Source organism: Vitis riparia, chromosome 10, assembly GCF_004353265.1.
Source record: "Vitis riparia cultivar Riparia Gloire de Montpellier isolate 1030 chromosome 10, EGFV_Vit.rip_1.0, whole genome shotgun sequence".
NCBI lineage: Eukaryota > Viridiplantae > Streptophyta > Magnoliopsida > Vitales > Vitaceae > Vitis > Vitis riparia.
Window position 1 is genome coordinate 5,739,922 of NC_048440.1, and position 72,089 is coordinate 5,812,010.

The window sequence follows — 72,089 nt, forward strand, 5'->3', positions numbered from 1 at the left end:
GGCTCGCCCAAGATTAGATTCATCCATATTCATTGACCCAGTAGGAGTGTACACTGGGACATATCCCATGCATTGTCATGTTCACATGTTCAGACGAATGCTGGTCTTCAGGGATGCATTTCCGTAGTTGGTTCGCCAAGGAATACACATATGTCAGATGCACATCCAAGGGCATTCCCCTTAATGGCTCTGTGGACACTAGATGTTGTAGGAAATAGTGCATGATTTGTCATGAATGATTATGTGTGATGCTTTTAGCTCTTTGATTTTAACCACATGTGCAATTACGGAAGTCTGACATGGTACTGACATCTTAGACTGGGGCATACCCCCCTTCCTAACATGGTACTGATATCTTAGACTAAGGCATACCCCCTTTTTCTGACAAAGTACTGATATCCTAGATTGGGGCATACCCCCTCTCTTTCTACCTCACGTCGACCCTTGATGTTTGCGTATCGTCCTAGACTGAGGCATACCCTTTATTTCATCTTGATTTAGGCGTTTGATTTCTTGCTTATTCGAGTCATTTATTAGCATTTCCTAGACGCTATATTCGAGCATCCCCCTTCCCTTTTTGAGTTGTTTGATCCTTATCTTTTCAGCGACTCTCCGGCATCGTGTCTGGATCCCTTTTCGTTTTAGCAGCTATCCGACATCGTGTCCGGATCCCTTTCTATTTCGGCGACTCTCCAACATTGTGCCCAGATCCTTTATAGTTTCAACGGCTCTTCGACATCGTCCTCAGATCCTTTTTCTTTTTTATGGCTCTTCGGCATCGTGTCCGAATCCCTTTTTGTTTCGGCGACTCTCCGACATTGTGTTAGGATCCCTTTTCTTTTCAGCAACTCTCCGACATCGGGTCCGAATCCCTTTTCTTTTTGGTGACTCTCTGTGATTACTACTCAAAAAGTGATATTTTGTAGCTTGTAATTAACTCTTTTAAACACTTTTGAGTACTAGTTATTACCTTTTAACTCAATTAGCATATTAAGTACCTTTGCAATCGTTTCTAATCAAATTGTGTAAGTTTTGGTGTTTTTGATAGTATTTTGATCACCAAAGCAATCCAAGATTGAGGAGAGTTCTATGGAATCCATGGCAAAGCAATTGGAAGCTCATTAACATGAAGAACCTAAGCTTTGAAGCTTTATAGTCCTTTGCCATAAGCAAATCATGAATGCAAGGAGGGGAAAGCAAAGAGAGAAATCTAGCAAAGAGAGAAATCTAACATGAAGAATTCAAGAGGACAGCAACTATTAGACAATTTTGGAGCATTTTTTGGAGCTCAATTCATGCATACCATATGTCGTTTCGAATCTCGGGAAGTCAGCAATCCAACGCTTCAAACAATACGCGAATCGAAGTTGAAATGAAGAAGTTATAGCCATTGGAAACCAATCATACCAAGCTAAAGGCCAATTTCGCAGGCTGCGAAATCAGCCTTTGGCTACAAAATGGAGACCTTCAGCTTGCAAAATTTCGCAGCCATCTTGTATGCCTGCGAAATCCTCTTGAGTGCCTTCAAATATTTGCGATCGACACTTTTAGATTTTTTTCTTCAGATATTTGATGTTTAAATCCTCATTTTCTCCTTGTAATCCACCAATCATAGGATTCTTTAGTTATTAAGTAAGAACAAAGGGTGAATAACCTCATATATATTGTTTGTAATTTTCATTACAGAGAGCTCTCGGGAGCTTGTTCTCAGAGACAACTTTTTGTATAGTTTTCAAGGAAGTAAAATACAGAGCTTTGCTCCACCTTACCTATTCACTTTGATTGTATTTTTCTTACTAGCCAAACAAGCTCTGAGGATTTTTCCTCAGAGAATGAGTGGCTAGACTTTTTGTCTCTTGGAGCTAAGGTAGCTAGGTAAGGTGCCGAGTGCAAGAATTGGTAGTTTTGTTGTTTCAACTATTAATGAAGAGAAAGTGTGACCTGTTAATGGTTTCTATGTTTTTAGTTAACTTAAAACTCCTTTAATTCACCTGGGCCAACACTTGGTAAGGCAAGTGATCTCCGTCCATTGAGATGCACTAGTTTACCTCTTGTGAGCCTTTGGGAGGTGACTTGAAGGTAGGATTTTCTATAATTGCCAACACTTGGTAAGCTTTTGGACTCTAAGGAGACATCCATTAGTTATCTCTTGCGAGCTTGAGAATGGAAGTCCAAGGTTAATGATCACCTTGAATGGCAAATGCTAGGTGAGAGGCACGAGCCATTGCAAGATGAATCAGTGAGAGGGATTTAGTGTTTGAACACATTAAAGGGAAGCATCTGTACTAGGTTAATTCTCTAATGCGAGGAAAAGATTCAAGTGACCGGAACTCTGTTTTTGCATGAGGAGTCTGACCTTAGTGATCCTAAAACTCCAAGAAACGCTTTTCTTTATAAGTAATTCCCATTACTTTATTTTAGTTAGCTTAAAACCAATCCTTTTTAAACCAAAGTTTATGTTTTCTTTTGAAGCTAACCTTGAAATGAAAAACCACTAATTCAACTTTGAATTAGTATCGGTTGTAAGTTGAAAACCCTTCCCAGTGAACGATCCTAGAGCCACTATGCTATACTAGCTAAGGCTATCCTAGTGCATGGTGATATAGGTTATAAATTTTGTTGATTACTCCTGTCTGAGGACCAAAATCAAGGTACACCAGCTGGGCACGAATCACTCAGGCATCATGCCCAAATCTCCTATCATTTCGACGGCTCTCCCGTATCGTGCCCAGATCCTCTATCATTTCGATGGCTCTCCGGCATCGTGCCCTGATCCCCTATCATTTCAGCGGCTCTCCAGCATCATGTCCGGATCTCTTTTTGTTTCAACGGCTCTCCAGCATCGTGTTCGGTCCCTTTTCATTTTGGCGGCTCTCCGGCATCGTGCCCAGATCCCTTTTATTTTTTATGGCTCTCCGACATCGTGCCCAGATCCCCTTATCTTTTCAATGACTCTCCAACATCAAGTCTAGATCCCTTTTCTTTTCGATGGCTCTCCAGCATCGGGTCCGGATCCCTTTTCTTTTCAGTGGCTCTCCGGCATCGTGCCCGGATCCACTATCATTTCAACTACTCTCCGGAATCGTGCCCAAATCCTCTATCATTTCGACGGCTCTGCGGTATCATGCTCGGATCCCTTATCGTTTCAGTGGCTCTTCGACATCATGCCCGAATCCCCTAGTTTTTTTTTTCAGTGGCTCTCCGACATCGTGCCCAGATCCCCTTTTCATTTTCGTGGCTCTTTGGCATCATGTCCGGATCCCCTATCATTTCAGCGGCTTTCCGGCATTGTGCCCAGATCCCTTATCTTTTCGGCTACTCTCCAGCATCGTGTTTGGATCCTCTTTTCATTTCAGTGGCTCTCCGGTATCGTGCTCGGATCCCCTTTTCATTTTGACAGCTCTCCAACATCGTGTCCGGATCTTTTTTCATTTTGGCGGCTATTCGACATCATGCTCGAATCCCCTATCATTTCGGCGGCTCTCCGGCATTGTGTTCGGATCCCTTTTCATTTCTACGGCTCTTCGGCATCATGCCCGAATCCCCTATCGTTTTAGCGGCTCTCCGACATCGTGCCCAGATCCCTTCTCTTTTTTATGGCTCTCCAGCATCGTGTCTGGATCCACTTTTCATTTCGGAGGCTCTCTAGCATCATGTCCGAATCCTTTATCTTTTTAGTGGCTTTCCGACATCGTGCCTGGATCCTCTTTTCATTTCCGCGGTTCTCCGGCATCATGTTCGGATCCCCTACAGTTTCAGCGGCTTTCCGACATCGTGCCTAGATCCCTTATCTTTTCGACGGCTCTCCGGCATCGTGCCTAGATCCTTTATCTTTTCGGCGGCTCTTCGGAATCATGTCCGGATCCCTTCTCATTTTGGCGGCTCTCTAGCATCATGCTCGGATCCCCTATTGTTTCAGCGGCTCTCTAGCATCGTGTCTGAATTCCTTAATCCTTAGTCATTAAGACCCAACTCCTTTGGCCTTCAGTATTATTGTGCAAGGTTAAAATTGTTGGCCTTTTATTTCTTTAGTAGAGTTCATTTCTACTCATTCGTCGTTAGCACTTTGTGCTCACGAACCATTCGTTCATTCACTCTACTGAAGAGGGGCATATTTGTAAACCCTCAATTTTGTCCCTTGCCACTTGCATGTATCTTGGGGGTGTCACCCGAACCCAATTTATATATGTCACGGCCATGGAGCCCTTATTGGGCTTAATCGATTTTCAGACCTCACATGAGTTCACTTATGGTTCGATTTAGTAAGAGCGTTTAGTCCATTATGAAATGTCGTCGTGGCCAATTCCTTGGTTCATATCATGTTACAGGTCAAGAGTTATGGTCTCCATAAAGATTTTAGTTCATTTAAAACTCGTTGAAGCCCATCCAAGTCGAGAGCACTCTATCTTGTTTTAGTCATTTCTCCCTCATCCGAGCTCGAAATTGCGCACCGTTTTTTTTTCTTGGATTTCTTATTTCTCGAGGGATATTCTTTCAAAATTTGAGAATTTTTATCAACTAGATCGACCGATTTTTTTTTTTTTTTCTTAGCACTATAGGCCTATTAAGATACACCTAACCCGGTAGGTACACTCCTAAGTCACTTAGCACTTTTTTTTTTTTTTTTCACTTAGACACCTCTTTGGTTTAATTTCCACTTAATTCACCTTGACACTTTCCACTTAGGTCACCCAGGTCACCCAGGTCACTTAGATATTTTTTGTGAGCTTAATTCTCTAAGATTAGTTTCTTGATTGATGAATTTTTTAGACTAGATGAGTATTTAGCTTGATATTTCTTTATTATTTTATTTGGATTGCCTAGGATGAGTTTTTGATGTTTAATTGTATCAGCTTGATGTTCTATTTTTATTTTCATTTTTTTTATTTTTTTATTTGTGTTTTAGTTTAATATTTAGATTATTGTTACGTGCATGTGGTATTTATTTATTTTTCCTCTTTATTTGTTTATTGATCCACTTGTTTATTTTTAAAAAATTGTAGGTGATTAGGGGTCTTATATTATTATTATTATTATTATTATTATTATTATTATTATTATTATTATTATTATTATTAGTTCCAATATTATTAGTTGTTTTTATTATTATCAATATTATTATTATTATAATCATTATTATTATTTTTATCGTTATCTTTGTTATTCTTATTACCATTATTATTTATTTATATTATGCTTTTACTATGTCATTTTAATTTCATTTTTTTTTATTGTATTATGTTTTTATTACTTTATTTACTTCTTTTTTAAATAAAAAAAAAGGTAGAAAATGAGAGTCGGTGGACTACATAAGAAGAAAAAAAAAATGTTTTATGGAAAAATTAAAAGTCAAAATTGATACTTGGGAAGCCGGCAAGATGCATGGGGATGAAAGTTGGTTTTTTTTTTTTTTTGGAAAAAGAAAAGAAGAGTAGAAAAAGGAATTTCTTGGAGAGAAAGGAAAATGGGGGGGGGGGGTTCCAGAGGAGACTGTGGGAAAATGGAGCTGCATGGGAAGCTGTAAGGGAAGTCTTAAGGGGGAAGTTTAGAAAGAGAATAAGGGGATTTTTTTTTAAAAGAAAAATGAGTTAAAGCAGAGAAAATGGGGGAAAAAATAGAGAATCGGGAGGATATAGAGGTCTGAAGAGGTTTTCAAAAGAGAAGAGGGGAAGAAAGAAAGCAGAGGTTTGGAGACGATCTTGGGTCCAGCTTCTCTCATCGGAGACACCATAGTCGCACTATTGAAAGGAGGAAGGACCTATAGTCGGCCGCACCATTCTCCCGGTAAGGTTAGTATTCTTTGACTTTGTTTTGGTAGATTTAAAATGCAAATGAATGTGAATATATGGTCAATCCTGATGTGAATGATGCCATTAGCATGTTTTATTTTTTATTTATTTGTTAAACGAAATGAAATAAGATCATGGTCGGCTGTAATGGGATTGAATGTAAAGTTTCCTATGAGTGTTCGTGGAGACTTAAAGATTAGTGGAGGTGCGTTTGGATGGGATAAAAAAAAAAAAAACAATGAGTGAGGTGCAGCCAGTCGGCTATGGAACATGTTGTTGGTAGTTGGGATGTTTATTGAATAAATAAATAAAAACGAAATGGAAAGGAATTATGACCGACTGTAATGGGATGTAACGAAATGAAATGAATGTGTGAAATATGGCAAATTGTGGGATTTTTTTTTTTTGGGATGTTGATTTGTGAAAAAGAAAAAAAGAAAAAATGCAAAAAATTCCGGTTCCAAGTTTCTAAAAATTCAAAAAAATTCGGGGTTCATTTTTAAAAAAAACTTCCGTTTCAAGTTTTCGAAAATTCGAAAAAATCTCGGATTCATTTTTTAAAAAATTCTCGTTCCAAGTTTCTAAAAATTCAAAAAAAATCCTGGATTCATTTTTTAAAAAATTCCCATTCCAAGTTTCCAAAAATTCGAAAAAATCCCGAGTTCATTTTTTAAAAAAATTCCAATTCCAAGTTTCCAAATATTCGAAAAAAATCTCAGATTCAGTTTTAAAAAAATTCTCGTTCCAAGTTTCCGAAAATTTGAAAAAAAATCCCAGATTCATTTTTTAAAAAATTTCGGTTCCAAGTTTTCAAAAATTCGAAAAAATCCCGGATTCATTTTTTAAAAAAAATTCTCGTTCCAAGTTTCCAAAAATTCGAATAAAATCTCAGATTCATTTTTTACTCGGATTCATTTTTAAAAAAATTCCCGTTCTAAGTTTTCGAAATTTTGAAAAAATCTCGGATTCATTTTTTTAAAAATTCTCGTTCCAAGTTTCCGAAAATTCCAAAAATCCAGATTTCATTTTTAAAAAATTCTCATTCCAAGTTTTCGAAAATTCCAAAAAATCCCGTATTCATTTTTAAAAATTCCTGTACACCAAAGTTTCCAAAAATTCCAAAAATCCCGGATTCATTTTTATAAATTCTCATACACCCAAGTTTCTGAAAATTCCAAATAGCGTTTTAAAAATCATTTTTTTTTTTGTCTATTTAATCTTTAAGTCTTAGTCCTCAAATAGTTTTTTTTTTAAACCTTCCTGGAACTCATTTCTTAAAATACAAACTTTAGATAATATTATATAATTTAGTTTTCCTTTTTTTTTTTTATGATTTTCAAACTTTGAATAGTCCTCAAAACTTTTTATTTTTTTTTTTAAAAAAACATCATTTTTAAATTCCCAAAACTTGCATAATTCTACATCTAGTTTTTTTTTAAAAAAAAATACTAACTTCAAATTAATTTTCCCAAAATTCCATTTCTCTCAAAATTCCGGATTCATTTTTTTAAATTCCCGTATGCCAAAGTCTCCAAAAAATTGCAAAAGTCCGGATTTTTTTTTATTTTTTTATTTACTATCATTTTCCAAGAATTTCAAAAGTTTCAAAAATTCCAGATTTAATTTTTTAGTATCAATTTCCAATAATTTCCAAAAGTTTCAAAATTTTCATATTTATTTTTCTAGTGTCAATTTCCAAAAGTTTCGAAAATTCCAGATTTAATTTTTTTAGTATCAATTTCCAATAATTTCCAAAAGTTTTGAAAATTCTAGATTTAATTTTTTTACTGTCAATTTCCAATAATTTCCAAAAGTTTTGAAAATTCTAGATTTATTTTTTAGTATCAATTTCCAATAATTTCCAAAAGTTTCAAAAATTCCATATTTAATTTTTTAATATCAATTTCCAATAATTTCCAAAAGTTTTAAAAATTCTAGATTTAATTTTTTTTTAGTGTCAATTTCCAATAATTTCCAAAAGTTTTGAAAAGTCCAAATTTATTTCTTTAGTATCAATTTCCAATAATTTTCAAAAGTTTTGAAAATTTCAGATTTAATTTTTTTTTTTAGTGTCAATTTCCAATAATTTCCAAAAGTTTCGAAAAGTCCGGATTATTTTTCTAGTGTCAATTTCCAAAAGTTTCGAAAATTCCAGATTTAATTTTTTTAGTATCAATTTCCAATAAATTTCCAAAAGTTTCAAAGATTTCAGATTTATTCTTCTAGTGTCAATTTCCAAAAGTTTCAAAAGTTTCCAAAATTCCAGTTGTTAGGGGATGAAGTTCAAACGCGAAAGATGTCAGGCCTCAGTGGAATCAGTGGAATGGGAGTGGCTAAGTTTTAACCACATAGTCCAGAGTCATGGTTGTGCTTGATGGCCATTAGGTAAAGCCTAGAGATTACATGCATATGGTTTAGTCATGGCTGGGAATTTTAGTAAATTTAGAATTTGCATGTATTATGTGCTTGTGTTTATTGACTAACCCTTTCTCGCAGAGCACAACTAAGGACCTCAGGTGCGCAACTTTGTTCAGGTTATTAATTTCCTGAGTGTGCCGAATACCAATTAGAGTTGCGAGTCTTGTCATTCAAGTAGCCCGAGGAAGAAGTTGACTGATCTTCGACCCGTATGCGCCAATGTTCCTAATTCACTAGTTGAGACCGGATTCCGGGCCTAGAGGGGTGCTACCTCATTTGAGGTATCTTTCTAATAGGTAACTTAGTCTTCAGACCTAGAAATCTAGTTTAGTGGACCATTTTTTCCTAACCAAATCTCTGAGCCCAAAACTCTAACCCTCAAAGGGTTACAAGGGAGGTATTTATAGGCAAAATCCATAAGGATTTTGGTATCTTAAGTTTCCAGATTTAGGTTTAATTGAAATTTATTCAAAATATGTTTCTAAACTCGGTAGGACTATCATGACCATTTGAAGGAACTTAGACTACTTGAGCAAGATTAACCACTTAAGCATTCCCTGCTTTTTGAAAAAACATTTTAAAAACCTTTTAAGCTCAAAAAATGATACCAAACCTTTTATACCTCAAATAAGCCTTATATGCCACAAGTCAAACCTTTTTAGACATATCTATGACTTCTCGGTTAGAGGAATAACAACCTTTAATCTTCAATGGAGAGCAAGTCACTATCTAAAAAGGCTTCTATGGACAAACATAAATTGAAACAAAATTGCCAACACATAAACAAGACTCAATGTCCTAACAATCTACCCCTTTGGTAATTTTGTAACAAAACATCGTTACATAAACCCACTCGTACTCTCATAATGGAGTTTACATAACACACATTAATGCTCACTTAAAAATAAACTAAGGGAATGTTTTATAATACTTATCTTCCAACCCTGTAACCTGCACACATACAAAAAACTATACCAAAGGTAAATCAGTGTGAGGGATAAAATAATACCGTGAAAGCAAAATAGAATAGTTGGAAACTTTGCTTGATGCATTGTGTAAGCATGAAAAAGGAACACATTCCTATAACGACACCAAGGTACAAAGCAAATCTTAAGAGGAATTTAAATGTATGCAAATCAACCAAACATAATCGAAGCTTGAGAAGACACAATGGATCAACTATGATGCCTAAGGGTCTATCTCCAACCATAAAATAGGTAATGATAACCATGGGAAGAAGCTTCTGCAACTAGGATTAGTTCTAGAGAGGTAGACAATTCTAATAGTAATATTCTTCACGAAACATCCTTGTCAAGTATCTCTCTTGAACTTTAAAGCCATGCTTCCTAAGGTTGATTTGGTTTACTCCAATGTCTCTTGTTTAGTTTTCTCCAATATTTCAATTAAATTCCCTTAATTAAAGAATCAAATAATTCAAAATAAATAAATAAATAAATAACGAACCCCTACTAAATTAAGGAGTTTTTGTTTTCACCTTTTTAACTCCCTATTTTTAGGTGAATTAAATATTCAATGTTCCTCCCTTTTACCTTTCTTTAAGAAAGTTAAATACACAATTATCTCCCTCTTTTTGTCACAAAATGACAAAGTAACAAAAATATAAACACAACAAAACACACAAGAGATAAGGAGAAAGATGAACAACATATATAAATATTAAAAATATGATTTTGGATACACAGGATAAGCAATGAATACAATCCAAATCAATAAAAAATATATATATAAAGAGATAAACAACATAACTAAGCGTCTAGTGGCAATGAATTGAAACTCAGAGTAGATATCCATTATATAAATAAAAGAAATCTTCTACATGTGAAGACAAGAAATATTTTGGATAAAGAGGTGTTGAAATATATGCATAAGAAGAGCTAGCATCACCTTCCTCCAGTGATGCACAAAACTTTCTTATAAAATCCATCTCATGCATCAAAACTTGACTAAGTTGACCTTCACTAACATCATCTCTGTAGAATATGATTTTATGAGGTTATAGGGTCAGAGGAGGAAAGGAACCCACAAACTTAATGTGACAACAATGGACAAACAAATAATATCGAACTAAGGGCTTCTAACAAAGTAAAGAATCCATTGGTAGAGCCATAGGGTTGAAAGGAACCTGAAGCAAGAAAACCCTGAAAGAGTTTAGTTATCCTCTATGGGAGTCACCTTAGCCATATCTAAGAGAATACCAAAGGAAACAAAAAACCAAGAAAATTTTAGAGAAAAACTAAACCACTAGAAATGTTCTAAACAAAGTATAGAACAATAGTATGAAGTCGAAAACTTGAAAAATGAAGAAAATTGACCTCAAATGACAAAAAGACGGAATCCAAAACGCCTGAGAGAATAGGAAAATGTTTTAAATGTTAAAAGACGCGTTGGAGGGGTTTTTATACTCAAACTTACTGTTGGATGCAGATTAGAGCTCAAGCAAAATGTTCGATGGATGCACCGTTAAAGGCAAATTAAAGTACTTGAGTGGTAGAGATGTTATATGTGGCTTGAGCGCTTGAGCGTTAAGGATGCTGAATGCAACACCCAAGCTACCAGAGCTTAAATTGAATTATAACAGGGAATAAAAGATCAACTAAGTAACATATAAACAAGGATTAACACCAATTGAAATAGATTTTACGATAAACTAAAATAAGCAAATAATTAAGTCCATAGACTTTCAATATTAGCTCAATAATTAATAAATTAAGTTACTTCATATAGTACACATTAATCCATCCAGAATAAAGTTTCAAGATCAAAGGTCAAAGTTAATCATAATCTCAATTTTGAAAAGCCAATACATAACCATCAATGTATAAACAAGTCAACATAGAAACATAAGTATTGATTTTTAAAGGAATACAACTTACTGTTTAGTTCTATTTTTGAAATCGATCACTTAGAAGAGATTCAGTCATGCATTTGGTCAAATAAAGAATACATCCAATCAATTTGAACTAAGATTGTCAAATTTCTATTTAACACAGCCTCGTTGATCTACATACAACACACCTTGACTCCTCATTAATATGATATATTTTTCTTTTCTTTTCTTTTCTTTTTATTTTTTTTTTTAAAAAAAGTGGAGGTAATGTACACCATGATCAATTAATTTTTCTTTTTCTTTTCATTCATGGTTACCTTTGTTTCCACTTTGGGGGTGTTTCCAAATGTTGCAAGTGAGCAACATAATTTTAAGAGCATGGATCTTAGAAAAAAGTATAAGAGTTATGCTTAACCAAAGATTCAATATTTTATACAGACTCACTTCAGAAAACAACTAATGATCATAGTCAAACAAGGTATGTGGATAATAAGATTTAAGCATGACAACGAATCTTTCCAAAGCAATCAAAGTCTACTTTATGAGTTCAACTTAAGAAGTCTCCCTCTTAATCAAGTAAAAGATGTAGCCAATATTGAATTTCTCACAAACAAAGACATTTAATTATCAAGAATCAAATACATCAAAAGCGATTAACAAATATCTAAGATTCCATCCACATCAAATCTTGTATATATAGTATATTTCTTCAAATCAAAAACTGAAAACATTATGAATCATGCTAATATATCAAATAAATAAACAATAACCATATGCCCAAAACAAAATAAGGCCAAAGGAATAAAAAAATATAAACATTAAGCTCAACACCTTTGAAGCCTATACCTATGACGATCAATCGATTAAGCATATGCCCAAGGATTTCCTAAGATACTCAAACCTAAGAGAATCCAGGGGTTTGTTAAAAATATCTACCAATTGATGTTCAATGGGGACAAACTCTAAAGAAACAACCTTTTCTTCAACAAAATGCCTAATGAAATGATGATGGATTTCAAAGTTCTTAGTACGAGAATGAAGAACAGGATTCTTTGATATATTTATATCACTAAAGTTGTCATAGTGTATGCACATGGTTCCTTGCTCAACTCCATAGTCTTTAAGCATTTGCTTCATCCACAAGAGTTGCGTACAACAACTCCTAATAGCAATATACTTAACTTCAGCAGTAAATAAGGATATAGAGTTTAGTTTCTTACTAAGCCAAGCCACAAGACAATGACCAATAAAAAAAACAAACACCAGATGTGTTTTTTCTATCCTCAATATTTCTGGCCCAGTCAACATCGGAATATCCAACAATCACAAAAGAAGAGTTATAGGGATACCACAAACCATAATCAAGAGTCCAATTTATGTAACGAATAATTCTTTTAACAGACATTAAGTGTGACTCTTTGGGGTTTGCTTGATATCTAATGCAAGTTCCAACACTAAAAGATATGTCAGGACGACTCTTAGTGAGCTACAATAAGCTTCCTATCATACTTCTATAAAGCTTTTACTTAACATATTTTCCAAATGCGTCATTGCTAAGCTTAGTGGTGGTGTTCATAGGTGTCCTAGAGTGTTTAGAGGATTCTAGACCAAATTTATTCACACTTCCCTAGCATATTTGGATTAAGAAAGAAATATTTCATCTTTTAGTTGCCTAATTTGCAATCCTAGAAAAAGGGTTAATTCACCTACCATGCTCATTTCAAATTCAATCTTCATCTTTTCAGTAAAACTGAGAGCAAGGTCACAAGAGATAGCTTTATAAACAATATCAACATAAATCTGAGCCACTAACAACTCATCATTGGACCTATTTATAAACAAGGTTCTATCAACACCCCTTCTTTCAAACTTTTTCTCCAAAAGATAAGTTGTGAGCCTCTCATACCATGCTCTAGGAGCTTGCTTTAATCCATAAAGAGCTTTCTTCAACCTATAGACATGATTAGGGAATTTTGGATCCTCGAACCCCTTAGGTTGCTCAACATAAACCTCTTCACTCAAAATACCATTAAGAAAGGCACTCTTCCATTTGGTAAAGCTTAATCCTCAAGGAGCATGCAATTCCTAAAAGTATTCTGATTGATTATAATCTAGTTACAAGTACAAATGTCTCTTCATAATCAATCCCCTCTATTTGTGAGTATTCTTAGGCAACTAGTATAGCTTTGTTTCTCCCAATGACCCAATTTTCATCTTGCTTGTTCTTGAATATCCATTTTGTACCTATGACATGTTTATTGCTAAGCGTAGAGACTAAGTACCACACATTATTCCTAGTGAATTGATTTAACACTTTTTGAAGTGAGGTAGTCCAATATTCTTCTCAGAAAACTTCCTTCACATTCTTTGGCTCCAATTAGGAAGTATAGCATACAAGACCCATCTTATTTAATCTTGATTGTCTCCTAGTAATGACATGTTCATTCACATTACCTATTACATTTGAGATTGGGTTGTTCTTAGGCATTCTGGAGCTATGCTTATCCATTATTTCTTCAGGAGTGTCATCTAAAGGTACAACTTCATCATTGTTAGGGTCAATGTCTCTTTCAGGGATATCATTAAGGTTATCATTTGTAGTCTCCAAGTCTTTAGGGTAATCCCCAATTGATGCTTGGGTTAAAAATTGATTATCAATTATATCCTTATCATACCCAGTATCATTAATAACTACATTAGAAGATTCTTGGATGACTAGTGAATTTTGATTATAAACCCTATAGGCTTTACTAAAAGTAGAATAGCCTAGGGAGATACCTAAATCATATTTACAATCAAACTTTCGAAGGTTCTCCTCATCCCTAAGAATGTAGCATTCATTGCCAAAGGTCTTAAAATACTCAAGGTTAGGTTTTCTCCAAATATATAATTCATAAGATGTCTTCTTTGTTCTTGGTCTAAGAAAAATCCTATTGGCAATATAACAAGTAGTATTAATGGATTCTACCCTAAATTGCATAGGGCTATTATGCATGTGATTCATCACCCTAGCCATTTCTTATAACACTATATTCTTTCTTTTAGTTATTCCATTCTGTTAAGGAGATATAGAGGTTGAAAACTCATGTTTAATTCCTTATGACTCGCAAAAGAGGTCAACATCCACATTGTCAAACTCTCTCCCCCTATCACTCATAATCATTGCAATTGGATAGCCAATTTCTAGTTTTATTCTATTGAATAATGACTTCAAATGTTCTATGGCCTCTGATTTCTTCCTTAGAAAATTCACAAAGGAGTATCTTGAAAAATCATATATAACCACAAGGACATATCCCTTGTTACCTCTACTTTTAGTTTACATTAGACCCATATGATCCACGTGAAGAAGATCTAAAAGTCTAATGGTCCTTATCTCCTTAACCTTTTTGTGTGAACTCTTAGTTTGTTTTCCTTTCATGCACTCACCACAAATGGGTTTAAGTTCACCACTTAGTTTAAGGATACCTCTAATTTTTTTAGTATTTACTAAGTGCACAAGATCCCTATAGTTTATGTGACCTAGTCTTCTATGCTAAAGCTCAATAGGATCAAGCTTAGCCCTACTGCACATAAAAGGTGTTCTAGAGTTAGGTTTTATGGCATAACAATTATCAACTATCCTATGTCCTGTGATAACTACCTTTCTCTCTTTGTTAACTACCTCACATAAGTCTTGGTGAAAATTCATTTTATGGTCTTTGTCGCACATTTGACTAATGCTTAAGAGGTTTTCCTTGAGTCCTTCAACATAAAGTACTTCATCTAGTTTGGGACAACCAAGGATAACTATACTACCATTGTCTTTCACTTTAGCTAGGTTTCCATCTCTAAAAGTAACAACCTCTCCATCATAGTTTTCTAGAGAAGTGAAAGAGGACTTGTCTCCTTTCATGTACTGGAGCACCCACTATCAAGGTACCACTTACCAAAGATTTAGTTTTAAGAGCATTTAACACAACTTGATATTTGGACTTATCATTTCTCAACCAAATTTGTTTAGTCCTAGGAGGTGACTTGGAGGAACTAGATTGACTTCTAAGTTTTTTACTGGTTTTATTTTCCTTTTCGATTATTCAAGGTATTATTTTTAAGGGAATTAAAATCATTTATAAGTCTATTCATTTAAGTTTCAAAATTTTCTAGAAAACTAGTGTAGCATCTAAATTGAGAATGTCCAATTTTCTTACAATGTGTGCATAATGATGTCTTTTTAGGAGATTCCACTTGGTCAAGGGTATCATTCTTATCTTTGACAAACATAGTTTCTCCACTACAGGGAGTTTCATCTTTGTTGATATACCCAAAACCTCTTTTTATCACCATATGTTGTATTTATCAAGTATCACTTTAGTTCCAATGAGAAAATTTTCATTCACAGATGAAGAAGGCTTATTATTCTTGATTTCTTGAGTGAGGGCATTATTCTTCTCAAGGAGAGAATGATGCTCTAATTCAAGAAATCTAATTTTCTTAAGAAGATTAGTCTTTTCAGCATTAAGCACATCAATCTTATTTTTATGATATCAAGAACTTCATGATTTTTCTTATAACTCTTAATTAATCTTTCATGCTCAACAACAAGATTATCAAAGAATTTAGTCATTTGTTCGTCAATGAACTCATCATCATCGCTATCACCATCAAAATCATAATCATTCTCATGTTTCATAGATACAACAATAGTTAACATGTCATTAGAATCATACCTTGAATCTTCAGAAGTTGTGAAAGCACTATCTTCAGAATCTAAATCACTCCATGTTGTTTGCATAAACTTTTTTTATATATATATTTTTTGGCCTAGGACACTCTTGAGAATAGTGTCCCATACCTCCATAGTTAAAGCATTTAACTTTCTTACCTTTGGAGAAACCTTTTCCTTTCTCATTAGATAATTGTTCATTGGGTCTTTTTCCTTTTCCAGATTCTTGGTTCTTGTAGAATCTTTTGTTGAATCTCATGACCCTTAATCCTTTTAGCCATATGTGCCAATTCATCATGAGTTATATCATATAGCATTTCAATATCTTTTTCTTCATTCTCAGAAGCCTTAAAGACATAGTCTTTAGGCATATGGGAATTAGGTGGGGTCATTTCATTTGTTTGAATGGAACCTACAAGTTCATCAACTCTCATGGAATCAATGTCTTTGCTCTCCTCTATGGCAGTTACTTTAGGTCTAAATCTCTTTGGAAAATATCTCAATATTTTTCTAACTACCTTAGAATTAGGAATAGGTTCTCTAAGGTTAAATGGAGAATTTACAATATCACTCATTTCAGAATAAAAAGAATAAAAAGTTTGATTTTCATGAATCCAAATATTCTCAAACTTAGTAGCAAGCATTTGCAATTTAGAAATCTTTACAGTAGATGTACCTTCATGAGTGACTTGAAGAATATCCCATACTTCCTTTGCATGTTTGCAATTTGCTATCCTATGAAATTCATCCGAACAAACTCCATTAAAAATACTAAATAAGACCCTAACATTGGTTCACTACCTTTATTATTGGCTTTGTCTCATTCATGTTTAGGTTTAAGTTCTTCTATTGATTTTCCTTGAGCATCAAGGATTAATGGTGGTCCCTAACCATATTTAACTAAATTACATACCCTTTTTGCCTTGCATTTTTTTTAAAAAAACATCATTCATGCTTTCCAATAGGAATAGTTATTCCCATCAAAATAGGGTGGACTATTCAAATGAGCACCATTTTTTTATTGTTCCATATCAGACTTATAGGATTAATAAAAATTTTATTTTTATCCTATATGATTAATAAAAATTTGATTTTTTAAGCAATGTAAACAATAAAAATTGAATTTTTATTCAATAGGATAAAGAATCGATTTTTTATCATGCTTTGATACCAAATGAAAAATGGGTATTGATTAAATACCACTCAAATAATAATCGAAAGTCCAATACGGAATACATAGGAGGAGAGAGAAGGGGGGAGGGGGCGCTGTGAATAAGTGATGTTAAAATTTTAAAACAATATTGTTAATTATAATCATTTTTCTTATCCCAAGATATTATAGGGATAACTTGGATATTCAAATAGGATTTTACCCCAATTAAAAATCTAATTTTTATGGTTAATTAATATCCAAATATTAACAATATATGTTAAAATATGTTAAGGATAATAATAATCACTACCAAACTCAATAATAATCCCAATAAATCAATAATTGGTTATAGGTATAACCACCACAAATAACCAATCAATCCAATATATTCAATATCTTCAAGTAGAATATACACAGGAATAAATATTAACCTTTTAGAATAGCCTTGCAAAATATTAGGTTAAAATAAATTAACATATTCTAGGCAATTCAAATGTAATATCAAATAGATATGCAAAGAGGCACATGATTTTTCCGTGGAAAATCGCCATAAACTGTGGAGATAAAAAACCATGAGGTTTAAGACCTATAAATTGAAATCCACTATTCAAAATCAAGTCACACAGATTTACTTGGCCGCTTTACCCTAAAGACTTATTCTCTAATATTTACAACTTGATCTACGTCCACAACTCAACAACAACTTGTTACTCCTTAGTAGATCATTCGATTCCTCCAAATTTATAACAGTCTTCAACCAACAATTCAAATAATCAAATCCTTGAATGAGAGAATGGGAATTGTGTGGCAATAAGGCTTTCTTCACACGAAGTTCCTTTAAAGAGTAAAAAGTCTTTCAACAATCTCCAAGATCTCAATGATCTTTAAGCCCGAAACTCTAAGCTTGAAACTCTAAGCCCGAAACTTTAACCCTCAAAGGGTTACAAGGGAGGTATTTATAGGCAAAAGCCATAAGGATTTCGATATCTTAAATTTCCAAATTTGAGTTTAATTGAAATTTATTCAAAATACATTTCTAAACTTGGCAGGACTATCATGTCCGCTTGAGTGGACTTAGACCACTTGAGTGCTCTAATCGCTTGAGCGGTCCCTACTTTTTGAAAAAATATTTTAAAAATCTTTTAAAATAAAAAAAAAATGATACCATATATTTTATACCTCAAAAAATGATACCTTACCTTTTATACCTCAAATAAGTCTTATATGCCACAAGCCAAACCTTTTTAGGCATACCTATAACTTCCTAGTTAGACGAACAACAATATTTGATCTTCAATGAAGAGCAAATCATTATCTAAAAAGACTTCTATGGCTAAACATAAATTGGAACAAAATTGCCAACAATAGACAAGACTCAATGTCTTAACAATTTCCAAATAGAATTTGCATGAAAATCTTGAAAATATCTTCCAAATCTTAGCAGAGAAGGCATGAGTGTTTGCAAGCACTTAGCACCACTCAAGTAGTGGTTAACAAAATTCCAGAAAAAAGTATAATTCCTCTTTATACCTTATAGGAGCCTAACTTACAACAAACAAAACCTTCTTAAATGTGCTTGTGAATTCCTAGTTGGATGAACATCAACCCTTGATCTTCAATGGAGAGTAAGTCACCATCTAAAAATATTTCTAAGGCTAAAAATAAATTATAACAAAATTGTCAATATACAAATAAAACTAAATGTTTTAACAGTTTAAGAGAATTGTGGGTTTGTAATTCATAAGTGTGCATATGAGTGTTTTATTAAAAATTTAAGGTTGTATTAGATCTTATGAATGGTCTTTCTAGACTTAGATAATTAATTAATTGGAACCCATTATGGTTAATTAATTAATTAGGACCTAAGTGAGCTTTATTAAGTCACCCAATGCCAAGTTAGACTTAAGTCACTTAAGCCTAGAAGAAAGCCTGTATAAACCCTCTTAAGGGTTTTGGGTTTCACTTTTGCATCCATGTCTTTCAATCTTTAGAGAAAAACCTTAGCTTCCCTTTCTAGAGAAGAATGCCCTCTCTTGTGTTAGAGATCTGTGAAAGGAGTGATTCAATAGAAGATCATTAAGTCTACAAGATCTAGAATGTTGTTGTTATTACTTTATCATATTGGAATTAATCTAAGAACATCTAGGTTGCAAGATGCCCTTATCCTCTCTAAATCTATATTATTATGGTTTTTAATTATCATATGTTCCATTATGATTAGATGTGGAGAAATCTAGGACTAGTTAGCATGCACCCTATATGATCCAAGGCTAAGAAACAGAATAATCCGAGTTTCCCTACAAAGAATACGACAATAATAACAATGTTGGCTACAAAGGGAGACTTTGAGACTCGATGAGAATAATATTTTAAAGTATTTTTTTTATTATGACTATGCATGATAGAAGACTTTCAAGCTACTTTGTTAAAGTGGAGACCATCATAAAAAAAATGGAGGAATAAAAAAAAAAAAGCACGTATGCAAAGACATAACATCCAAAGTACATATGACTTTAATTTCTAAGCCTATTATCCAAAAGTCTATTACAAAGTTGTAACCCACTACTTGACAAAAAAAGACTATATTAGTAATGATGCAAAGATCTAAAGTAGCAACTCTATTTGTCCTAACCTTTGTGAGGACTTCCATTTTTTCTTGAAAGTCCTTCTATCGCCTTTTACCCATTATCTTCTTCCCTATCAAGGAAATATGTCATTATCCAGTAGAGTCATTATTTATAGGTTGTTGAAGAACTTGCATATTGTTATTATCATAACGAATCCTAGGACCAATAGACTCTAATACCATTTTTGTTATTCTTTTGAAGTTTCAAAACCCACCTAGGTTGTTTGCCACATTTCCCCCTAATATCGAAGTCTATTCAATAGTTTAGTGAGTTAAGCATTCAATAATTCACAAGTTATAACTAAAAACTTCTATAGCCCCAATTCTAAAATTGTGAGTTACCATTCATTGTGCTCTAATAAAATTCAATAGACTTGATTCTAATAAATTTTAACATACCTAATCCACCATTTCAAAGTATATTGAAGCTTTGATCTCTTGATAACCAAATCTAATATATTATATTTTCCTCTCATTTCTCGATGACAAAATGAATCTAATCTAACTTGCAAAATATCAAAATTTCAATATAAAAGTCCATCAATCCATTGCATTCCTCAATAAAAAATGAGCTCAAACAACACAAAAAAAAAAATAAAATTGAAAAAGATTATAATTCATCGAAATGCAAGATTGTTGCCACAATCACAAACCTTCACTTTCTTTATTGAATCGATGAAATCTCTACTACATAAGATATATAAAATGAGCATAAGCCAAAATCCAAAACCAAAAAAATAAAATAAAAAAGAAAACTCATAAGCCCAAGCAAAGAGAGGCCTCAAAAAATAAAGAAATCCCCTTGAAAGAAAAGAAAAAGGAAGAAATCATGACAAAGAAAACATAAGAGAGGTCTCTTCTTATTGTTTATCTCTCGATTGTTTCTATCTCAATGCAAATAGCGTTGAAAAATATCACCTCTCTTTAAAAGAAGTCCTCTTTGATTTCTTTTTTCCTCTTAATTTTAAAAACAACAAAAAGCAACGTGAGGTTGTTTCCCTAAAATTGTTTCTATAATCTTACTTTTAAAAATTATGTTCAAAGAATAATGGTAAAAAAAGAGTTATTGTTTTCTATTTTTAAAACTAGACAACTATTTTTAAATTATATGACCAAATAGACTATATTCTAAAAAATACTGTTTTAGCCCATATTTAAAAAATATATTTTAAAATTTTTATTTATTTATTATTATTTTAAAAAGACCCCTTACGTTTTAACACTTTTATCTCCGAAATTCTGAGGCCTCCAAATTCTTGGCCACTTGCAAATTAGAGACAGAGAAGGGGAGTCAATGTCATCTTCGCCAATATTCTCAAGGTCTTCAGCCACTTACAGAAGGCCCCACCAAGCTTCCAGCTCGGTCAGCCCTCCCGGACCTCCCACACCGCCAGTCGATGCGTCTCCCAACCCCAGACCCATTGCCCAGCTCCTGGCTTTTGTGGTCGTCGTTTTCTTGGGCTTGCTGCAGTTCCTGCCTGCAACCCATTTTCGCCATCCCTCCGATCCTCTCCGAAAATGGGTCCCTTTTGACTCCGGTTCTCCCGTTTCTTCTTCTGTGAGTCCCTTTTGAACCTTGCACTTTCTTTTTATATTTTCTATAAGTTTAGTTTTATTCTTATTTTTTGTAATCGGGTATTCTGTTTGGTTATCTAGAAAATAAAATAAAAGAATGGAAAAGGGCAGACAGGGGAACTCTGAAGCTTACGTTTATTTGTTAAGTTTTTGATAGATAATTTTTTTTTTTTTTTTTACTCACTGGGACTTGAACCTGGAACTTTCCATAACCCTCCCTAACCCTTTGCCGCTTTAAGGGCTCTTAGGCTATTATTGTACCGTTCTCTGTTCGGGATTCTGAAATAACTTAAAACATAATATTTAAAATCTTGAACAGAGGGGTCTTTGAAAAATTTACACTTAAGTAATCCAAAATTGTTGGCATTGGCCTGTGTTTGGTTCCTCAGAAAATGTAAGAAAGAAAGAAAGAAAAAAAGAATAGGAAAGATAACTTTGATGGCTGTATTTAACTTTTTCTTTAGCTTTCTTGGATGCCTAAACAACACAAAAGAAAATATTGAAGCTTATATTTGTCTCTCTTATTATTTCTAGTTGTTTGAAAAAATCAAACTCAAATAAACCTAAATTGTTGTACTGTACTCTTTTGAACAAAGGATTATGTTTTTATTAATGCTAGAAAAGGAAATAAACTTTCATCTTTTATGTCGCCGTACATATTTCTAAGCAACCAAACAGAGTAAGAGAGAAAGGGAGAGCAGCTTCTGATATTAATTTGTTTTCTTGAGTGGTTATTCTGTTGCTAAGAAGACTTAAGAAAGAAAGAAAAGACAGAATTTTCAAGCTCCTACTTGTCTTTTCATTGTTTCTTTCAATAGACAACAAGAAAAATAATTTCCAAAAGCTCAGACAAAAGGATTCCTCTGTTTTTCATTATCATTTTTTTTTTGTTTGAAAGCTCAAAGTTGACCAATCCATACATTTTGTATTAGATTATCTCGAGGGAAGAGTTGTGTTTTCATGAATGCTAAAAGGGAAACAAAAATTTCATTTGAATTATTTTTTTCCCTAAATTTTTCTCAGCTACCTCACAGATCAAAAGAATGAGAAAAAGGAGAAAGCATCATCTGATATATATTTATTTTTCTCTAGTGAACCTTTTGGGCTAACAATGCTGTTGTGTTTATAGTTTAGCAGGTCTGTTGCTTCTGAGGATGGTAAAGTACACATCGTCTCTTGGATGGATTGTTTAGACCTTAGAGTGCTGGCGGTTCTTGCCAATTCAACTCTATCAAACTCCAGGTTCAAGTTTTACAATTTGTTCTCATACATTTGTCATGTCATACACATATCCAGCAGCTGATTGATTTTCTTTCCTGTAAATTTGGGTTCTTTAGATTTTGTTTGGATCTCAGGAAGCAGTGGAAGAAAAAAAATAATTTAAGGAATATTAGTTTATTTTGTTGGTAGTAATGGAAAACATCACTGATGGATTTTAGGAGGTACTTTTATATATTTGAAACCTCCAAGCTTATTTCTAAAAAACACGAGGAAGGCTGAGGCAAGAGTGTGAGAAAAATTTATTGGGCTCAAACTTATGGTTGTTTCCTTGCCCTTTTCCTTTCTTTCCCTTTTTGTTTCCTCTTCCTTAACCGTACAGCTTCTGGGAGCCCAACAGAGCCATAGGCTCCATTTGGACATACTAAATAACAAGAAGAGAAAGTAAAATAGCAATGCCACTCAAAGTAATTGTTGTTATTTTCCTTTACTTGTCTTTGCTCCTTATGAGATTCAAATGAAGCCTTTTACTTCATTTTTTCTCTTCTTAAAATTTCTCCTGCAAGTTTCTCATACATTATTATTATTTTCTTTTATTGGAGTGGATATTCAGCTTGGGAAACATCATGCTATCGGCTTAGTGCCTTTTAAGCCCATATAATTTAGTCCTTTAGAGATTCCTGCTAAGCATTTCGTTAAGGCTATGGCTTGCATGATTTACCAGTTAAATATCATGCTTAGTCAATGTTGAGTTGAATGTTTTTTTGGTTTTTATGCAAATATAAACTTTTCAAATAAATGATTAAATTGGACAATCAGTAAAGGAGGTAAGCAATTTATGCATCTATGACTGTCCTGTTTGTTTGTCATAATATACCAGATTGTGTCATAAATAGAACTTGGATGACTGGTGAAGCATGTATCACATGCATGCATCAAACTTTGTTCACCAAATTTTATGGTGCTCATCTGAGTGATGATTTTTTAAAATTTTTGAGGAATACTGATTGTTTAATGAAAATTTATCTGTATGCAAATGTTACATAGTGATACAAGACATGAAAGTAAGATGCAAGGAGTAGTAGTGTAATTGAGTGAACCATAGGAATCACTCCTAGAAACTTTTAGGCTTCAAACCCAAGTGCTCTTTGTATCACACAAAGAAAATAGTGGCTGCCAGAAATTTAATTGTTCATTCATTGATTTCTTTTCAGAAGATAGATCAACTACCATATAGAACTTCTCTAGGGACTTATAATTCCTTGGAACTAGTCACATAGTAGTAATGCAACTTGGAAATAACAAAACCTTAGATTTTCTGCTAGACTACATTAAAGACTCTCGGAATACGACAATATTTATGATTGAAAATAGTAACTTGTGGCCATTGATTAGGCCTATAATGTGATTTTTGGAAAATGCTTCAAGATTGAATCCATATTAAATTATATAAGATCCTAGCTAAGCCTATTATAATTTAGGGAATGCTAAATTAAAGCTTGGGCCTTGGAGTCCATTCCCTTGCGTCTTTGGTAAACTTTTAAACGTGGTTGTCATTCGTCTCCATCAACTCCCCTCGACTTAGGAAAACTTGACCCTAACTTGTGGAAGACATAAAATCTCTCATAAAGGTCATGATTCAATTGTTGGAATTCTTTATCTATGATCCATGTGCAATTTGAAAGTGGCCTCCCTATCCATTTGATAAGATACTTTTGATAGCCCCATCTTCTAGTTGAAACAATTTGGTGATAAAAAACATCTTCAATTTCCTCCTTTAATCGAGGAGCTGGGGCAAGCCAACATTTGGGCCATCGTTATTTATAGCATCTTCAGGATCAGATCATAGGGTGAGGTCCTCAATGTTGAAAATGTTGCTAATGCCCATATTTTTTTTGGCAAATCAAGAAAATAAGCATTGGGGGTAATTTTTGTGAGCACTTTGTATGGACCAACATTCTTTGAGTAAATTTTCTTATAGACACCTTTAGGATGTCATTTTGGCCTTTTTTTTTTTTTGATAAATAAGCAAGGAATATAATAACAAAAGGTAAATAGCCACAAAGCATACAGTATACAGGGTAGCTAAAACCTCAAAAACAAGATAAGAAAAAAACCAAAAGCCTCACCAACCCTTAAGTAGATGCTAACCACTCCAAGAAGCCTATAAGAGAAAGCGCCTCCTCTCCAATATACAATCTAGCCCAACTCCATAAATTACAGACAAAAGAATTTTTGAGTTTCTGAATTGCTAAAGAACCCCCCTTAAAGGGTAGCCTATTCCTCTCCTTCCAAACCGTCCAAAAAATGCACAACGGGATGAATTTCCAAATCTTTTTCTTTTTTTTTTTCCCCACAAAAGGGTCCCTCCAACTAAATAAGACCTCCTTTACAGTTTCTGGAAAGACCCACTGAACACCAAACAAAACTAAGACGATTTCCCAAAGAACTCTAACCATTATATAGTGTATAAAAATATGATTTACAGTTTCTTCTTCACAACCACACAAAAAGCAACGATTAGGGAGCTACCATCCTCTTTTTTGGAGCTTATCTAACGTAAGCACCTTCCCCCACGTAGCCTCCCAAGCAAAGAAAGCGACTTTGGTTGGAACTCTATCCACCCATATGCAATTCTTCGGGAAGGCGGTGTCATTAGGGTTAACCAGTAAACTGTACGCTTCCTTAACTCCAAACTGCCTGTTTCTTCCACCCTTCTAAGAGACTGAGTCATCCTCCAAAGTTAGCCTATAGCCCCTCAGGACATGGAGCAAATTTCCTACCAAATCTAATTCCCAGTCATTAAAAACTCTAAAGAATCTTAGATTCCAACCTTCCTGACTGAAATTCTGGTCCCAAACTTCCTCCACCATGGCGTTCTTATGTGCAACCATGGCAAATAATTGTGGGAAACTTTGGGATAGCGTTGTACGGCCGCACCAATGGTCAATCCAAAATTTGATTTTATTGTCATTTCCAATTGTGAACAATATATTTTCCAAGCACCAATTTGTTTCCTTCAAAATCTCTTTCCAAACCCCTACTCCAAATGCCCCATTAGCCTTATTTGTCCTCCAACCAAGGCCCTCTTGCCCATATTTCACCGAAATCACCTGCTTTCAAAGATTTTCCTTGTCACAAGTAAATCTCCATATCTATTTGCCAAGCAAGGCCTTACACAAGAGAGCTAGCTTCCTTAAGCCTAGTCCACCCTTATCCTTATCCGCACAAACTACCTTCCAATTAACTAAGTGGGCTTTCCTCTCCAAGTTTCCCCTTCCCCAAAGAAAGTCTCTTTGTAATTTTTCTAACCTTCTTGCTACTACCTTGGGCATTCGAAAGAGAGACATTTGATAAATGGGCATACTAGCCATCGTACTCTTTATGAGAGTGATTCTCCCGCCTTTGGAAATATATTGACATTTCCAAAGTGCAAGTCTCCTCCTCACTCTCTCTTCCACCCCATCCCACACAGAGAGAGCCTTGTTAGGAGCCCCTAAAGGTAGTCCCAAATAAGAAGAAGGCAAAGAACCCACCCTGCACCCTAACTCCACTGCCATCACATCAACCTCTTCCACCTCACCAACTGGGAAGATTTCACTTTTGGTCAAATTGATCTTTAAACCTGACGCGACTTCAAACAAAAATAAGGTCCAGCTCAAGTGAGTTAGGTGCTCTTTCTTTGCTTCACAGAAAATAATTGTATGATTAGCAAAAAAAAGGTGGGAAATATTCAAATTCGACCTTCTTCTTCCTCGGATTCTGCACCCTGAAAGGAAGCCCATCTCAACAGCCCTCCTAATGAGAGTACTCAGCACTTCCATTCCCATAACAAAGAGGTAAGGAGATAGGGGATCTCCTTGACGAAGCCCCTTGGTAATTGGAAAGAAGCCTGTTGGCACCCCATTAACCAAAACTGAAAATTTAGTTGTAGAGATGCATCTCCACATCCATCCCAACCACTTTGACTCAAACCCCATCTTTTGCATAACCTTCATAAAAGACTGCCAGTTAATGCTGTCATATGCTTTTTCGATATCTAATTTACATATAAGCCCTTTCTCTTTTTTTTTTTTGCCAAGAATCAATCACCTTGTTTGCTATTAGGGAGACATCCAAAATCTGTCTACCCATCACAAAAACATTCTGATAAGGGGAGACCACTTTTCCAATCACTTTCTTGAGCCTATTAGCTAGCATCTTAGCCATCAATTTATACAGCCCCCCCAATAGGCTTATAGGTGAAAAATCCCCAAGGTCCTCAGGCCCTCCTTTCTTTGGTATTAGAACCAAAAACATGGTATTAAGGCTCTTTAAAAAAGAGCTTTGTTCATGGAACTCCTTAAACATTTCCATGACTTTCTCTTTTACAAATTCCCAACAGTTTTGCCGAAAAGCCACTGTGAAGCCATCCGGGCCTGAGGCTTTGTCTCCATTCATATCCATCAAAGCAGAGTGGACCTCTTCCTCAAAGAAGGGAATCTCTAGGTTCTCAGCTTCTTGGCGGCTTATTTGATCTAATTGCAGCCTCCCAATATTAGCCTTCCAGTTTGAATCTTCTGATAGCAATTACCTCTTCCTCAGAGAAGGGAATCTCCAGGTTCTCAAATTCTTGGCGGCTTATTTGATCTAATTGCAGCCTATTTGGCCTTATACTTACCATAACCATATCTCCTTCTTTAAAATCAGCAAACTTTCTTTTCAAATCAACAAACTTTCTTTTCAAATCAACATTGCTTTGTAATTCTCATTGCTGATGGCAATTTTCCTTCGATCATCATCGTGTATGTCATTTATATGTTTGCTAAAAGCATTAGCTTCAACACTTGGTCGTGCCTACATTGGTAAGGGAATTAAACCAATAGTTTTCTAAGAAAGTAGGCCACTCATGATCTCAAGGGGGTTGTGATCTATAAATCTGTTTGTTGAACTGTTGTATGCAACCTCAACCATTGGAAGAATCTGATCTCAATTAGTAACATGTTCCCTAACTAGGAAACAAAGTAGATCACCCAAATTTCGGTTCACAACTTCTGTTTAACTGTTGGTTTGAGGGTGAAAAGCAAAGGAAAACTTCACCTTTGTGTTCAGCATCTTGCATAAGTTTCTTAAAAAATAACTCAAACTTTGCATCCCACTTGAAAACAATAGTCTTAGGCAAACCATGAAGTCAAACAATTTCTTTAAAGAAGAGTTACAAAACATGGAAAACATCCAAAAGTCGTTGAACATGGGATAAAGTGCACCATTTTAGAGAAACGATCTACCATGACAAATATGGAATCATGTCCCTTGAAAGTTTGTGGCAAACAAAGGACAAAGTTCATGCTTAGGTCTTGCCATGGCTCATTTGGCACAAGGAGTGGCATGTACAACCCTGTATTTTTCTTCCTACCCTTTGATAGTTGGCATGCGCAACATTTAGAAACATTCTTTTTTTTTTTTTTATAAGTAAAAGCAATTGTATTAAGAAAGCCTGAAGTACACCTGAAAGTATACACGAAGTATACAAGACAACAAGGCCAAAGGAAGAAGAAAAACGCAAAAAAATCCCTTACTTACAACCTAACCAATCAATGAAATTGAAAATGGACCATGAAGTACAATCTACATGCACCCTAACCCAATCCAAAAACGTGTACAAAAAAGACCGTAAAATAGCTTGATCTGCTAATTCAGTATCTTCAAAGATTCTTTTATTTCTTTCCTTCCATAAAGTTCAAAATAAACATAAAAGGGCTGCATTCCACGTCTTTTTTCTTTTCTTTCCAACAAAGGTGCCGTTTCAACCAAGAATGGTTTCCTTGATAGAATTGGGCAAAACCTAATGAACACCAAAAAGAGCAAAAATAAGGTGCCAAATCATAGCTGCCTTGGGACAATGAATAAGCACATGATTTGCTGATTCTTCATCCGCTTTACACAAATAGCACCTACCTGGTAAGACCCAACCCCTCCTTTTTAGTTGATCCATAGTTAGAATTGTTCCCCAAATAGCCTCCCAAGCAAAAAAGCTGACTCTCTTTGGAACCCAAGGATTCCAAACTAAGCTTGAAGGGAACTCTCTACCAATGCATGGAACTAGGGATGAGAAGAAAGACTTAACTGTAAAGAAACCTTTCTTTGAAACCCTCTAAAACATGACACTCATCACCCCTTCTAAGCGCATGACCATGTAACCTATTGAAAAAAGTTTCCACCTCTTCCATTTCCCAATCATTGTTAAGTCTTGTGAATACAGGGTTCCAATGACCTAAATTCCTGGATTGATCCCATAACTAAGCTACCCAAGCATCCTTGGAGGAGGCATGAGAATACAAACTTGGAAAAGGCTCTTCCAAAGAATCCTCTCCACACCACCTATCCTTCCAAAACCGCACTCTACTACCATCCCCCACCTTAAAAGCCACCCTTTTGCTAAACTCCATCCACCCGTTCCTAATCGCCTTCCAAAGCCCCACTCCATGACTCTCCCTTGAAGTACCAAAACACCAACGTCCTTCTCCCTCTCCAAATTTCCTTACAATCACTTGTTTCCATAAAGAATCTTGCTTGGAAGCAAATCTTCAACAATTTCCAAGAAGAGCCTTATTTAGCCTAGAAAGGTTTCTGATACCTAAGCCCCCATCCTTTTTCTCCATGCAAACAATAGACCAATTCACCAAATGCAGCTTACTTTGAGAAGCTCCTCCCCCTCAAAGGAAGTCTCTTTGAATATTTTCCAACCTTAGGCTCACCTTGCGAGGAATGATAAATGACGACATAAAGTAAATTGGGAGGCTAGAAAGAGTGCTCTTTACCAAAGTCAACCTTCCTCCTTTGGACAAATACCGTCTCTTCCACAAAGCGAGCCGTTTTTTAAATCTCTCCTCCATTACATCCCAAACCTAAGATGATTTGAAAGCAACTCCCAAAGGCAGACCCAAATAACAAGACGGAAGAGAACCCACTTTGCAGCCCAACACCCTAGGCAAGTCCGCAAAATTAGGAACCACCCCCACTGGAATCAACTTGCTTTTGTGAAGATTGATTTTTAGCCTTTAGAAACATTCTTAGCTACATCATTTTTTAAACTTAGAAAATAAAAAGCAATCCTTTGTCATTGTAGTTGTTTTATCTCTCCTAAAATGACCAATTGCCCATCGAGAATGTAGTTCCCATATCACTTGCTCCCGATGTGATGTGTTAGGTGAGCAAAGTGTCACTACATGCTCCAAATGACCCTCCCCATGGGCTTATATAGGATGCAGGAAGCTTTTGGAGACCCTTAGAGCCATCTACACTTAGCTACAAGGGAAGAGTGTGGAAGCTTCTAGAGATGCCTAACTTGGCTAGTAAACCTTGGAATAGTGTGGGGTGTTCTAGAGTCTTCCAAAGTCATCTTCTACATAGCCTTGTACATAGACTAGTGTAGGAGCATCTAGAATATTCTTGATTTGTAAGGAACCCTCCAAGGTTCTAGAGACTTCCTAAGGTGGCTATAAATAGGTGAGACCCTCGTTTGGTCAATGCACCAAGCAAGTGAGCTTCCAAGCACTCGTAAGCATCCTTTGAGAGCAATAAAGTTTCTGTTTCTTCAAGTGTTGCCTACTATGCCTTCTAAAACTTCTAAGTCGTGTGTATCTTAACCTAGTGAGCTAAGCATCGAGGGTAAGGCTGACTTAATAAGATCAATTGTCTTGACTTGTCTAAGTGCCGCATCGAGGGTAAGCTTTTGAATGGAAACAAGGTTGGCTGACAATTTTGGTACATGGAGGACATTTTTAAGAATAAGGGTAGGTGTGATGCATATGTCTCTGAAACCTGCAACGGTAGCTAAAGAGTCATTGACCATTGCAATTTTCTTGTTACTTGGGCTTGGGGTATAGGTATGGAAAAGTTGAGATTTGGAGGTCATATGGTCTGTGGCACTGGAGTCTATTATCTAAGAGTCATCATAAACCCTGTGTGAGGCATTTATGCAAAAAGAGAGTGAAGGTGTACTTGAAAGAGCCAAAGAACAAGTTCTCAGTTTCTTAGCTTCTCCATTTCTTCACTATTGAACCCGCCTGTTGCTGAATTTTCCTCAGTTTTGGGTTGCTCTGCCATGTGTGCTTGAGGCCTTTGCTACCCTCCACGGTTTCCCCATTCACGACTTGGTGGTTTACCATTTAGCTTCCAACACTTCTCTTTTGTGTGCCTTGGTTTCTTGCAAAAGGTGTACCAGAGATTGTCCTTGTTCTCCTTCCACTGATTGTCTCTACCTAAGTGTTTAGGCAGATCATTCTTTCTTTGCTTTGAATATTCTGTTTTTGCAACTAGGGATGATCCATCAAAGGTTTGTGGTTCAAGCATAACACTCCTTCGGCTTTCCTCGCCTCGAATCAGTGCCACCACCTCATTAAAGCATGGAACCTCCTGCTTGCCAAGAATCTGGATTCTCACTTGATCAAATTCTGGGTTAAGCCCAACAAGAAAATCAAAGACTCTATCTTGTTCAAACGAAATCCTTTAGAATAGTGGCATCCTCAGGACATTTGGTTTTTATCACCCTATAATGATCAAGTTCTTGCCACAAAGCTTTCAATTGATTGACATATTCAGTAACTGTTTTACTTCCCTATTTTGCAGCAATCGTTTTCACCTTAACCTCATATACTTGAGCCACATCTCTAGCTTTTGAATACGTTTGTTGGATTGCTTCCCAAATATCCTTAGCTGTAGCCAAGAACATACATGTGTCGCTAATCTCAGGAGTCATAGAATTCCGTAGCCACGCCATAATCATAGAATCTTCTTCATCCCATGCTTCAAAACGGGGATCTCCTGGTTTCGGCCCTGTACTCATAAGATGGCTGATCTTCCCTTTCCCTTTCAGCACAGTGCAAACAAGTTGAGACCATTTAAGGTAATTTTTTCCATCTAGCCTATACGCAGCCTGAATGTTTTGCAATTCCCTGGGTTGTTGAGATCAAACAATCTTCTCCGATTGTGCTGTAGTAGTTGTCTCTGCAATCTCCGACATCTTCCACGAAAAAACCTGATCTCTTGGGAATTAAGGCATATTGTGAGACAAAAAAACCAGCAACAACGAAGGCTGGTAAAAGAACACGTGAATAAAAAAAATCCAGTTATGAAGGCCAGAAAAATGGCGATGAAGGCCAGAATGATGCTCAAGTCTTAAAAATCTACAGCTCTGATACTATGACACGAAATATGGGATGAAAAATAATAAGTTCTGTATATTAGATTGACTATACACAGTTTATATAAGAGATTACAAGAGAAGAAATAGGAAACAAGAGACATATTAGGAAACTAACTTATTCCTAAATCATAAAACTAACTATTTACAGAAATAAGAAACTAACATAATAGGAAAATAATTCTCCTATTCTATTTATAGCTCAACAACCACTTGTCTCTATCATGTCTCCTTTTGTAAAATGTATATGTTGAGTAGCTGTTAGTGCAGGGTAATTCTAGGGCAAATATATAGGGTTGTCCAACACAAACACAAATCTCAACTAAACAAAGGCTAAGTACGTGGGGTCACTGAAGGCATTCTTTTTTCTGCATTGTAGTTCAATGAAGGGTTTTTTTGTTATATACATTCTGATGTATTATGTTTCCAAAGGAATGTCTAATGAATGCTAAAGATTTTTGAGAAAGAAGGGTTTAGTGAATGCAAAATAGGGCATAACATCGATATGTTTCAAGAAACAATAATATTTTATAATAAGTAGAGTTTTGCTTTTCTTCCTACCAGTAAATAATAAAGAAGGCCTTCTCTAAAAATCTTTTTAGAAATTTAGAATTGCTAGAACTTTTCTGGGTGTTGCCATGGGAGTTCTATACTTTTTAACTGAGTTGATCTCTTTCATATTGTTTTTAGATATCCAGATAAGGTTCATTTCCATTTCTTTATACCTGAAGGGCATGATGACAAAGTATCCTATTTTAAACTGAAGGTGTTATTTCCGCATTCAGACCTTGAAATTTTTGGGTAAGCCATTTCATGTTTAATTGGATCACTCAAAAACTCCAGCTTAGTGTTTGTAAATTAATGTAATTACAAAAAAAGTGCAGGCAAGAGGAAGTTAAAGAGAAAGTTAGGACTGCTAATTCTGGTATAGTGTATGCTGGCCGCTCTTTTGAGGAAATAGTACCTTTTGTTATACCGACCATCCACAGGTCATGGGGCAAGTTCATATATATCTCACCAAATGTTATTGTAAAGGTTGGTTACCCAATATATTGCTATTGTTTGTGATTCTTTCTGTGTTTCCTGAACCTCTTAGCTGGTGGATTGAATGTCACATTGAACCACTGACAAATGAAGTTTAATTTCTTGAAAATGGAAAAAAAAAAAGAGCAACAAGTTCTTATAAATATATTTTTGAACATAAACTTGTGCTTGAAATAGGAGGTATGATTAGATAATGCAGTTCCGCACAAAATTTTGTGCCTTCTCCAGCATTCAAATTCTTGGTAAAAAATACAGGGAAACTAGATACCCGTGATTTTTCTCTTTAAATTACTTTGACCAGAAGAATTATATTAGTTTGTTGGCTAAAAATTGAATGTCACGGTACTTGATAATTTGGGCAGGAGGTCTTAGCTGATAAGAATCCATTCCAAAGTTTACATGATTGACAACTTTCTACTTGATTTATTGCAGGGAAGGGTTGAAGAACTTCTTGAGGCTAACTTGACCAGTTATGCTGTTGCAGTTATTGAGGACTGTTCTAAAAGATTGGATAATTATGTTAATTCAGAGGTCTTAGCTGCTATTCAGAGGACAGCTTCAAAATCTTGGATATCTGGGACACCTTATGCAATGAAGGCTTGTATGCCCGACTCTAGTATACTTTTAATCGATCCTAGGAAATTGGATGAAGATCTTGTGGAAGCCATCCTATGGTGGAGCAAAGTTCTGAACTGGAGTGAAAGGTTTGGTATTCACCTCTTATTTATTTTGCAGTTTTGTGGTCTTTTTTTGCCTTTTTGTTTTAGTCATAAAATTTGGATCCACTCTTATTGTTTTACTTTGTGGCTGCCAAGGAACCACGGAAGCTTTGTTTTCAATAAGATTTTTCACTTGAAAGTCTGTTGTGCATGCTGGTAATCACTTTTACCATCAAGAGCTTGGAAGGATTTCCTACAATGGCATATGAAATCCTAGTCATGAAATGACAAAAATTACCCTTGTCTCACCTGCAACATGTGGAATTTTTATGGGCTTGCAATTATTTTATAGGTTTGTGCTGGCAATGGGGTATGAGTGAGGAATAGATGTGAAGGCAATAAGTGGCTTGTGAAAACATGTTCTGGTTGGATTGACATGGGCACATGGTGTTAGATCAAGTAATTTTTAGTAATTAGGCTTCAAGAACAAGGTGGTAAGCTTATTTCTTTGACAATAAGCTTATTTCTTTAACTGGGTTCCATATTCTGATAGCAAAGAGTGAATTATTTTCTTGGTCCCTTTTTTCTTTTGGCAAAAAACAAGTTTCTACAGTTGAGGTTGAAGAGCATTGCTATGCTTCTTACATGTGGTTATTGAGGGTTTTGGGTTTTTATTGTTGTTGAAAAGAGAAAAATGTGAAGAGGAAAAAGAGTGAAAGAAAGTGAGGCCACTCCCTATTGCTAGATGGCTCTCTATATATTGATAAAAAAATAATCTAGAGATACAAAGTAATCTCTTTAGCTGATAGCAGACATAAATATATAAGCACTCCTGGATATTACATTGACACTCCCCCTCGAGCTGGGGCAAGGATGTTCCAAGGGCCTTGATTAGAACACTAGTTTGAGAAGACACATTTCCAAGGCATTATCTAATATATTTCTATCTTGATCTGTTGACTTCTATAAGAGACTGCTACCTTCTAGCTCATAACAGCTTCCTTAATAAAATGATAATCCACTTCAATATGCTTGGTTCTCTCATGAAAGATTGGATTACTAGCTATAAGTGGGATTTATTATCGTAATATATTGTCATGGACTTATCAAGTGAGAAACCAATCTCCTGTAGAAGATTCTTGATCCACATGAGTTCATAGGTTGTATGGGCCATTATTTTGTACTTTGCTTTAGCATTGGGTCTTGGCACTACATTTTGTTTCTTACTCCTCCATGAAACCAAGTTTATGGATTGAAACAAGATTGGTAGACAATTTAGAAAGATGTAAAACATTTTTCAAGACTAGGGAAGTCTGTATTTTAATTTCACCTTGACCAACAACAATAGTCAATGACCCATCAGCTGTTGCAATCTTTTTATTACTTGGGCATGGACTGTAGGTACTAAATTTGAGGGAAGAATTTGTCATGTGGTCTGTTGCTCTTAAGTCAAGGACCTAAGAGTTTGGAAAATTAATATTCGAAGCACTTAACATATGAGAGATAAGAGACTTACCTGCAAGTGCCAATGAGCAATCACTCGAGGGTTTTTCCAGAGTTCCCAGCAAGTTTCTTAGTTTTTGATTCTCTTCTTTGTAGAACTCTCTAGTGTCTTGGGAACTTTCATCACTTGGTTGAGTAGCAAAAAGATGAGCCTGCCCCTAATGACCTTGTTATCTGCCTTTACTATTTCAGTTCTTCCCAAAATTAGGTGGTTTTCCATGTAATTTCTAGTGACAATCCTTTTCATGGCCTGGTTTTACAGTAATTGCACCAACGATTTTCTTTGTTGTCTACTTTGGAAAAATCCGCCTTGCCATTCTCGTAGCTGAAAACCTGATTTGGTCCACCATTGGGAAGCATTGTCGGATTCCTGTATAGCCGAGCCATCTGCTTCTTGGGATTCAATCATCACCCCTCGCATTCCTTCTTCTGTTTGAATCATAGAGATGGTCTCATTCAATGATAGCAACTCATCCCTGTCTAGGACTTGGCTTCGAACACCTCAGACATGGCAAATAGTTCTTTGAGAAAGGATAGAAGATGAGAAGGGAAAAATAGGAGGGAATATGATAGAAGAAGAAAAAGATTTCTAGGAAAAAAATTCAAGAGACCCAATCAGCAAGAAGGGAAAGGAAACAAAATCAATCGACAGAAAAACAGGAAAACCATAAAAGCCGGGAATAACAAATCACAGAAGAATGCCACATAACCAGCAATAAAGAAGCAAAAGAATTGCTTGAACAAAAAGAAATTCCATACCAGAAGGCAACAAAAAAACTCCAGTAAGCCTAGGGCTCTGATACCATGTGGAAAGAATGATTGATTTTTTCTAAATTTAATTCAAGTTACAGGTCTAGTCTCATATATATATATAGCTGATGCTAAAAAATGAAAAGAGAAACTACCATATAAATCCCTACAATCAAGGATTGATATTAATACAATTGACTATACATGGGATTCTATATTTACATAGTTTCCTTAACTAAAAAATCCTATGATTATGTGACTTTCTAACAAAGTACATCGCTTAACTTATCAAAGCAGGCTCTTGATGATTGTTAAGACATAAATGGCCCTTTCCAACTCCCCTTGAGCAACAACTCTAGGTTATTTTATTTTTTATGAGAAACAACAGTATAGTATATTATGGTAAGTAAAAATAAGTACAAAGAAGGATGAGAGATCCTCCAATAAGTACACAAAAAGAAAGCAAAAACCTCAAAGTTTAAGAATCTATACAACTATGAGATTTCGCAAACCATGTCCCATGTGGGAATACATAAAAAATAATCTATCATTGCTAGCCCACACCCTTGGAACCACACACCAACATTCATTCAAGTTGGATCAAATTAAGGGGAACACCTTTAAAAGTTGTGGTGCAAGATGCCCAAAAGGAGGCTAAGAAATGAATTATTTTCCAAAGATCCTTTGAAGTTTTTGCCTTATCCTAAAAAATCCTAGCATTTCTTTCTTGCTACATAACCCACATTAGAGCAAGACAAGCAAACTACCACAACACCTTGCCTCTACTAGTATTTCCCAATCCTTTATATGAAATAATCTCCATTTCACATACACTCCTAAGAGGAATCCAATCTATATGAACCAAGCTGAATAGTCTATGCCAAGGCCCCACTCAATGGGCATGTAATAAGATATGATCTACCATTTCACCACTCTCCATGCTCAAACCTAGGTTGTTGTTCCATTTACACTTCCTCATTCACATTTCCTTACAAAAAGACATTTTTCAGATCCAGTTGATATGATATTCAGGCAAAATTTACAACAAAAAATATTAGAATACCAACAGAATTAATGCAAACTATAGGAGAAAAAGTTTCAAAGCAATCTATCCATTAGTCTTTGTGTATCCTTTTACTACTAATTTAGCCTTGAGTTGTTTAATGGTTCCATTAGGCTGGTACTTTCTAACATAGACCCACCTGCGACCAACAGTGTCTTTACCTTGTGACAAATAAGCAAGCTTCAAAGTGCCATGATTGGTAAGGACACTTATCTCTTGTTCATGGCTTGTTTCTACTTGATGTAACTAAGTGCTTCCTAGTAAGTTATGGGAGAAAGCTAGAGTAGAGCATTTGAATGAAGAAGATAATTTATCAAAGGATAATGAGTGTAGGTACATTTGCCTTTTTTGAAAGCAATTGGAAGTATAGAATCATGAAATAAAAGGAACTAGAGAAATAGATGGTAGGATTTGCCACTGGAGACTCTAATTGAGTAGGAAGCTGAGATTGATTTTGACCCACTACTTGCAAAACACTTTCCTTCTCTGATATATGTGCAAGGGGATGGGGTTATGAAGTATTTGAAACACTATGTATGAGAAGAAGAATTGGAGAACATGAATTACACAACTTATCATCTAAAGAACCTAAATAAGAGAGTAAGGAGTGTTTTCAAAGAACGTAGCATTGACACTCACAAAGAATTTGTTGGTAATGGGATCAAAATGCTTGCTACCTTTCTGTTTTTCAGTAATATCAAAAAAAAAAAAATGCACGTAATGGCATGAGGAGAGAATTTGTCTTGATGTGGAGGAAGATTATGGAAAAAGCAAACACAGTTAATTGTTGCAGGTGGAAGTGAAAATGATGGGAAATTAGACAATAAAATAGGGTAAGAGGTCTGGTTATTTAACATTGCTGATGGTGATTGGTTCATCAGGTAATAAGCAATGAAAATAACATACCTCTAATAAGATTTTGGTATTTTAATGTGAAATGTAATTGTATGAGCAATTTCTAGTAAGTAATTATTGTTCTTCTTGCAAGTTCATTTTGTTAGGGTCTATACGCACGAGATTTTATGAACAATACTATGGGTAGAATAAAAATTTGAGATTCAAAAGCATTATTAGAATGAAGAATGCAAATAGAGATCTCAAACTGATTATCTCTTTTTTTTCTTCTTTTTTCTTTTTAATTTCATTATAAAAGGCTTGGAATGTATGTGGTACCTTGGATCTCCTTTTTAATTTAAAAACCCATGTAATCTTAGAATAGTCATCCATAAAACACGCAAAATATAAGAACCTTTGAGCATTAGGAATTTGATAGGGACCCTAGATATTAGGATGAAAGCTTGCCACCTTTTTGTTTTTTAGGAATATCAAAGAAAAATGCATTGAATGGAATGAGGAGAGAATTTGTCTTGCTGTGGATGAAGATTATAGAAAAAGAAAACACAATTAATCAATGTTAGTGGAAATGAAAATAATGGGAAATTAGACAATAAAATAGAGTAAGGGGTTTGGTTATTTAACTTTGTTGATGGTGATTGGTTCATCAGGTAATGAGCAGTGAAAAAAAACATACCTCTAATAATATTTTGGTGTTTTAATGTGAAATGCAATTGTATGTGCAATTCCTAGTAAGTAATTATTGTTCCTCTCTACAAGTTCATTTTGTTAGGGTCTATACACATGAGATTTTGTGAACAATACTATGGGGTAAAATAAAAAATTGAGATCTAAAAACATTGTTGGAACGAGTAGTGCAAATAGAGATCTTAAACTGATTATCTTTTTCTTTTTTCTCTTTTTTAATTTCATTATAAAAGGTTTGGAATGTATGTGGTACTATGGTACCTTGGATCTCCTTTTTTAATATAAAAACCCATGTAATCTTAGAATAGTCATCCACAAAACGTGCAAAATATAAGAACCTTTGAGCATTTGGAATTTGATAGGGACCCTAGATATTAGGATGAATCACAAGAAAAAAGGCTTACACTTATCTCATTGAACTAAGAAGGAAAGCAAATGTATGATGCTTCCAAAGTTCACATGATTCACACTCTAGTTTTCTCTCAGACTTAGTATAGACCCAACAAACATGGATAGGAGTAATCAAAGAAGACAGGTTAACAATTGATGGGGGAAATTGGGAAAACCGTTTAAAGTGTGTTCAAGAAAGGTAAGGAAAGACATAAATAAACTTTAATTGAGATTATAATTAGTCAGAATTAAATTAAGATTAGTATTTATTGGAATCAAATTAGGAATGGCTAATTAGGTCATAGGAGAATTAGAATTAGAGTCAGAATAGGTTGTTAGAATCTTAATAGACTTTGGGTTTCTTAAAGAAGCCTATAAATAAGGCTAATTGACGTAAACCAAAGTAATTGATTGATGATTAAATAATATTAGTTTTTTTTGCAAGTGTTGCAATTCTAATGGTGAGACTCCATTGATTTTTTTTTTTTTTAGGTGAGATTCCTAAAAGACATTAATAAGATTCTAAGATTTCTATCTCTTCTTCCTCGTATCTTCTTTCGCTATATTTTTTATTTTATTTTTCTCTACCACAAACTTTACCTCTTGTTCCTCTCCTTAAACCCTAAAAAAATAAAACCCCTACCCCACCTATTTGATTGTAGGCAAACCATCCTAGGGTTGTTCTATATCAACAATGCTAGAAATCTTCTTACTGGGCTTGTCTTGTAGAGAAGGAACATTGAGGTCGTTTAGTGAATCATGCTCAAGTCCTCTGTCAATTATCGGTGGATATTCTACAAAATAAGACAAAAAGGGGAAAAATGTAATAGAACAATTAAGGTTTTAGTTAATTAGCTAATGGGAAGAAGATAAAGTGTGGAATGTAGAAGATGAACTTAATTGAAAAGCGAAATAAGGTATTGGGTGGAACACTCTCCCTTAAAATGATAGAAGAAGATTGGGTCCCCCCGAGGAGCATCTTTGACATGATGTCCATCAAATTTAATGGTTTTGGTACTTCCAAGAGGGGGATAGTTTTGTGGCAAGCTGCGAGCATTGCTCTAATTCGGGGTTGTGTGGTGGGAAAGAAACGCGAGGATTTTTTAGGATAAAGCAAGGAATTCAGAGTTTCTTTGGGACTCTATTGTTTTCCTTGTTTCTTTTTGGGCTTTCTATTCCAAGGTGTTTAAGGGGATTCCCCTTAATGTGTTACAACTTGATTGGTTAGCGGCGTGTACTCCATAAGGAATGGTCCTTTATAGAGAGTTTGCTAGTTTTATAGTGTAATTTCCTGTAATTTAGTTTTCTTTGGCGGGAGGATTTCTCATCCTTCTTATTGTACTTCTTTTTATCTATCAATATATCTCTGTGTCGTTTCCAATAAAAAAAAAATGATAGAAGAAGATTTATCCGCCGGAGTAAAAAATGACCTTTTTATTGATTTTTCATATTGTGAAAATAAGGAACTTACTAGCTACATGTCAAGCTCTTGAATCAGTAATCCACGGTAAGAAAGAGTTAATGGTGGTGAGAAAAGCATGAGCACCTGTATGAGATATCATGATAGTTGGATTAATCAGTGAATCTTTACCACTGACATCAAGTTCAGTTTCTGCAATTTGATTTTCAGGACCATTATTAATGGAAGACTCAACTTGATTTGCCTAAGCTGGTCTAAACTTGTCCTAGTAGTTGTCCAGGGTATGATTTGTTTTTTGTCAAGGAGATTGGATGAGTGGAAAAACGGTTTTTTGTCCCTAGGGATAGAATAACTCTAATTCATTCATGCTTGTCTCACATCCCTAGCTATTTCTTAATTTTTTTCAAGATTTCAACATCAGCCACTTGAAAGATTGAGAAATTACAAAGAGATTTTTTTTTTAGTTAGAGGTTAGGGAGGGAAAAAAAAATCATTTTATTAGTTAAGACCTAGTGTGTAGGCTTAAGGATTCTGAAGGTTTAGGATTTGGGAAGATTTCGTCGACAAATCATGCTCTCTCGGGGAAGAGGCTTTGGAGATTCCTTAGGGATGGTTCTACTCTTTGACATTAGGTTATTATGAGCATTTACAGGACGCATTCTAATGGTGCTCGCATGCTAATGGTGCTCTTGGGAGGCCATTCTACAAGGGTTTCAGGTTTTTTCTACACACACCTACTTTGTGGTAGGTGATGAGGTGAGAATTCGTTTTTGGGAAGATTTATGGTAGGGAATCAACCTTTGTGTTCATAAATTTCAAGACTTTACAAAGTTGTCATAGTTAAAACTCTCACCACATCATCTATTCTTAGCAACTCATCTTTTTCTTAGAACCTTAATATTGGTCATAACATCATTGATATGGAGATTGAAGACTTTAAAAGACTCATGTCCTCTTTGACTCATGTGCATTTGTCTCTTCTGTCTAAGATGCAAGAGTTTGGCCATTATCCCCTTTAAACTTGTTCTCTGTAAAATAACTCTTAATAGTTTTGTCCATATCAAATTTAGTCCATTTCTCTCTAGCTAAATTTTTATGGAAATTCAAAGTGTCATATGAGGTCGAGACCTTTGCTTGGCTAGTGGCACATAATAAGATAAATACCAACAATTTGCTAAAGTTAAGAAGATCTTTCAAATATCTTAAGTCCTTATTGATGCATTTTGTGTATGAGGAGTGGAGATATGGTTGACCTTCCCTTTCTATATTGTCTAATAATCCTAGGGCTTTCACACAGTCTATTTAGACAAGCTAAGATGGATTGAGTTTTGCGTATGAGTATATGCAAATGATGATCATTTCATATAAAGGTTTGAGGAGCTCCATTAGAGGCAAAACCCTTTGGCAAATCTATCTCAAATTGCTTTGGATTGCTTGGCGAGAGAGAAATGCTAGAATCTTTGAGAAAAGTGAAGGACACTAGAGACATTTGGGATCTACTTCCCTTTTATTCTTCTTTCTAGGCGTCCTATAACGACACTTTTAAAAACATTCCTTTCAATATTATTTAGCTCAATTGAAAGCCCTAGGATTTCTTGGTCCAATGGGCTTTCACACAAATTCAACAAGTTCTTGGGGTTTTCGACAAAAGGCTTGGAGAAGGACATTTTGGATTTCTTGGTCAAGATCAGAAAAAGGAGGGAAAGAGTCCATAGTAAAGTTCTTTTGGACAAATCGAAATTTGAAAGGGAATTGAAAAGACTAGAATGCTCCATTAATTACGAGGGGGGGAAGAAGCAGAAGAGTGGTACGCAAGAAAGAAGGGGCCAGATGTTGGAAGTATAATGAAGTTAAGGTTGCTAAGTTGGAACGTGCGGGGAGCTAATGATAGCTCCAAAAGAAAGGTGATTAAGGCCATGATTAGGAATCAAAGGGTGGAGTTGTTTTGTCTATAGGAGACAAAAATTCAATCAATGTCTGAGGGTGTGGTGAGGAGTCTAGGCTCTGGGAGGTTCTTGGACTGGGGTGCCATGGATGCTCATGGTTCTGCGGGTGGAATTTTGATCTGTTGGGATAAAAGAACCCTGGAGGTGCTTGAGATGGAGGTGGGACACTTCTCTATTTCCTGTAGGCTCAAGAATGTGGAAGATGGGTTCGTCTGGATTTTCACAGGAGTTTATGGGCCGTTCTCTAGGGAGGATGGGAGGCTTTTTGGGAGGAGCTAGTGGCAATTAGAGGCATCTGAAATGACCCTTGGTGTTTAGGGGCCGATTTTAATGTCATCCTCTCCCAAAGAGAAAGGAGCAGTCAGGGAAAAATAAGTGGTGCAATGAGAAGATTTGCCCAGGTTGTTGATGAGTTAGAGCTTCTAGATCTTCCGTTGCAAGGTGGTGTGTTTTCCTGGAGTGGGGGTAGGAACAACCAATCTTGTGCTAGACTAGATAGATACCTTGTGACCCAGAATTGGCTTGATAAATTTTATAGGGTTGTCCAAAGCAGGCTGTCAAGGCCCACTTCTGACCACTTTCCCATCTTGCTGAAAGGTGGCGGGTTAAGACGAGGCCCCTCTCCGTTTAGGTTTGAAAACATGTGGCTGAAAGTGGATGGGTTTAAGGACCTTCTTCGGGGATGGTGGCAGGGGTCTGGGGTGAGTGGGAAGGCCAGTTTTAGATTGGCCTCTAAGCTGAAGGTGTTGAAACAGAAAATCAAATACTGGAATAGGGATGTGTTTGGAAGATTGGAAGTTAACAAAAACTTGGCTCTGCAGCAGGTCGAGTTCTGGGATAGGGTGGAAAGTGAAAGGAGCCTCTCAGTAAGTGAAACGAAGATGAAAAAGGAAGCTAAGGAAACTTTCAAAAAGTGGGTTCTGCTGGAAGAAGCCCATTGGCAACAAGTGTCGAGGGAGTTGTGGCTGAAGGAAGGGGACAAGAATACAAGATTTTTCCAACGGATGGCTAATGCCCATCGAAGAAACAATTCCCTGGAGAAAATTAAAATCAATAGGGTGTGGAGGACTGAGGAGCAGGAGGTGAGGGAGGGGATTGTGAATGCTTTTCAACAACTGCTTTTTGAAGAGCCAGGTTGGAAAGCGGATATTGAGGGGCTGTACCTCCAAAGTCTAAATTCCAATAAAGCTGAAGGCTTGGAGTTGCCATTCACTGAGGAAGAGATCCACTCTGCCCTGTTGGACATGAATGGTGACAAAGCTCCTGGGTTGGATGGGTTTATAGTGGCCTTTTGGCAATTCTGTTGGGACTTTGTGAAGAAGGAGATTGTGGATTTGTTCAAGGAGTTTTTGAGCAAAAATCTCTTGCCAAAAGCCTCAACACCACTTTCCTGGTCCTAATTCCAAAGAAAGGGGGAGCTGAGGACCTTGGGGACTTTCGGCCTATCAGCCTATTAGGGGGACTGTACAAACTCTTGGCCAAGGTGTTGGCAAATAGGCTGAAGAAGGTCCTAGGAAAGGTGGTTTCAGTGGACTAGAACGCCTTTGTGAGGGGCAGACAGATTTTGGATGCCTCGCTTATAGCTAATGAGGTGATCGACTTCTGGCACAAGTGTAAGGAGAAGGGGCTGATTTGCAAATTGGACATTGAAAAAGCCTACGATAGCATTAACTGGAATTTCCTCATGAAGGTCTTGCACAAGATGGGTTTTGGGTCTCGATGGATGGAGTGGATTTGGTGGTGCATTTCAACTACCAAATTTTCTATCTTGGTCAATGGGGTGCCAGCAAGCTTCTTCTCGAGTTCCAAGGGGTTGCGTCAAGGAGATCCTCTATCTCCTTATCTCTTTGTCCTGGGTATGGAAGTGCTAAGTGCACTCATAAGAAGGGTTGCTGTTGGGGGGTTCATCTCAGGTTGCAGCCTTCGAGGAAGAGGGAGGATGGAGATGGATGTCTCTCATCTACTCTTTGTTGATGACACAATCATCTTTTGTGAAGCTAAGAAAGAGTATCTAACCTCCTTAAGCTGGATTTTGGCTTGGTTTGAGGTGGCTTCTAGGCTAAGAATAAACCTAGCTAAAATCGAATTAATCCCTATTGGGGAGGTTGAAGAAATTGAGGAAATGGCAGAGGAGCTTGGGTGTAAAGTGGGGGCTCTTCCTTCAGTTTATCTGGGGTTGCCCCTTGGAGCCCACCACAAGGCCATATCTATGTGGGATGGGGTGGAAGAAAGAATGAGGAGAAGATTAGCCATTTGGAAAAGATAATACATTTCTAAGGGCGGGAGAATTACCCTCATCAAAAGCACTTTGGCCATCATTCCTATTTATCAATTGTCCCTTTTCCGAATGCCCAAGATAGTGGCAAGAAGGCTTGAAAAGTTACAAAGAGACTTCCTTTGGGGAGGGGGAAGAATGGAAAGGAAAATCCACCTAATCAATTGGGAGGTGGTGTGTACTCAAAGGAGAATGGAGGGCTAGGTATACGAAAGATTGATCTCCTTAACAAAGCCTTGCTGGGCAAGTGGATTTGGAGGTTTGCCTTTGAAGATGACATATTTTGGAAGAAAGTGATTGGGGTGAAGTATGGTCAAGAAGGCTTTGGCTGGTGGACTAATGAAAGCTCGTGGGGCGTTTGGAGTGGGGGTGTGGAAGGAGATTTGGAAGGAGGCAAATTGGTGTTGGGATAACATAATGTTTAAGGTGGGTAAGGGGACTAAGGTAAAATTTTGGACTGATCATTGGTGTGGTAACGAGGCGCTGTCCAAAATTTTTCCTTAGTTATTTGCCTTGGCGGTGCATAGGAATGCAATGATCAATGAGGTGTGGGACTCTAGCCTCGGTCAAAGGGGCTGGAATCTCAGATTTGCTAGAGATTCAAATGATTGGGAGTTGGATTTAATAGGAGCTTTGTTTAATATGCTGAGGGGCTTCAAGATCTCCTAAGAAGAGGACTTAGTGGTTTGGAGAGGTGGGGGTCAAGGCACCTTTGGAGTCAGACATGCTTACAACCTGTTGGTTGCTCCCAATACCCTTACCTTCCCAATTAGATGCATTTGGGTGGACAAGGTCCCAACTAAAGCTGCCTTTTTTGCTTGGGAGGCTACGTGGGGGAAGATCCTCACCTTGGATAGGCTTCAAAAACGAGGGTGGCAATTTCCTAATTGCTGTTTTTTATGTGGTTGTGAAGAGGAAAATGTAAATCACATTTTTTTACACTGTACAGTGGCCAGGGTCCTTTGGGAAATTGTCCTTGCCTTGTTTGGGGTTCATTGGGTGTTCCCAGAGGCAGTTAAAGAAGTGTTACTTAGTTGGAGGGGCCCTTTTGTGGGGAGAAAATCTGGTATTCCATCCCATTGTGTATTTTTTGAACGGTATGGAAGGAAAGAAATATATTAGCATTTAGGAGGGGTTCTTTGGATATACAAAAACTCAAAAATTATTTTGTTTATAACTTGTGGAGTTGGGCTAAAGTGTACATGGGATAGGAGTCCTCTTCGCTTTTAGTCTTTTTGAAGTGGCTAGCGGCTACTTAAGGGCCGGTGAGGCTGCTTGTTTCTTTCGTTTTTGGGTGTGGCTGTGTTGTATACTTCCTGTATGCTTTGTGGCGTTTTACCCTTTAATACAATTTGTGCTCACTTATCAAAAAAAAAAAATTATTATTTAGCTCAATTGATATTTGATGTGTAGATCAAAAGGGTTTGGACAGTAATGAAAGGAGCTTAGTTTGGGTTTGGGAAGATTATATCTATTTATATTCTCATGTAGACTAAATCTTTTTGCGTTAGTCTCCTTGTATGGTGGGGGAGCTTAGTCATATTTTGATTAAGTTTTTGTAATTGTGAGGACTCCTTTGCCTTTTCATGTACTTTTTATCCATAATTAATACATCTTTTGTTTCTAATAAAAAAAAAGCAAAAAAACTAATCAATGGACAGCAAAATAATTGGCTTGTAAGGTAGTGGCTTGGGTCAGAAGATTTAGAGTTGGAAGCTACTAGGGTTAGGTTGGTAGAGCTGGTGGCTAGGGTTTATGATCGATAGCAGTTAGGCTTTAAACCTGCCCTGATATCATGTTGAAAATAGGAAAAACACGAGAAAAAAGATTGAGGGAAAGCCAGTGTTCAGCCACTCATTTTTGCTAGATATGGCTTTCTTTATATATTGGTAGAAAAACAATGTGGCATAACGAGGTATCCTCCAACTAGCATAAGACATAAATTCCTCTAATTTTACATATTAACAGTTATTTTGCTCTCCTTCGGTTTCTTTTAGTTTCCCTCCCTTTGTGAGCTAGTCCTTGTCCATCCTTGTCCCTTTCACTCTTTCTTCAATTAAATTTTTGTATAAGAAAAGGACATGATGGCCATTTAAGGAAATTGGCTATCAAAAGAACTCCCTACTTGGGCCTTTGTAAGCTCTCGTGAACTCTAAAGTTACATGTAGATTTTATTCTCATTATTTTAAAAAATCAAGACACATGTGAGTCTTGTATTCTTTCAATTTACGACATGATAACTAGAACTTTTTTGGGTTCCCATAAATGGTTTGTACCCCAAATTTGTATAAAATTGCTCATTCTATATTTGTTTCTTCAACATAGTAAGGAAAAAAATGTTAAGGAGAATGATTTTCTCATGTGTAGTTTTACTATGAAAAATACAAAGAAAATCAAATATAATTAAAAGTAGTGGGTAGTTTATGTATTTTCAAATTATTTAATGTTTATATAGAAAAATTATAATAAGTTAAATGAGTTTGAAGTAGCATATAAAAATAATTTATTAACTCTAAATTTATTTTTTATTTTTCTTTACTTTTTCTTTTATTCTACTTTTCTTTTTTTTTTTCTTTACCTTGAATTTCCTTCAAATTTTTTAGGAAACAAGCATGGCCTCTGTGATCTATCCTTCAAATTTTTTTTGTGTAAAACATAGGTCATTCTCTCATTGAATAAATGATCTATCCTATTTTATCATCCTTCAATTATTTTCGTGAATTCAATTATGCAGTTCTCTTAATATTCATTCCGGTTCCAACAGATTGCAGAATTGTAGCGCTACCATATTGTCACTGACTTATATGGGTTTACCTTTCACAGGAGCAGTCCTAAAAACCCGGCGATTGCATTAGCTCTCCATGGCAGATATTCCAAGCTTTCTAGTTCTTGGTTACTTGGGCATTCAAGGAGAGGAACTGGCAAGGAGATAATGATCATACCGTATGATGGACCAACAAACATGTGCTCTGGATTTGGCAATGGACCCTCGCAATCAGTTCCAGGCAATATCTGGAAACAGTACCTTCCCCCCATGGCAGATAGAATTTTGGGCAGCTAGAATCTTCATTGGCATCCACACACCAGAATTTGCTTTGGACATGATGCATCATGGGCATACTGTGCGGATAATCCAACTCAAAGATGTTAAAGTCAAGGTCCATTAGTGAAAAATGGTTCTTGTTATTCTTTATTTGTGGGCTTTCTAGCCCGCAATAACCTGTATAAGAGGCTTGAGGCAGGACTGGAGAAGCATGAGCTCTTAAGCACACTTTAGCTGAATGTGAGAAATATGTTAATAGAAATGATATACTTGCTAGCACTCTCAAACTAGGCACATGTATTTAGTCATTGGTTAAAGGACTGTCGAGCACAGCCCAACTAGACTCGTGTAAGATGTTTGGTCTTTTTTTGCATGGATCTTTGTCCTAACTACATCATTATACTAACCGAGCATAATGAAGATGATACTGTGTTTGATCTGTCCGAGTGAGTTTCAATTAGTTGTCATCTATTGTCGATTGCAGTAGAAATAACCTTTTCTTTTTACAAGTAACAATAGAAATTACCTTCACAGCTCATTCATTTGTTATTTTCTTCTGTAATAATAACATGAGCAGCTGCTGCAACTTGCTTCAAGAGACACTTCAGTTGCGCAGCCGATCTTTGTCCTTATAACTCAAACATGAAACTTTTGTTGAAGAAGCATCTTTCTGGATGCCATGAAAGTGTTCCACATTTTCATGCACCAGCTCCACTGCTCAAGTGGTTGAGGTTTTCAATTAGGTTTCACTATTTGACTTGTGTGCATCTTGTTTATTATCTTATTTTCTTGGATAGTTGATTCCATGTCTACCAATACAGAACTTAGAAAGACTTCTCTTGAAAGTTGTATTGAATTCGCCTGACAGTTTTTAATGTAACATGCTACATGTTCATACATTATGCCACGTTTTGTATGCATTTGTACCAACCATCCTCTTCCTGCCGATCCCTCAAAACTTTAATCTCTCTTCCCATGTTTATCAAAACGCAAAGTAAAAAAAATGCAAGGCTGTTTCGGAATGTTTACAATCCGTTCAGGAAAATGTTGTCGTTGCTTTCGAGGCCCTCAAACGTCATTTTTTAAGTTGTTGGCCTGCTGGTGAAGTGACTTGCTTGGCAATGAAAGAGTTAAAGAAACATTACTAAAATAATTGAGCCCTTCGACTGCCTCTCTCCAATGGATTCTCTTAATTGGCTTTGTTCTCTCTCTCTCTCTCTCTCTCTCTATATATATATATATAAAAGAATGCAGAACTTCAAATTTTGGGCCTGCCATATTGTTTTAGGATATAAAGACGGACTTGTGTCTTTTCTTCCTCTAGACATAGTCTTAGGTGGTGTTTGTTTTTTTACTTAATTCTAAATAGAACTTTAATGCTTAATAGTGTTAAATATTAGGTTGTTTGTTTTTATAGTATTTTATTTCTATTTAGTAAAAAGTTTATAATAAGTTATGGAAAGGTAGAAAAACAAACAACCTAAATTCTAAAAACAAATTGCTTTAAGCAAAAAGCCAAAAAAATAAACACCACCTTAGCAACCAAAAGATTATCATTTTTCCGGTTCTTGTTATCCCAATACAATCCTCTTTTTACTCCATTTAAGTGGGCGGCAATACAGGCTTTTGCTTGTTTTCTTGTAATTTTATATACCATGGGAGACTCATTGGCTTTGCTTTAGATAATACCCACATGGTCTGTTGGCAAAACTTAGTTAAAAGAAGTATTATAAAACTCCATGGATGGTTCTATGCAATGAGAAGCATGGGGGTTTTGTTGACTTCAATTTTTTACTCCTTTCTTTTTATCTGAAAATGCAGCATTTAGCTCAAAAATCTTGAGACAAGTCAGCACATTGATTCAGTCAATCCAACATGATGACTTATTTTAATCATGCAGATACCATGGACTTCAGCTGTTTTTTGCTTTGTATGGTTCAGCAAGTTGAATGCAAATTGCTGAATGAGTAAACAAAACTTGCTGGTTCGTTTTAATATTTGTTTTATGCATTACAAGATGGTTTCGGATATTACAAAGATGAATACAAGTATGGTGTTCATTGGGTTGGGAAGGAAACTATTGTTTATGTGTGAAGCACGACTAATGGCAGTTCTGATAGATCCAAGAAAGTCCGGACTCAGCATTGGGAGTCTCTTTCAAGGTGAATACTGATGGCTCAAGGACAGAGAAACAGATAAGAGACTATTAAAGAAGACAGAAATGAGGAGTTCTGGTTATGTGGACATCGCTCAAACTTGGTATCCTTTGGTATGAACTGTTGAGATCGACCATTTTATGTCAGAAGCCAGGCTCACAAGCAGGATGAAAGAAAATTTGAATTCCTGAGGTGTGAGATTATGATACTATTCGATAGTATTCAATTTTTCTGGTGCAGAAGAGCTCCATCTGCTGCCACTGTCCAAGGGTGAAAACAGAGTCAACTATTAACAGAAATGGGAGAGTTATCAGGGAGAAAAAAGGGTAAGTTGAGATGGAGCAAATTGTATTCCTTTTCATGCCTGCGACCCTCCATTTCTGATCCCTCGCCTGTTCAGAAGCTCTTTGGTCAGCCAGGATTTTCTCGTGTGGTTTTCTGCAATGAATCTCAACTACACAAGATCAAACCTTACAAATACCCCAACAACTATATATCAACGACCAAGTACAATTTTGTTACTTTTCTTCCCAAAGCTCTTTTTGAACAGTTCCGCAGAGTTGCAAATCTTTATTTTCTCTTGTCTGCCGCATTGTCGATGACTTCATGGGCCCCTTTCAATCCAGTAAGTTTGATTGCTCCCTTGGTGTTTGTGGTGGGGATTAGCATGCTCAAAGAGGCAGTGGAGGACTGGCATAGATTTTTGCAGGTAACTTTGGGCAAATGCATTTCTTTTTGTTCGTTTTAGTTCTCTATTTGTTAAGAGATTTTGTCTATGATTTTCACTATATGATAATAAACATATGATCAAATGGAATTATGAAATTTACGATAGTTTCTGCAATTTGTGTGAATCTAAAGACAAGTCTTATCCGGGGTTGTTTACGTTTCTTTTAGAGTTGAAGTTTTCACTATCACAATTGATTGTTTCTTGGTTTTCTAGCTCCTTTCATGTTTGCAAAATGTCATAATCCTTTAAATTTAATCATTACAACACACTAAAACTTCTTTGAGAGTTAGGGAAACTTCTTTGAGTAAGCACAATTCTAAACCATGTAATTGAATGACTGACTGCTTGCAGGATTTGAATGTAAACTCTCGAAATGTAAAGGCTCATACTGGAAATGGTACATTTATAAATAAACAATGGCAGTCACTCTGTGTAGGAGATGTCATCAAAGTTCATAAGAATGAATATTTTCCAAGTGATCTCCTTCTGTTATCTTCTAGCTATGCAGATGGTGTTTGTTACGTAGAGACCATGAACCTTGATGGAGAGACCAATTTGAAAGCTAAAAGATGCCTAGAAGCCACACTTGGCTTGGATGAGGAACCAGAATTCAAAAATTTTACAGCTACAATTCGTTGTGAGGATCCAAATCCAAGCCTTTACACCTTTGTGGGGAATTTGGAGTTTGACAATAAATCATATCCCTTGTCCCCAGCTCAGGTGCTGTTAAGAGACTCAAAACTTCGAAACACTGATTACATTTATGGAGTTGTTATCTTTAGCGGGCCGGATACGAAAGTAGTAAGAAACTCCACTATATCACCATCTAAACGTAGCCAGATTGAGAGAAAGATGGATCATGTCATTTACCTTCTTTTCTCAATGCTTGTTTTGATTTCATTGGTCACTGCAATGGGATGTGCATTGGTTGTGAAATATGATATGGTTAATTGGTGGTACCTTCGTTTGCAAGAAGAAGATCCATTCTTCAGTCCATCAAAGCCCTTCGAATCGGGTTTCCGACAATTCATAAGGGCCCTCATTTTGTACGGCTACTTAATCCCCATTTCTCTCTATGTCTCCATTGAACTTGTCAAAGTTCTACAAGCTACGCTTATTAATAAGGATATAGAAATGTATGATGAAGTAACATGCAAGTCAGTTGAAGCCCGGACTTCAAATCTGAATGAGGAGCTTGGTCAGGTAGAAATGATTCTGTCAGATAAAACTGGGACTTTGACTTGCAACCAGATGGAATTTAGGAAGTGCTCTATCGCAGGGATTTCATATGGAGGTGATATTAATGAAGTTGATCTTGCTGCATCGAAAAGAATAAATGCTGACATGGAGAGATATCAATTTAGTTTCGCTATGTCTGATTCTATAACTGAAAGCTTTGAAATGTTGGAGTTCTCTGTTGCTGATATTAGCATACAGAAGGCAGCTCTAGGCGGCAAAGAGGACATTGAGAATCTACCGACAGGAAATTCGAGAATTTCTCATTCAGGGAAAGAATCTGTTATCAAAGGTTTCAACTTCAAGGATGAGCGGCTCACAGGAAAAAGTTGGATTTGGACATCCAACTCATATGACATGACCATGTTCTTCAGAGTCATGGCATTGTGTCACACAGGCATACCTATTGAAGAGGATCAAACTGGTAAGCTGAAGTATGAGGCGGAATCACCTGAAGAAGTGGCGTTTTTGATTGCTTCACAAGAGTTTGGATTCAAATTTTTGCGGAGAACCCAGTCTGTAATGGTCCTTAAGGAGCTTGACCCTTCCTCTGGTTTTGAGGTAGAGAGGTGAATTTTCTCCCCTACTTCCTCACTTTCTCTTCATCTACTCTTGGTTAGCTTCATTGCGTTTACATATATCATAAATTTCAGGGAGTACAAACTTTTAAATCTGCTAGAGTTCAGCAGTTCACGAAAGAGGATGTCTGTAATAGTTAGCAATGAGGATGGTCAGATCTTTCTGCTCTGCAAAGGCGCTGACTGGTACTCTACCCTATTTCATTAGTTAAACCGTGTTTGTGTGCCTGATTGGAAGGTTCATTTTGTGATATAGTTTCTTACAGTGCATTTGTGTTTTCAGCATTATCTTGGATAGGCTTGACGATCATGGTAGGTCATATCAGCAAGCAACAAGTTCACACCTTTCCGATTATGCAGAAGATGGCTTGCGCACTCTGGTATTTGCTTATCGGAAACTTGAAGTGGCTGAGTATGAGAATTGGAACTCAATATTTACAAGAGCTAAGACCACTGTAGGTCCCGAAAGAGATGAGTTGCTAGAGAGTGCTTCTGAAATGATAGAAAAAGATTTGATTCTACTAGGGGCTGCGGCTGTTGAAGACAAGCTACAGAAAGGGGTTAGTTCTCTCTCTCTCTCTCTCTCTCTCTGAATGTGCATGCACATTTTTCTGAGAGGGCCTAATCTCCGATTATACTTCATTTAATTTCTGTTAACCCAAGAGGGTATTGAGGGACACAGGACATGTTCTTCATCTCATTTAAAGAGTGGATCAATTGAGTAACCTTGGTATCCTTGCTGTTTGTGAACCCTTTTGTCTCTTGTTGTTGAATTGAACTGAGCAGTCTGACCTGTAACATCAGGTTATCCAACTTGATTCCTGGTTTGGAATTTACATAAATGACACTGCTTCACTCACTGAACCAGGTTCCTGAGTGCATAGATAAACTTGCTCAAGCAGGCCTGAAGTTCTGGTTGCTCACAGGTGACAAGAAGGAGACTGCAGTAAATATCGGGTGAGACTTTCTTGTAGTTTGCTTTTTGTGATGCTTCTAAATGTTGTGTGGTCTTAGAATATCACAACAGAAAGAAGCAGAGTGTATATTCATGTTCTTAATGGATAAAACGTTCCACTGTCTTTTTCCTTCTTGTTCTAGCAGATTTGCTTGTAGTTTACTTGGACACAATATGAGACAATTTCATTTGAGTTTGAGCAAAGAAGTTGAAAACAGCAACCAAGTGCAGGTGACAATTTGCTTCAAACACCCACAATAAATCATTCTTCTCCAAAGAGCACAATGGCTGAGTTCAATCTATAGTATTGTTCACCATTGTCTCTTGTTCTTGAGAGTTTTAGCTTAAATATATGTTTATCTACTGAAGTTAGGAAGTTCAATAATATCTTTCATTGCTAGCTTTTCAGGCTATGAAAGACGACATTTTGCATCAAATTGAAAGCTTTTCCCTGGCGATGAGTGAAGAAAGAAGCAAGAATGCACCCTTTGCTCTGATTGTAGATGGGAAAGCTCTTGAAATAGCTTTGAGAAGTGATGTGAAGAACCATTTCTTCTGCTTGGCTGTTAATTGCATCTCTGTTATATGCTGCCGAGTGTCTCCAAAACAGAAAGCTTTGGTAGGAGAAGTTCCACTTCCATTTTCTTTTATTACTATTTGACTGAACTTGATGGGGTATTTAGATCTTCAACTGCAATTGAATCATCCATAGTGTTTAATTTACATTGCATAGGACTTAAAATGAGGTTGTTTCTTCTTCGGTTGCTTTTTGAATTAGCCAATTTGGTTTTCTTGACTATGAAATATTGGACTTGGAGAAAGGACCCCTATTTTTCTCTGGTAAATATGCTGATTTCTCTGTATTAAACTTATGTTCACTGCTATGCAAAATAATGTCTGTTTCTCTCATGTTGATTTCATTTTTAAGAACATGTATGAATTCAAATTAAAACCATTTGTTTTCTGTCCATGCCCATTCCAATACAAGTTTGTGACCTAAGTATGGCACTTTCAGATTACAAGGTCAGTGAAGGCATACACTGGCAAGATAACCTTAGCAATCGGAGATGGAGCGAATGATGTTGGCATGATTCAGGAAGCTGATATTGGAGTTGGAATCAGTGGCATGGAAGGAATGCAGGTAAAGCCATTAGTTCATCCACTTGATGATTTCTTCACAACCTTCATAGTTGCTTTATTTTGCCCCCTGGGTTTTAAGTTGCATATCCTAAGTAGCTGAAAAGGTTACCAAATTGGTTGTCAAATTGCTGTCCCTTGAATGAATCAGTACAAATTAATTCAGGTTTGGAGTTGGACAGCCGAAACCATTTGCAGTGGCTTCTAAGAGCACCATATTTTAGCTTCCTAGCTAGTTCATGGTTAATGGAATCTCCAAAATGCCAACCTAGCCTTGGAAAACTTCTTTTCTAATGCCTATAGGTATCTGGTTCTTGGAAATTTTGAGGTACAATGCGAAGGAAAGAAAATAAAATAAATAAAAAATAAAAAAAGTAGAAGGAAATAAAAGTACAAAAAAATAAAATATTTTTTTAGAAGTTAATAAATTCTTTTTACATGATATTTCATACTCAACTTATTTTATCTTTTTTACATAGAGATTAAATAATTTAGAAATGCTTAAGTTTTTAAGTAATTTTAATTATATTTGATTTTCTTTCATATTTATTATAATAAAATCAAATATAAGAAAATCATTTTTTTTTTTTTTGGTCTTTTGTTAGTACTTTTTGAAAACCAAACAGTGCCATGAGTTCGATGTGATCAAGCATGAAAATTACCAACATTCATTTGGAAATGCCTCCAGATTAATTTCTTGATCTATATCACCTCCAGTAGGTAAATAGCTTTTGCAAATAGCTAAAATCTCTAGTTTCTTTAAGTACTCTTTAGTTATCATTTTTGGAAGTGTTTTTTCTGCTTTTAATAGCTAGAGTTGAAGCAATTTTGTTCTCCCAAACTCAAGCAAGTACATTGAAAATTCTATCAAGAAGATGCTTGGTAAGTTTTTGTCAGTAAAGAAATGCTATATATTAACTAGTCCACTATTTTCTTTTATATGGAAGAGAGAATTTGTCAGTAACAACTTGAAACAGAGAGATCCCCTCTTAAAAGAAGTAGAACAAAAACAAATGATTCAATAAATGAGAGGTGGGTATGAAATGAGCTGCCTTACTACAGATATATAAGACCAAAACAAGTGGCCTTAGTGTAGCTTTTCCACTTACATTACAACTCTTGCTAGTCCCAACTGAAATAGTATGTCTAAAGTATAATAGCCCTCTAATGGCCTTTATTTCGGGCTACAGTTTGTGAATAAGATTTTCCCATCAAGAGTTCATCTTTACTCAATAGCAGACACCAGAGACATGAGACATGAGACATTCCCACCAAATTTCTGAGAAGGTCACTGTTCTAAGTTCCAAGAAGCATTGTCGGTTTTTAGTGTTTTGGGTAGGCTTGTTGAGGAATGAATTTTAATGCCCAAGTTATAGCAATTTAAAAATAGCTACATAAATGTACTCCAAATATTTCTAAAACATTCTCATGTGGATGTAACTTGCAGGCAGTCATGGCCAGTGATTTTTCATTGCCTCAATTTCATTTCTTGGAGCGCTTACTTCTAGTTCATGGGCATTGGTGTTACAAGAGGATCTCCAAGATGGTGAAGCTTTATTTCCATTGAAAGAGTGGCTCCTATTTAACGGAGCATTGCCACTGATTTATTTTTCGCTCTCCTTGCAGATTCTCTACTTTGTATACAAGAACATATTGTTGGGACTTACCCTATTCTACTACGAATTATACACAGCATTCTCTGGGGAGGTCCTATACGATGACTGGTATATGGTACTGTTCAATGTTATGTTGACATCCTTGCCGGTTATATCATTGGGAGTCCTTGAGCAGGATGTTTCATCAGAAGTATGCCTGCAGGTAAAGAGACAACACACTCTACACTATATCCTGGGTAGCTAGACCCTTTTCTGAAGCTCTTTCTATGATCATTATTTTTTTCTGCATTTAAACAGTTTCCAGCTCTCTATCAACAAGGACAAAGGAATATTCACTTCAGTTGGGTACGCATAATTGGCTGGATTTTGAACGGTGTAGTGACTTCACTGGTCATCTTAACCATGAACATAAGAATACTGTCTCCCACTGCATTCCGCGAGGAGGGAGACGTGGCAGACATGGCACACCTTGGTGCCATCACATACACATGCGTTATTTGGACTGTCAACTGCCAGATCGCCCTTATCATCAACCATTTCACTTGGATCCAACATGTTTTCATCTGGGGTAGCATCCTGTCCTGGTACATCTTGTTGCTGATCTATGGTGCTCTCCCTCCCTCGTATTCAAACCTAGCATTTCACCTGTTGGTGGAAGCTATTGGGCCTGCGCCAATGTACTGGATGGTCACATTGCTTGTAGTAGTTGTTTCTCTTCTTCCATACATCATACACCTTGTCATTCAGCGAACATTCTACCCCATGGACGATCATGTAATCCAAGAAATGAAGCATTTCCGGAAAGATATCATGGACAATGCTATGTGGTTGAGGGAACAAAACAGCTCCAAGACAAGCACCCATGTTGGATTTTCTGCAAGAGTTGAAGCTAAGATCACTCGTCTGGAACAACAGTTGCACCACAAGAAGGCATAGATATATAAATCAGTGACAAGCAGCCCACTGTTCTAATAGGTCATAGATATCGTGTCCTAATTAAGTTGAATGTTTGTTATCAGCATTTCTATTCTTTTATTTATGGGTAATTCATTATTTGTCAATAGAGTTGTAGAATCGTGTACCACCTCCATCTTGTTGGGATTTTATTGGACCAAAAATTGTATTCTTGACAATTATGTTTGCAATTGTTGAGTTTTTGAACATCTTTCACCAATGTTTTCAGAACCGGACCGGTGATTGAACCGGAAAAGTTACCGGTTCACGGTTCACTGGTCGGACCGGCGGTCGAACCGTTATTGAACCGGTGACGTCATAAATATATAATTTATATATTATTAAAATTAAAAATAATTATAAAAATTTTAAAATATATATGAATAAATTAAAAATCAATAATATTATCAAATTAAATCATATTAATATTTTTAATTTTGTTAAATGAAATATGTAAAATATTTAAATGTGAAAATATTAAAAATGAAAATTTAAACTAATTTTATCATTTTTAAAAATATTATATTATTTTTATTTAACATTACAAAAAAAAATTAAAATCTAATATATGTTATTTTGTTTAGCATATTAAATAACACAAGCTGTGTAGCTGAGTGGTGCCTAGGATGCCTTCCGAATTTGGGGTCCCAGGTTCAATTCCTCTTGGCTGGGGACTTCTTATTTTTTTTTTCATTGATTAGGTTGGTTAGGAATCCCACATCGGATTCTAAGAGAAGTGAGGATGCAAAGGGTGCCTATAAATGCATTGCCTCAGTGAGTGGTCCCAGGATTAAGGCCACAATAAGGTTGAGTGGGTTTTGGGCTTTGTCATTTTAAGACAAGGCCCAGAATGGGCATTTGCTGAGACTCTTTTATGAAAGGGAGCCTGGTTCAAATTGAGCCGTTCGGTTCAATTAGAACCGTCCGGTTCGACCGAGTCACCGGTCCGACCGCCGGTTTCGGCGGTTCGTGGCCGGTTTAAAGGGGAAGTTGTGTTTTCATGGGCCAATATGGTAATAATATTGTTTTTGGAACCCAGGTTTGTGAAATGGGAAAAACATCTGTTAATGTGGAAACTTATATCAGTTTCATGCACTCTGAGCTGGCTGTGTTTTTTCTACCGAGCTTGCCCCTCCAGGTACCCATTCCTCTCATCTTTCTACACTCTGTCACGGAGGCGAAGCAGAGGTTCCCACAAGAAAACCCTAGCGTTCAGTCGTTCTTTCTTCCCTCTCTCTCATTTTTGCAGCCATTCCTCTCATCTGTCTTCACTCCGTCACCGAGGCAAAGCAGAGAATCTTGTATATTTTTCAACAATTTCTCTCATTTAATTTCTGAAGCCTTTAATCCCAAACTCCAATCTAGTTTTCTATCTTCAGCCCCTTCTCCTCTCAAAGTCCTAACCATTTGAACCCGATCATCCCAATTTCGTCACCCCTTCGGATCGAAGAGGGTGTGAAAATTTGCAAAATTTCACACATTTGAAAGTATAAACCTTTACTTGAAAACCTGAATCGAAATTTTTGTTGCTTGTGGTAATTGTGAAGAACCAAATGGAGCACTTCATTGAAACAAGGTCGAGTTAAGAAGACGGCTTGAGGAGGGTACGTGTTGACTGAAAATCTGGTTTAGGAAAGCGAACCGGAATGGAAGCGACAACGCTGATATATTGGGTTCATGAAGAAGAATCTCGTGTTCTTCTCATTGGATCACATTTTTCTGTAACCTTCACATCAAATGTGAAGGTAATTAATTTGTATTTAGGGTTGTTTTTTTAATATTTTTTTTGTTTAAACTGGAGCAAAAGAGTGATTTTCGAGTGGTTGTTGTATTTGCAATTTTTCCTCCATTGGTGAGGGCATAGGCTGAGGCGAATGTCGATTTTGGATCGTATGAGCGGCTGTTCGATCTCAATATTTTTGTGTATTGGAGACTCATGAAATGGAAAAATGTTGTGGACATATTTAGAAATTGGGTGGAAAACTTGTGTATTTATTCAGATTTTTAGACTGATGGTAATAATTGATGAATATAATTAGGCAATATCATATATTGGCGATTAAAATGCATAAATTATGTGTTGGTTAGTAGAAATTGTTGGTAGTGTTTGTGAATTTGTAATGTTTGTTGGAATTTGTAGTGTACATCTTTTGTCAACGAAGACAGAATTGTTTCATCGCATCAGGTACTACCTTAATGCAAAACATGTACTACCTTAATGGGCTTGAGGTACTACATTAATGTACATCAGGTACTATCTTAGTGCATATTTGAGAAATGTTGTTGTTGTGTGACTTAAGACACAATTAGTTCATTTCATTACACATTGCAGCATGACATTGTTATGTTCTCATAGGTTACTCCATCGGTGGCGTATGTAATCATAACAAATTTCATGTACTACCTTAATGCACATAAGGTACTACCTTAATGATCTTCAGGTACTACCTTAATGTACCTCAGGTACTACCTTAACGCACCTGCGAGAAATGTAACCATTTTGTGGCTTCAGATTTTTATTAGTTAATTTCATTACCTATTGCAGCATGACATTGTTATGTTCTCATAGGTTACTCCAACGGTACCTTATGTAATCATAAGAAATTTCAGGTACTACCTTAATGCACATAAGGTACTATCTTAATGGTCTTCAGGTACTACCTTAATGTACCTCAGGTACTACCTTAACGCACCTGCGAGAAATGTAGCCATTTTGTGGCTTCAGATTTTTATTAGTTAATTTCATTACCTATTGCAGCATGACATTGTTATGTTCTCATAGGTTACTCCAACGGTACCTTATGTAATTATAAGAAATTTCAGGTACTACCTTAATGCACATAAGGTACTACCTTAATGGTCTTCATGTACTACCTTAATGTACCTCAGGTACTACCTTAACGCACCTCAAGTACTACCTTCACGTGCTGAGATGGGCTGCTGACCTGGATATCTGGAGGGGCAATTTCGGTAGAAAAAAAACAACCGGCTCAGAGTGCATGAAACTGATATAAGTTTCCACATTAACAAATGTTTTTCCCATTTCATAAACCTGGGTTCCAAAAACAATATTATTACCATATTGGCCCATGAAAACACAACTTTCCCCGGTTTAAATCTTAAACGGTTCAATAGGCAGATCGGACCGAAATTATGACCGGTCGACGGTTGAACCGGTTGGACCGGTCGGTCCGGTCCGGTTTTTAAAACATTGTCTTTCACTATCCAATCCGGGCTCATATTGTTGCCAAGAACCCTGCTCTGGCTGGAGTTGGAAGCACGATGGTCCTTTCACACATTGACCTCAGAACCCAAACATGGAATGATATTTATAACTAGTTAACAATTTAAAAGGTATTTGATAAATAACTTAATGACTTCATATGATTTAATAACTTAATGTAAGTTATTAATAAAGTACACATGGTGGGGAATTAAGTCAAAAGAGTTATTTTTAATCTCTAATCCTTTTTGTCTCATTTGCCAACACTAGTGAAACTATATATTATCATTATAATTCCATGACTTGTGTTTAGTAATAAATATTTTATGATTATTTTATATATGTACAATACTTCAAATATAAATGTTTTATAAATAAATTTATTGTCTCAAATTAATGAAAATAAATATGAATTAAAATCAATGAGAATAACTATTAGTTAAAAGGGTTATGCTAGGGTACCGAAATATGCTTTTCGGTACCATACCCCCAATTTTGCACCAATTGCAACTTGCCACATGTGAGGGTTGTTGAATAAAAAAAAAAAAAAAAAAAAAACTTGCTATATAGGTTGCAAACCGGTCACCTCCCATGCCAAGAAAAAAATAATCCAATGCAACACAAAAGGTTTTAACTATTTACAACATCCAATTATATAATCTGAGGATTTATTTTATAAAAATTGAGAAATGTTGAATAATTTGTGAAAATATAAATTTTCTAAAAGAAAAGAAATTAGAATTTATTTTATTTTTTAATATAAAGTGATAAACCAAAGAAGTGAAGGAAAAAAAAATTAAATTTAAAATAAACTAAATATTGTAAAAAAATAATTCAATGACATAATTTATAAATTGAGAGTCAATTAATTTATTTTATTTTAAATTGAAATTATTTGTGAAAAAAATTGGGTGAATATTGAAAATGCGAAAAAGCAATATAATTGGTTTATGAAGTAAAAAAACTCAATAATTTCAATGAATTGTAAGTCTAATTAGATATTTATAAAAATTAAAAAAATTGAAACAAATTTAAATAAGTATACATTGTTCAAACACTAAGTTAGTTATGTACTTGACAATTGTATTAATAAAATAATTTTTATAATTTAAATTTAATTATATAAAATATTGGTTGAAATATTGAATATATATATATATATATATATATATATATATATATATATATATATATATATATATATATATATAATAATTAGTAAAAATATGGAATTTCAAATCTCTCACTAATTTTTTAATCATTGGGATTTTTCCAAAACTTTTTAAATTTAAAAGAGGAAGAGAATTGGGAATCTTCAAATTCTTCGTACCCTTTCTAATTTTTAAGTATTTTTGGAGTTTTATTTTTTTTGGCATCATTTAAACACCCCTTAAGTGTAATGAACCTATTTAAACAATATCCAAGTTATATAAAGTCCCAATTTTTTTTGAAAATTTCAAAGAAATGGAGAATGGGGAGGAGGTATGAAAAGTGTGAGGATTCCTTACATTCTTTGTACCCTTATTAATTTTTTAAGATTTTTGGATTTTGATTTTTACGCAAATCATTTGAAGACCTCCTAAGTGTAATGAACATATTTAAATAATATTCAAGTCATATGAAGTCCCCAAAATTTTTAAAAAGTTCAAAGAAGTGGAGAATGGAGAGGGTACGAAGAATGTGAGGATTCTTTGTACCCTTGTTAATTTTTTAGTATTTTTGGATTTTGATTTTTTTGAAAATTATTTGACTACCTCCTAAGTTTAATGAACCTATTTAAATAATATCCAAGCCATATGAAGTCCCAAAAAATTTTAAAAAGTTCAAAAAAGTGGAGAATGGAGAGGGTACGAAGAATGTGAGAATTCCTCACATTCTTCGTACCATTGTTAATTCTTTAGTATTTTTGGATTTTGATTTATTCGGAAGTTATTTGACCACCTCCTAAGTGTAATGAACCTATTTAAATAATATCCAAGCCATATGAAGTCCCAAAACTTTTTGAAAAGTTCAAAGAAGTGGAGAATGGGGAGGGTATGAAGAATGTGAGATTTCATCACATTCTTTGTACCCTTGTTAATTTTTTAGTATTTTTGGAATTTGATTTTTCAGGAAATCATTTGACCACCTCCTAGGTGTAATGAACCTATTTAAACAATATCCAAACCATATGAAGCCCCGAAATTTTAAAAATTTCAAAGAAGTGGAGAAATTTAAAAGGGTACGAAGAATGTGAGCAATCCTCACATTCTTCCTACCCTTGTTATTTTTTTAGGATTTTTGGATTTTCATTTTTTCGAAATTCATTTGACCACCTCCTAAGTGTAATGAGCCTATTTAAACAATATCCAAGCCATATGAAGTCCCCAAAATTTTTAAAAAGTTCAATGAATTGGAGAATGGGAAGGGTAAGAAGAATGTGAGGGATTCCTCACATTCTTTGTACCCTTATTAATTTTTTAGTATTTTTGGATTTTGATTTTTTCGGAAATTATTTGATCACCTCCTAAGTGTAATGAACCTATTTAAACAATATACAAGCCATATGAAGTCCTAAAAACTTTTAAAAATTTCAAAGAAGTTGAGAATGGGGAGGGTACGAAGAATGTGAGGATTCCTCACATTGTTCGTACCCTTGTTAATTTTTTAGTATTTTTGGATCTTATTTTTCCGAAAATTATTTGACCACCTCCTAAGTGTAATGAACCTATTTAAACAATATCCAAGCCATATGAAGTCCTGATGTTAAAAAGTTCAAAGAAGTGGAGAAATTTAAAAGGGTACGAAGAATGTGAGGAATCCTCATATTCTTCATACCCTTGTTAATTTTTTTAGGATTTTTGGATTTTGATTTTTTCGAAAATTATTTGATGACCTCCTAAGTCTAATGAACCTATTTGAACAATATCCAAGCCATATAAAGTCTGAAAAAATTTTAGGCTATGTTGAGAGTTACAACTCTAGTAAATATAGAAAATCCAATTTATTCTTCCAACATATAGCTTATTGTTAAACATTTTGGTTTACCTATTCAATTATTTAGTTTTAATTTGTAAGGTGTTTCCTAGAGAAAACCCAATTAATTTGTTAAATCTTTTGTTCTAAATTGAGCTTTTTATTCATTTTAAATTATTGTTTTCATATATATATTCGATTTATTTTTAATTCATTTAATTTTAGTAGTTGTTGCTTATGTATTTGGATTTGTAGCATATTTGAGAACATTCATGACTTCTCTTATATATTCATAGATTCACCATGTTCATTCGGTTTGCTCAAAACATTGTGCCATTACTCCTTTTTGCTTTTTCATTATGTACTGGATCTAGGCTTTTAAAATCCTGTCATGTCCCTTCTTCTCTTCCCATTCTCTCATTCTCCTTGTTGGACTACAGATATATACGAACTTTGCAGAAGCTAAGATTCCAGCATTCATAGATTACTTGGGAACTGTTGTTGAGGTATTCTCTTTTTCCTATGTTGCTTCTTCTTTGTTCTCTGTGTCTGTGTCTGTGTCTCTCTCTCCTTTTTATGCTAGAACATCATATGAATCTAGAGAAAAACTACTAAAAAATCTATGTGAAAACATCCTTGATAAATGATGTATTTTGGATCTCATTCTGGTTTAACAAACTAAGGTATCATTGGTTTCCATGATTCTACAAGATACATGTTTGCACAGTGTGTGTTGAAAGGAAAGGTAATTATTATTTACTAGCATGTATGTTTGATGCATATACACATCAATGTGTTGATGTGGAAGGATGTTGGTGCAAGCTTTTTCACTTGTATTGTATGAATTACTGGCCTATTAGCCTCACTCTTCGTATTTAAGTGGTTCTACCAATACTTTTAAAGAGTTTTGAAGTGACCTTTGCTCCAAGGGGTTTGCTGGTAACATTCTTCCCGTTTGGGATAAGAAATCTTTCGAATGCTTGGGGATAAAGATGGGGGCATTATTTATCTCATATTATTCTAAGAATAGTGAGGATGGTTATGTGTTAGTTTCTCAGGGGTCTATGGCCTGGTTTTTTTGTTAGGTCTACAGGTTGTGAGAGGGTGTCTGTGCGTGGGGGTTGGGGTGCATCATAGGGTTATGGGATGAGCTATGGGGCATTAATAGGGGAAACACAGAATCTTATAAACTTGAAGTAAGTTTCATTCAATTAAAAATCATTTTTTTTCTTTTCTTATTATGATGCTTTTGCTAATTAATTGTTAATTGCTTTTCATGAAAATTTCTATGCATGCATTGCAATTTTGTCCTCAAATTCGCCAATTAGAAATTACCTCTAGTAATAAATTATTGTCATCATTTACATGGTTGCAAACCCATATATAATCTGTCTAAGTTTCTTAGCTAAGCTTGTGAGTTCTAAATTAATGCAAAAATCATTCAAAAATTGAATACTAACTAATGCATAAATAAATTATTTTGAAGATAAATAATATTCATTTGTTTCTTATTTTAGCTTATGATGTTCTGTCTAGTTCTGAATTTGATGGGAATTGTGATTCCCTTTTTTTTGGCACTATTTTCCAGTTACCAATATGACTGTTAATAAGGAACATCTTTTATTTTGTTGATTCATTAGCTATGTAGAAATGCAATTAAAAAAATTTCAAAGGTGCATAATTTTCGAATTTTATTGTGCTTAGGATTATCATTGTGTTTTTTTTTTTTTTTTTATAAACACTCAGATTTACGTAAAAGGGTTCTACATAGTAATATTTTACTAAGTGTGAGTTGAGCTGCTGGTTTGGAAGAATTGATGTAGATTCTTCAATGCTTCTTCCACAGTCTTTATAGCCATCTTATTTATTTATTACAAATATCATCCAATTTATCATTGATGAACAATCCATTATTTCATTTCTAATTTTGTTTAATGACCCTTTTCTTTCTTGTTAATACTTCTCAGTAGTTTATTTGGTGTTTGCTCCATATGTTTAAATGAGAGACGATTTAACTGGTTGAAGTTTTTTGAATCTTCCAAAATTGGGAAATATAGTTTTAGTATCACTCTGTTTATATTCACCCCCATAAATCACTCGTTGCTTTACTAAATCTTTTTGGTTTGTCTTGGTACAACAATATTGCTTTCAATTTCTTAACTTCAAAGGATGGGGTCATTGATTATTAACTCTATGAATGAATTTGTGGAATTATACAAATTGATTTGGAAAAAACTATAATGTGAGATTTATTTAAATCTTATTCAAGATACGATAGACCTTTCACTTTTGAATGAAGGTCTAGGTATAAAAAAATTAGGCCAAGGTATATACCCATAAAGTTAAGATAGGAAGGTACGTACATGGGAGTGAGAGTGAGAGTGATAGAGTAAGTGCAAAATAAGGATGCCCTTTTTGATATGTGGGATGATTTAATTATTAATGTCTTCTTGATGGTAAAAATTATTGTTCGATAACTATTATAGGATGTAATTTTGTTTTTAGGATGATGAAGAATGAAAGTGGAAAGAAACATAGAAAATGGGTTGGAGATGAGGACATGGGAAGGGTGGGTAGGGAGGAAGGCACCATTCTTATTCCTTAAGCAACTTCATGGCATTAGATTATGGATACAAGGATAGATTAAGGATTTGAATATAGAAAGGGGGCCTTCATTCCCTTCTTTCACATTTCCTCTTTGTCTTTTGTTTCGCTAAAAAAAATTCTTACACGTTGGAGAAGCAACACATGGCCCGAGGATGACCCATTTATGACCTCTCTCTCCACTCCATCTTTTCCTCTTTCCAACATCATTATATTCATACATAATCCCTATTTACTTTTGTTGTCGTTTTGTTTGTAACAAGTTTTTACTTTATTAAGGAGATGGAAGAGGACACGTTCTCCTACATTCATGAAAGCGGTCAACTAGTTAAGTGTGTTGGTGGGTCCGTAGAATATCAGGGTGGTCGTACCGAATCCATGGTTGTTAGCCGATATATGTCACATAGTGATTTTGTTTCAAAATTGTGTGATGAACTAAACTTTGATCGGAATTCTATCAAATTGGAATTCACGGTCAAGTTTGACCCATCATGTCTACTACCATTGCATGACGACGCAGCCATACTTAAGATGTTAAGATTCAACGAAATGTTATGTCGTGTCTATGTCTCATCATCAAGTGAAGTTGTTGCAGCCTGTATAGCATCGACTAGGTACTTATAGCCTTACTAACATCACATTCACTTTTTCTATTAACTTTTGAAATATATGTAAATGGATGAAGAATTTGTTTTTATGTTTTATTTGTAGTGCCCCTACTCTTATTGTTGGTTTGAATTCAGCACACATACTTTCCTCCGGTGGTGATCCGCCAATGGATATCTGTAATGACTCTCTTATAATTGAGTCATATGGGTTTTCCCAAAGATGTGTTAAATCAAATATACTCGAACGTGACTCAAAGTGGTTTGAAAATTCCATTATGGGTAGTTGACATACATTCCCCAATGCTGCCGAGTTTCATGATGTCGTGTATTTGATGTCAATTGCTGGTATATTCCATTATTGCTTCAAGAGGAATAGTATGAAACACATGATAGTAGTTTGCATAGTTAATGAATGTCCTTGGAAAGTCATTGCTCATGCAGTTGGGGAATCGAACATCATTCAGGTTCACACTTTTCAAAACCTCCATAATCATAGTTTGGGAGATGTTGTCGCATGCCAACCTTTAGTGAGATCCAATCATGCCTCACTGCTTATTGATGATGTCATACGGTCTACTCCTGATTACCAACCCCGCCAAATTTGTAAGGACTTCCAAAGGCAACATGGGATGTAATTGACGTACCTTCAAGCATGGAATGTCAAGGAGAAGGCAAACGAGCACATTTATGGAGAACCCAAATATTATTAGAAATTGTTGTCTTGGATGTGTGAGAAAATGGTTGCAACAAATCCAGGAAGCATTGTTGAGTTGAGGCATTCAAGTGATGGGCATTTTGAGCAACTCTTTGTTGCTCATTCGGTATCTATCCAAGGGTTTGCAATGGGGTGTCGACCAATCATTGCTATTGACTTCGCCCATATGAGTGAGCCATATAGGGGTGCGTTATTTTCGACCACCACATACGATGCTAATGAGTCCATGTTCCCCTTAACCTTTGGCGTGATGACCTCAGAAAATTATGACGATTAGTCCTGGTTTTTGCAACACTTGAAGAAGGTTGTTGGAGATAAGGAAGTCATTATTATCTTAGATAGACATCCCACCCTCTTTCGTAGTGTTCCTGAAGTGTTTGGGGTTGAAAACCACGCCTACTATTACCGTCATGTGAAGGATAATTTTAACTCTTTTTTTAGCAAACATAACACAAGAGGGAACAAAGGTAAAGAAAATGTACTCCAATTCCTTGATAGTATTACCTATGCAAGGTTAAAGCATGATTACAATGTTTTCATATTTGAACTATGGAAATACAATGACACTTTGGCCACATGGGTTGAAGAAAATGCACCCGAGCATTGGGCTATGTCAAAATTCCCAAAACAAAGATGGGATAAAATGACCACAAACCTTACCGAGTCGTTTAATGCTTGGTTAAGGAATGAAAGACATCACTCCATTTGTAACTTTCCAATAGAGAATAAGGCTAAGTTAGGTTCTATGCTTGTCAAGCATAAAGAGGAATCAAACAATTGGAAAGGATGTATAGGGCCAAAAATTGAAGAGAAAGTGTAGCAGAAAATTACTAAGGGTGAGGTGTATCCGGTCACTCCTTTCATGAATGGAATATTTGGGGTTTCTATCGGGATGACCTTCTTGAATGTGGACATTATGAAGCGTACTTGCACATGTAGGGGTTGGGAAATGTTGGGAATCCCTTGTGAGCATGTAGCGGCCGTTATTCTTTCCATCAGTCAAAATGTTGTTGATTTTGTTCAAGATTAGTACAAATTCCCAATGCAAGAGTTGATTTACTCGAGCTCCTTCTCCGGTATAGATTCCCATGACATGTCAACCGTGGATAATGATGGTTTGGTTCAATCTATCTCTGGTGAAGTTTTCTTCTCTTTTAACCCTTCCCATACCAAACGCCCTCCCGGAAGACCAAGGAAAAAGCGCATTGAGTCCCAATTTCAAGATAAATGGACTGTCTATTGCTCAAGATGTCATACGTCCAGCCACAACAAGAAAACGTGCAAGAATCCTTTGTCTTAAGTGCATTGCTGTCACCTTATTCCATTATTGAAACTTTGTTTCACTGTATTTCCATTACATGTTTTGAAGATTCTTTCTAAAGGTTGTTACCAACAAAGAACACATTTGTAACACTTATCATTGGTGTGTTGTAATGGTTAATATTACATCCAAATTGTTATCATAATTCCTTCTGTCAATTTCTTAGCTGGATAATTTTGTTGAAAGCCATAAAGTATATTTGAAAATTCCAATATAAGGTATATGGTAAATATCAAGCTCCCGTTTATTAAGAATTGTGTCGTACAATACTTGAGCAGATGTTATAGCTGTACGAAACAAGCTTATACAGATTGTAAAACAAAATCCATTGCTTAGAGACATAGGGACAACAAACCTACAGATTGGAAAACTGACATTCAAATGGCATTTCTTGCTAAGATTGAATATTAAGGTGTTTGTATTGAAATCGCTTAACCTTGCTCTCAATTATTACAAATCATAGTGAAGTTGAAACAATCTGATTCTGCGTTAGCTGTTGAAATACAAGAATCAGAATAAGCAGAATTTGTTCAATGGTTTTCAAAATTGATGCCTGAATATTAACATGTATTGTACCGTCTCCTTTTTTTTCTCTTTTTCATCTGGTTATCCTTTGATCATACTGTTTTGTAAAGATTTGTATTCTTTGCTTCTTCCGTTAAGGACATAGGATTCTTGAATGTAACTGTGTAATGTCACCTCTGTCTAATACCAAATTCATTTTTAATTTCCTAGTCTGCAGTCCGGGATTTGAAAGCACAACCAAAGCCACCATCAATACAGGTATTATAAAATTTTATTTGTGTTCCTTATGAGGGCACTAAGTTTTTTTAGAGGTGAAAGTTCAGAGACTATGGATAATATTATTTTCCTGTTTCCTGTTCTTGCATTGTTTACTTCTAATATCTCTAGGATCTTGGTCTTGGATTTTTATACAAATTAGGCTTTTAATTTAAATTCCCTTTTCTTAGCCTTATATACGCCCTTTACACTTGCTTTCTACCTGACACATTACATGTCTTTTTTTTTATATATAGATAAATAGGAAAATATATTTAGAAAGGGTTGCCAAAAAAGCAGCCCTTTCATGAAAAAAAATTATACAGCTACAACCACCCTCCACCATAATAAAACTAAGTTACAAAATAAAAGGAATACAATCAACCGACCCTCACCAATCACCCAACCAATCTAGCAAGCTGAAAAGAGTTAGAGGAGGATCATCCAAGCACCCCTTTGCTTCCAATAGTGTAGCTAGTTTGTTTCTCATGAAAAAGACTGATTGAAAGGGAAAACCTTTTCTACATGGCTAGTGAAGAGGATTTAATTGTCATTTTCTGGATCAACTTGATCCTCTTCAACACAGACTGATATAAGAGAATTTCTTGGTAGACTCTTTCTTGGTCAATGATATACATTGTGAGACTTTGAGCATCATTTCCCAATATAAGTGGAAAAGTATATCATCCATTAAATACAAATGCATGATAGATAACAATGATATAAATCAATGATTCAAGCATAGGGAACTGAACTTCACATAAGTACATGAGAAACTGAAAACACAAATCATGTTGAGAAAAAGAGTTGAGAGAATCAATAGTGGATAAAAATTCATGAAAAACACATTCATACCAGAAGGATGATGCATCATGGAAATAATTCTACCCCCAATCCAAGGGACCGCTTTGAGAGGCCAATCACCACTTTTCAGTTCAATAGGAGTACTTGAAAGTTCTATTCCCTTATGTCTAAAAACCTCTTGTACATCTGGAATATGCTTAGCACTTTCTGCATTTAACAACTTATATAATAAGAAACAACATGGTCAACAACAAACATTCAGAATTCATGCATTAGAAAATAAATGCATTTCAGATAAACAATACTGAGGATCCATTGAACCATATGAGAAAAAAGGTTCCAGGAGCTAATTTCTAGTTATTAGAAATACAATGCAAGAAAAGAAAAGATTCCATCTTCATGAGTTAGTATTTCTGCATCTACTACCACCCCAACATAAAAAACAAGTTGTTTATCTCAAGTTCTCTAATGAGTTGTGTCAGAATTTATTTTACATGCATGAAATCATGAGGTACACAACATGAATAGAAAAATGTGATTCTAAAATAGAATATAATAAGCAAATAGATGTCGCAGAAAGGTGATCATTGAAACAATATAATTTAAAATAAAAAATTAAGGACTCTGCCCTCCTATTTAGTTCATTGGTCATGTCATACTTTAGCATCAAAATAAACTGCAGACAGTGACACATTAACATGGTCTCTATTAAGAAAATTCTGCATAAATAGCATTCAAATAAATTGTAGATAACTAATTTCCAAGAAAATTGAACCAGTACATAGTCATGGAATAACATTACTACCTAGACGATTCCAGTATTGTTCATTGCTTGTAGATACCAAGTCAGACACTTCATGTTCTGAAGGCATCGTAATTTGTAAAACCTCTCCATCAGTGGCTTGTGCATCAATCTATTTTAAGGATAGACAATTAAGGATAATAATTAGTAAACAGAGAGTCTCCCATGGTCAAGCAATTTGTCATTATAATGCCTTTTTTTGTCTTGCTCACCATCAGCCTTTAAAAATTGAACATACCTTCACACCTCCACCAAGCAATAATTGGACATGAAGACCATGCTTTGGTCTCTTCCATGATCCTTCGGTTTTGGAAACTCTAACAGAAACAACCAAATATTGAAGTTGAGCAACGTAGTATGTCAATAGATATCCACATTTTCTGAATTCATACCCATCACCATCATCTTCAAAGAGAACACCTTCAGTTTTCCCTGTAATACAAAAATTTAATTTATATGCACATTACACAAGATATTAATCCACTTAACGATACCCTATGGCAGAGAGTTAATTAGTTGCCAATTGTAAGCCCTATTTTCTATTATATTCTCTGCATATATGTAGAAAAGCCATAAAGGTGTTGATGGATTATAAGTCCAACAATCCTCTTTTTTCTTTCTTCTCTTCCCCTCTTCCTTTTTCCCTTTTTCTCTTCTCTTCCATCAAACTTCTTATCAAAGCCTGCCATCAATTTCTAGAGGCTTCTGACCTCGTCTGTACATGCTTATATTACTATTATAAAAATGCTAAAAACTTTGAAATCTTGTGTAAGAATTGTTAAGGGAGTTCAAATTTGAAGTTTCAGTCATTTGAGGACAACTCATCCTTCTTGCACTTTATGATTCATGATTGAATGAATTGTTGTTTGTGGCAATTAAAAAAAAAAAACCAAGTAAATAAATAAATAGATAAATAAAATCAAAAGTTAATAAATTCCATAAAGTGAAAGTAGCAATGAATTCAGTAGAACACCTGACTACATAACTTATATCGGATAAAAAGTGTATAAGCCAACTCACAACCTCTGTTGCTACATCATATTAGTACACTAATCAGTCTTATTATTATCTTTTAAAATATCTTCGAGAATTAACCTATTATGAGACTATAATTGATTTTTCCAAAGATAAGCAATTTCTTCCTTCTAATCAAGTATGAAAAAAGTTTTATGTAAATTTGCTGAATTTCCAATTTTTTTTAGGATGAAAAAAAAAAACAAATTATGATATTTTCCTGTAGAAGCTTTACAAACATAGCTGTCCAAAAACTGAATCCATTTTTTTAGTTTTATATCACCTCCCAACTGATTTTTATAATATTTGAGATCAATTATGATCAACTGATACCACCACAGCACTATAAATGTGGCCTTTTAATGTTCTAATGTTGTTAATTAGGAATACATATTTAAAACTGGTCATTTCATTGTGCAGGTACAATAGATGCCCCTTATATTGCAGTTGAGACCGTGAATGCTCCATTCAAAATCTGTTGGTGCAGAATTTTTCCTAACTCCTATTGTCCACCGTTGCTGAAAAGAGTCAATCAAAAGAAACACTTCATTTAAGAAAAACATGGACACCACACAAAGGAAACGAAAAAACCATGTGCCACCAAGATATGTTCTGATAAAAGATTGGAAAATCCTTTAACGTATTTTTAAAAATATTGACCTTTAGGCATAAATCAGATATTGCGACATATTTGTAATATTTTTTCTTGATTTCATGTTGTAGGTTAAGTTACTGAAATCCTACTGCTCG

The 72,089-nt window shown here is 35.4% G+C and overlaps 2 protein-coding genes across 2 annotated transcripts; both read left to right on the forward strand.

Annotated features, from left to right (window-relative positions):
* Positions 1-20,791: 20,791 nt before the first annotated feature.
* LOC117923796 lies at positions 20,792-47,594 on the forward strand. Its single transcript, XM_034842250.1, has 6 exons — positions 20,792-21,097; positions 22,244-22,356; positions 32,207-32,317; positions 32,401-32,551; positions 32,993-33,264; positions 46,932-47,594. Exons 1-6 carry the CDS (start codon positions 20,834-20,836, stop codon positions 47,167-47,169), a joined length of 1,149 nt encoding a protein of 382 aa, XP_034698141.1. The 5' UTR covers positions 20,792-20,833; the 3' UTR covers positions 47,170-47,594.
* Positions 47,595-49,009: 1,415 nt separating this feature from the next.
* LOC117923474 (probable phospholipid-transporting ATPase 4) lies at positions 49,010-56,727 on the forward strand. The gene is made up of 11 exons (XM_034841780.1): positions 49,010-50,016; positions 50,389-51,842; positions 51,927-52,037; positions 52,135-52,411; positions 52,720-52,808; positions 52,953-53,037; positions 53,216-53,425; positions 53,822-53,947; positions 55,391-55,489; positions 55,570-55,761; positions 55,857-56,727. Exons 1-11 carry the CDS (start codon positions 49,606-49,608, stop codon positions 56,493-56,495), a joined length of 3,693 nt encoding a protein of 1,230 aa, XP_034697671.1. The 5' UTR covers positions 49,010-49,605; the 3' UTR covers positions 56,496-56,727.
* The last annotated feature ends 15,362 nt before the right edge of the window (positions 56,728-72,089 follow it).

Bases quoted from the DNA above. Each gene is read 5' to 3' on its own strand.
- LOC117923796 (XM_034842250.1), top strand. From the start codon at position 20,834: ATGTCATCTTCGCCAATATTCTCAAGGTCTTCAGCCACTTACAGAAGG. The intron at 32,318-32,400 runs GTAAGCCATTTC...AAAAAAGTGCAG, and splicing joins TCAGACCTTGAAATTTTTGG to GCAAGAGGAAGTTAAAGAGA. The intron at 33,265-46,931 runs GTTTGGTATTCA...TACCTTTCACAG, and splicing joins GTTCTGAACTGGAGTGAAAG to GAGCAGTCCTAAAAACCCGG.
- LOC117923474 (XM_034841780.1), top strand. From the start codon at position 49,606: ATGGGAGAGTTATCAGGGAGAAAAAAGGGTAAGTTGAGATGGAGCAAA. The intron at 51,843-51,926 runs GTGAATTTTCTC...CATAAATTTCAG, and splicing joins TCTGGTTTTGAGGTAGAGAG to GGAGTACAAACTTTTAAATC. The intron at 55,762-55,856 runs GTAAAGAGACAA...GCATTTAAACAG, and splicing joins CATCAGAAGTATGCCTGCAG to TTTCCAGCTCTCTATCAACA.